Below are 72,089 nucleotides of genomic sequence, written 5' to 3' on the forward strand. Positions count from 1 at the left end.
CATAACAATGAGAAAAACATCTAGTAAGGGACGCGGACGTGGACATGGTCGTGGTGGTGTTAGTGGACCCTCTGGTGCTGGGAGAGGACGTGGCCGTTCTGCCACATCCACACGTCCTAGTGTACCAACTACTTCAGGTCCCAGTAGCCGCCAGAATTTACAGCGATATATGGTGGGGCCCAATGCCGTTCTAAGGATGGTAAGGCCTGAGCAGGTACAGGCATTAGTCAATTGGGTGGCCGACAGTGGATCCAGCACGTTCACATTATCTCCCACCCAGTCTTCTGCAGAAAGCGCACAGATGGCGCCTGAAAACCAACCCCATCAGTCTGTCACATCACCCCCATGCATACCAGGGAAACTGTCTCAGCCTCAAGTTATGCAGCAGTCTCTTATGCTGTTTGAAGACTCCGCTGGCAGGGTTTCCCAAGGGCATCCACCTAGCCCTTCCCCAGCGGTGAAAGACATAGAATGCACTGACGCACAACCACTTATGTTTCCTGATGATGAGGACATGGGAATACCACCTCAGCATGTCTCTGATGATGACGAAACACAGGTGCCAACTGCTGCGTCTTTCTGCAGTGTGCAGACTGAACAGGAGGTCAGGGATCAAGACTGGGTGGAAGACGATGCAGGGGACGATGAGGTCCTAGACCCCACATGGAATGAAGGTCGTGCCACTGACTTTCACAGTTCGGAGGAAGAGGCAGTGGTGAGACCGAGCCAACAGCGTAGCAAAAGAGGGAGCAGTGGGCAAAAGCAGAACACCCGCCGCCAAGAGACTCCGCCTGCTACTGACCGCCGCCATCTGGGACCGAGCACCCCAAAGGCAGCTTCAAGGAGTTCCCTGGCATGGCACTTCTTCAAACAATGTGCTGACGACAAGACCCGAGTGGTTTGCACGCTGTGCCATCAGAGCCTGAAGCGAGGCATTAACGTTCTGAACCTGAGCACAACCTGCATGACCAGGCACCTGCATGCAAAGCATGAACTGCAGTGGAGTAAACACCTTAAAACCAAGGAAGTCACTCAGGCTCCCCCTGCTACCTCTTCTGCTGCTGCCGCCTCGGCCTATTCTGCTGCTGCCGCCTCGGCCTCTTCCTCCGCCTCTGGAGGAACGTTGGCACCTGCCGCCCAGCAAACAGGGGATGTACCACCAACACCACCACCACCACCTCCGTCACCAAGCGTCTCAACCATGTCACACGCCAGCGTTCAGCTCTCCATCTCACAAACATTTGATAGAAAGCGTAAATTCCCACCTAGCCACCCTCGATCCCTGGCCCTGAATGCCAGCATTTCTAAACTACTGGCCTATTAAATGCTGTCATTTAGGCTGGTGGACACAGACAGCTTCAAACAGCTCATGTCGCTTGCTGTCCCACAGTATGTTGTTCCCAGCCGGCACTACTTCTCCAAGAGAGCCGTGCCTTCCCTGCACAACCAAGTATCCGATAAAATCAAGTGTGCACTGCGCAACGCCATCTGTAGCAAGGTCCACCTAACCACAGATACGTGGACCAGTAAGCACGGCCAGGGACGCTATATCTCCCTAACTGCACACTGGGTAAATGTAGTGGCAGCTGGGCCCCAGGCGGAGAGCTGTTTGGCGCACGTCCTTCCGCCGCCAAGGATCGCAGGGCAACATTCTTTGCCTCCTGTTGCCACCTCCTCCTTCTCGGCTTCCTCCTCCTCTTCTTCCACCTGCTCATCCAGTCAGCCACACACCTTCACCACCAACTTCAGCACAGCCCGGGGTAAACGTCAGCAGGCCATTCTGAAACTCATATGTTTGGGGGACAGGCCCCACACCGCACAGGAGTTGTGGCGGGGTATAGAACAACAGACCGACGAGTGGTTGCTGCCGGTGAGCCTCAAGCCCGGCCTGGTGGTGTGTGATAATGGGCGAAATCTCGTTGCAGCTCTGGGACTAGCCAATTTGACGCACATCCCTTGCTTGGCGCATGTGCTGAATTTGGTGGTGCAGAAGTTCATTCACAACTACCCCGACATGTCAGAGCTGCTGCATAAAGTGCGGGCCGTCTGTTCGCGCTTCCGGCGTTCACATCCTGCTGCTGCTCGCCTGTCTGCGCTACAGCGTAACTTCGGCCTTCCCGCTCACCGCCTCATATGCGACGTGCCCACCAGGTGGAACTCCACCTTGCACATGCTGGACAGACTGTGCGAGCAGCAGCAGGCCATAGTGGAGTTTCAGCTGCAGCACGCACGGGTCAGTCGCACTACAGAACAGCACCACTTCACCACCAATGACTGGGCCTCCATGCGAGACCTGTGTGCCCTGTTGCGCTGTTTCGAGTACTCCACCAACATGGCCAGTGGCGATGACACCGTTATCAGCGTTACAATACCACTTCTATGTCTCCTTGAGAAAACACTTAGGGCGATGATGGAACAGGAGGTGGCCCAGGAGGAGGAGGAGGAGGATGAGGAAGAGGGGTCATTTTTAGCACTTTCAGGCCAGTCTCTTCGAAGTGACTCAGAGGGAGGTTTTTTGCAACAGCAGAGGCCAGGTACAAATGTGGCCAGCCAGGGCCCACTACTGGAGGACGAGGAGGACGAGGATGAGGAGGAGGTGGAGGAGGATGAGGATGAAGCATGGTCACAGCGGGGTGGCACCCAACGCAGCTCGGGTCCATCACTGGTGCGTGGCTGGGGGGAAAGGCAGGACGATGACGATACGCCTCCCACAGAGGACAGCTTGTCCTTACCCCTGGGCAGCCTGGCACACATGAGCGACTACATGCTGCAGTGCCTGCGCAACGACAGCAGAGTTGCCCACATTTTAACCTGTGCGGACTACTGGGTTGCCACCCTGCTGGATCCACGCTACAAAGACAATGTGCCCACCTTACTTCCTGCACTGGAGCGTGATAGGAAGATGCGCGAGTACAAGCGCACGTTGGTAGACGCGCTACTGAGAGCATTCCCAAATGTCACAGGGGAACAAGTGGAAGCCCAAGGCCAAGGCAGAGGAGGAGCAAGAGGTCGCCAAGGCAGCTGTGTCACGGCCAGCTCCTCTGAGGGCAGGGTTAGCATGGCAGAGATGTGGAAAACTTTTGTCAACACGCCACAGCTAACTGCACCACCACCTGATACGCAACGTGTTAGCAGGAGGCAACATTTTACTAACATGGTGGAACAGTACGTGTGCACACCCCTCCACGTACTGACTGATGGTTCGGCCCCATTCAACTTCTGGGTCTCTAAATTGTCCACGTGGCCAGAGCTAGCCTTTTATGCCTTGGAGGTGCTGGCCTGCCCGGCAGCCAGCGTTTTGTCTGAACGTGTATTCAGCACGGCAGGGGGCGTCATTACAGACAAACGCAGCCGCCTGTCTACAGCCAATGTGGACAAGCTGACGTTCATAAAAATGAACCAGGCATGGATCCCACAGGACCTGTCCGTCCCTTGTCCAGATTAGACATTAACTACCTCCCCATAACCATATATTATTGGACTCCAGGGCACTTCCTCATTCAATCCTATTTTTATTTTCATTTTACCATTATATTGCGATGCTACCCAAAGTTGAATGAACCTCTCCTCTGCCTGTGTGCTAGGCCTAAATATATGCCAATGGACTGTTGCAGTGGTGGCTGACATGAAGCCTGATTCTCTGCTATGACATGCAGACTAATTCTCTGCTGACATGAAGCCAGATTGTCTGTTACGGGACCTCTCTCCTCTGCCTGGGTGCTGGGCCTAAATTTATGACAATGGACTGTTGCAGTGGTGGCTGACGTGAAGCCTGATTCTCTGCTATGACATGCAGACTGATTCTCTGCTGTCATGAAGCCAGATTGTCTGTTACGGGACCTTTCTCCTCTACCTGGGTTCTGGGCCTAAATTTATGAAAATTGACTCTTACAGTGGTGGGTGACGTGAAGCCTGATTCTCTGCTATGATATGAAGACTGATTCTCTGCTGACATGAAGCCAGATTGTCTGTTACGGGACCTTTCTCCTCTGCCTGGGTTCTGGGCCTAAATTTATGAAAATTGACTCTTACAGTGGTGGGTGACGTGAAGCCTGATTCTCTGCTATGATATGAAGACTGATTCTCTGCTGACATGAAGCCAGATTGTCTGTTACGGGACCTTTCTCCTCTGCCTGGGTTCTGGGCCTAAATTTATGAAAATTGACTCTTACAGTGGTGGGTGACGTGAAGCCTGATTCTCTGCTATGATATGAAGACTGATTCTCTGCTGACATGAAGCCAGATTGTCTGTTACGGGACCTTTCTCCTCTGCCTGGGTTCTGGGCCTAAATTTATGAAAATTGACTCTTACAGTGGTGGGTGACGTGAAGCCTGATTCTCTGCTATGATATGAAGACTGATTCTCTGCTGACATGAAGCCAGATTGTCTGTTACGGGACCTTTCTCCTCTGCCTGGGTTCTGGGCCTAAATTTATGAAAATTGACTCTTACAGTGGTGGGTGACGTGAAGCCTGATTCTCTGCTATGATATGAAGACTGATTCTCTGCTGACATGAAGCCAGATTGTCTGTTACGGGACCTTTCTCCTCTGCCTGGGTTCTGGGCCTAAATTTATGAAAATTGACTCTTACAGTGGTGGGTGACGTGAAGCCTGATTCTCTGCTATGATATGAAGACTGATTCTCTGCTGACATGAAGCCAGATTGTCTGTTACGGGACCTTTCTCCTCTGCCTGGGTTCTGGGCCTAAATTTATGAAAATTGACTCTTACAGTGGTGGGTGACGTGAAGCCTGATTCTCTGCTATGATATGAAGACTGATTCTCTGCTGACATGAAGCCAGATTGTCTGTTACGGGACCTCTCTCCTCTGCCTGGGTGCTGGGCCTAAATATATGCCAATGGACTGTTGCAGTGGTGGCTGACGTGAAGCCTCATTCTCTGCTATGACATGCAGACTAATTCTCTGCTGACATGAAGACAGATTCTCTGTTACGGGACCTCTCTCCTCTGCCTGGGTGCCGGGGCCTAAATATCTGAGAATGGACTGTTCCAGTGGTGGCTGACGTGAAGCCTCATTCTCTGCTATGACATGCAGACTAATTCTCTGCTGACATGAAGACAGATTCTCTGTTACGGGACCTCCCTCCTCTGCCTGGGTGCTGGGCCTAAATATATGCCAATGGACTGTTGCAGTGGTGGCTGACGTGAAGCCTCATTCTCTGCTATGACATGCAGACTAATTCTCTGCTGACATGAAGACAGATTCTCTGTTACGGGACCTCCCTCCTCTGCCTGGGTGCTGGGCCTAAATATATGCCAATGGACTGTTGCAGTGGTGGCTGACGTGAAGCCTCATTCTCTGCTATGACATGCAGACTGATTCTCTGCTGACATGAAGCCAGATTCTCTGTTACGGGACCTCTCTCCTCTGCCTGTGTGTGTGCTGGGCCTAAATATATGCCAATGGACTGTTGCAGTGGTGGCTGACGTGAAGCCTCATTCTCTGCTATGACATGCAGACTGATTCTCTGCTGACATGAAGCCAGATTCTCTGTTACGGGACCTCTCTCCTCTGCCTGTGTGTGTGCTGGGCCTAAATATATGCCAATGGACTGTTGCAGTGGTGGCTGACGTGAAGCCTCATTCTCTGCTATGACATGCAGACTAATTCTCTGCTGACATGAAGACAGATTCTCTGTTACGGGACCTCCCTCCTCTGCCTGGGTGCTGGGCCTAAATATATGCCAATGGACTGTTGCAGTGGTGGCTGACGTGAAGCCTCATTCTCTGCTATGACATGCAGACTGATTCTCTGCTGACATGAAGCCAGATTCTCTGTTACGGGACCTCTCTCCTCTGCCTGTGTGTGTGCTGGGCCTAAATATATGCCAATGGACTGTTGCAGTGGTGGCTGACGTGAAGCCTCATTCTCTGCTATGACATGCAGACTGATTCTCTGCTGACATGAAGCCAGATTCTCTGTTACGGGACCTCTCTCCTCTGCCTGTGTGTGTGCTGGGCCTAAATATATGCCAATGGACTGTTGCAGTGGTGGCTGACGTGAAGCCTCATTCTCTGCTATGACATGCAGACTAATTCTCTGCTGACATGAAGACAGATTCTCTGTTACGGGACCTCCCTCCTCTGCCTGGGTGCTGGGCCTAAATATATGCCAATGGACTGTTGCAGTGGTGGCTGACGTGAAGCCTCATTCTCTGCTATGACATGCAGACTAATTCTCTGCTGACATGAAGACAGATTCTCTGTTACGGGACCTCTCTCCTCTGCCTGGGTGCCGGGGCCTAAATATCTGAGAATGGACTGTTCCAGTGGTGGGTGACGGGAAGCCAGATTCTCTGCTATGGAACCTCTCTCCAATTGATTTTGGTTAATTTTTATTTATTTAATTTTTATTTTAATTCATTTCCCTATCCACATTTGTTTGCAGGGGATTTACCTACATGTTGCTGCCTTTTGCAGCCCTCTAGCTCTTTCCTGGGCTGTTTTACAGCCTTTTTAGTGCCGAAAAGTTCGGGTCCCCATTGACTTCAATGGGGTTCGGGTTCGGGACGAAGTTCGGATCGGGTTCGGATCCCGAACCCGAACATTTCCGGGATGTTCGGCCGAACTTCTCGAACCCGAACATCCAGGTGTTCGCTCAACTCTAATGTTAATTCAAGGTGTGTCCACTAATTAGCATCACAGGTGTCTACAACCTTGTAATCAGCCATTGGGCCTATATATATGGCTCCAGGTAATCACTGTGTTGTTTGGTGATATGGTGTGTACCACACTCGACATGGACCAGAGGAAGCAAAGGAAAGAGCTGTCTCAAGAGATCAGAAAGAAAATTATAGACAAGCATGTTAAAGGTAAAGGCTATAAGACCATCTCCAAGCAACTAGATGTTCCTGTGAGTACAGTTGCACATATTATTCATAAGTTTAAGATCCATGGGACTGTAGCCAACCTCCCTGGACGTGGCCGCAGGAGGAAAATTGATGACAAATCTAAGAGACGGATAATCCGAATGGTAACAAAAGAGCCTAGAAAGACTTCTAAAGAGATTCAAGGTGAACTTCATGCTCAAGGAACATCAGTGTCAGATCGCACCATCCGTCGTTGTTTGAGCCAAAGTGGACTACATGGGAGACGACCAAGGAGGACACCATTGTTGAAAACGAATCATAAAAAAGCAAGACTGGAATATGCCAAACTACATGTTGACAAGCCACAAAGCTTCTGGGAGAATGTCCTGTGGACAGATGAGACAAAAATCGAAGTTTTTGCCAAGGCACATCAGCTGTATGTTCACAGACGAAAAAATGAAGCATATCAAGAAAAGAACACTGTCCCTACTGTGAAACATGGAGGAGGCTCTGTTATGTTCTGGGGCTGCTTTGCTGCGTCTGGCACAGGGTGTCTTGAATCTGTGCAGGGTACAATGAAATCTCAAGACTATCAAGGAATTCTAGAGAGAAATGTACTAGCCAGTGTCAGAAAGCTTGGTCTCAGTCGCAGGTCATGGGTCTTGCAACAGGACAATGACCCAAAACACACCGCTAAAAACACCCAAGAATGGCTAAGAGGAAAAAATTGGACTATTCTAAAGTGGCCTTCTATGAGCCCTGACCTCAATCCTATTGAGCATCTTTGGAAGGAGCTGAAACATGCAGTCTGGAAAAGGCACCCTTCAAACCGGACACAACTGGAGCAGTTTGCTCATGAGGAGTGGGCCAAAATACCTGCTGAGAGGTGCAGATGTCTCATTGACAGTTACAGGAAGCGTTTGATTGCAGTGATTGCCTCAAAAGGTTGCGCAACAAAATATTAAGTTAGGGGTACCATCATTTTTGTCCATGCCTGTTTCATGAGTTTATTTTTTTACATAATTCTGTTGAAGCATGGTTGAAAAACAATGTCTGACTTTCATTGGTTAACATTTATAGAATTTTAATTTATTATTACTTTTGTCAGATTAAAGTTATTTCTGTGACCATTGTGACTTTTTCTTTCATTGACCAAAGGGTACCAACAATTTTGTCCACGTCTGTATGTACACAGTAATATGCTGATGGTGGAAGATACCTAGCCAACATTATTTCTCAAAAATGCCATCACTGTCTTGTACCCTCACATGAGGGAGAATGTATGCAGTGTCTCTGTGTGGCAAGGTGCACTCCACCATCGACAACTGGAGCACCTGTTACAGGCAAGGACAATACATATCTTTCAAACTCACTGAATCAACGTTTTGCATGACAGTGGTGACATAGCACCACAGAAACGAGGCCAAGTCTTATTCACCAACACCAGCTACTTCTCCATTTACTCCACATCCTCCTCATTGAACATCCTCCTATCCCCAACAAAAACAGGGCAAAGTGTTGCCTCCATTTCCCCTCCCTCCTTTCATATATCTAAATTGAAGCATTGCCATGCTGTCTTAGAACTGATGAGCCTGGGCTAGAGAAGCAAAGCCACACAGCGGATGAGTTGCTAATCTGCATCAAGCAGCAAATTTCACGCCAGATGTCTTTCGGCAAACTATAATTGGGCAAAGTGGTCAACTCAGCAGCCATGACTGAAATATTGTGGCTGTGTTGCATTTGAGGAAAAAATGGCAAGCTTCCTCCATGGCATACATGATAAATTTAGTGATGCAACACTTTAACACTTGAAAAAATACTTTTGGCTTGCAGAAGTTACTTGCCATGTCCAGAAGAGTGTTTGTGAATTTCAGCTATACTAATGTGGCAACTAACGTCCTCCTTGACTTACTGTGTCAGAGCTATCTGTTTTTGCACCATTTGACCCACAACATTCCAACTCACTGGGATTCCACCTTGTGTATGCTGGAGTGTCTGTGTGCCAGCAGATTTGTGAGTAGGGACAACAGCCCCACCAACTATGTCAATCCTCCAATATTTATATTAGAGCAAATATGCATGTAGAGAACAGCTTCCACATATTGCTTATTGCCCTGTAGCTTTTGGAGGCCCACACAAAGTCCAATGAAAAAGGAGAGGAGAAGGATAAGAGGCTACAACTTGAGGAAGAACATGAGTAGGAGGAGCTGGTGATGGAGGAAGAAGAGACAAATGATGATAATGACAATGATGATGATACTGGCCGCAATAAATTCTCGCAGTGGAGTGCCAAGTCTCAAAGAACTAGGTCATGGAGAACACTGGCGAGCATGGTAAGCTGCATGATTGGTTGTTGACAAGCGCATAATTAGCATTAAAAAAAGTGAAGATTACTGGATAGCCATTCTTTTAGACACTCACTATCAAAGCAGAATGTGAAAATGATATCCTGATGCTAAAAGAGAGGCAAAATTGGTTTATTAACAGGATATGACCAAGTGTCTCTCCCCCTCTCCACTGACCTCCAGCCATTTCTGCAGCAGCAACAGCAACAGACAATTCAGTTTGATGAACATGATGGGACCGTTTCTTCAAGAGCCACACGAAGCCAACGAACATCAGCAAATGGATATGCACTGCCTGAACAACCAGGATAAGTTATATTTGAACTGTGCCCTTTAATCAGGTCATAACCTGTTCCCTGACCCCATGGACTTTTCGGTTGGCAAACTGGAAAAGTGGCCAGAATGGGCCCAGAGTGCTATCATTGTGCTGTCTTGCCCAGCCTTCAGTGTACTGTCAAAAAAGGTATTCCGTGCTGCAGATGGTGTCATCACACCCAAGCAGACAAAATTGTCCTCTGTAAGTGTAGAAAACATGACATTTGTCAAAATGAAAAAGGCATGGATCTGTGAGAATTTTCAAACACCTCCAGCTGAGGCCAATGAATAGACAGTGGCTATGTATACAATCATGCCACTGCCATTGTCTGTCTGTCCATCATATCCCATACTGAAATGCTGCTGCTGCTGCCCCCTATACAGCTGCTACGCCCCTACTGCCACTACTACTACTACCCCTACACAGCTGTACATCTCCTGCCTTATCTGTCATATTGCATACTGTGCTGCCACTGCTTTTATTACTATATCCCTACATAGCCACATATCTCTTGACTTGGCTGTGAGGTTCCACATTCACACTGTACTGCTACTGCTCTCCAAAAAATAAAGAATTCTTGGACGCTTGTTCAGAACAAGCCACTGTTTCTTCTGATACTACCATGTGTATGTGTATATTCATTGGCAGGAATCTGCCCTTGTTAAGGCATCACTTTCTTATACCTTTTTCAGAACAAGCCTCTGCTTCTTCCAAATCCACTGTGTGTATTAATATTGGTAGGCATCTACCCCAATAAGGGACAATTTGTGAAACATTTTTAATTTCTAAAAAGCATAAATCCATTGGTGCAGTGTGTTTATAAACAGGCTGTTTATTCACCATGTGTTTACACATAGCTCTATATGTCACTGTCACTCTGACATTATTTACTATTTCTGTCTTTGTGCTAAAGAGCTTGAAAGAGTATAGAGAGTAAACAGATTGATACAAGTCCATTGAGACCTCAGAGTGTCATATACCAAATGTAAGGCTTTTAATTCTGGTAAAATTTATATCTGAATAAAAATTTCTGACCGATTGATTAAATTTGGACCTGAAACAAATTTCAAGAAATTCACTCATCTCTAGTTATTACCATCTACACATTTACGACATTTCCACCCCTGGAGAATAGGGGTTCACTTCTATGGGTGTTTTAAAAACTGTTGAGCTATTTTCCAAACTACCATAGAAGCGAATGGAAAGAATGCTGAATGTGCAGCCATCTTCCCACTCACAGCAACCATGAGATAGGGGTCATACTCAAGATACCCTAGATAGACCTAGATAGACCAACTTCTATCCGACATTTATGCATATACCATACATTTCCAGATGGCAATAACTAAAATAATCAAATTAATAGCTGTGAGAGGTAAATTTTTGAATGTCTGCTTACCCGCTAGCATTTTTACAAATCTTGTTTTTATTTAAAAAAAAATCTAAATCTATATAAAAATGTATCACTATATCATGTTGGAATGTGACTGTGACGGAATGAATTGTAATCCAAAGTTTAATTATAAAATCCTATTCTGCTTTTTCCTTACAGCAATCTTTTACCAGAAATAAAAAAAATATACTTCAGAGTCAGATTTGATGCATTTCATCCATTCTCTAGAAATATTTCTAAACACTGTGCTGCTGATTCCCTTATATAAATAATTGAAATTGCCGTTATGCTTTCCTAACAATAGGAGAGAAAAAATAGCACAAGGGAAAAAAGTGTGCAGCCTTGCATCTTAAACTCTATTTACAAATTTACATTGGCAGGCCCCCAGACTGCCAATAGGAAATGATCTTGCATACCTAATTTGCTCTTTTGTTATGACGGGGCTTAGGTTAGTTAATTTCAATTTTCGATTTCAAAAGCTATCAAACATGGCTCAGATGAGAAATCAATTTTTCTCAGCTGCTTGTGTTGCTGTGATGGGAAGGCATGTTATTGGCTGGAGGTCAGTCATGTGACACAAGGAAAGATTAGTTCACCAGACCTCGTGTTGCTACCACCTCAATTACTGGATGCCTCTTGTAATTTAGCTTTATAACACCTAATTTCAAGACAGAACTCATATTTAATTCATGAAAGCTTCCACAAGAGTAATTGTGAAATAAATTGCCATAGAAAATATCCATTTGTGATTCATTGTAATTTTGTATGCTGGTGGCATGCTATTTGTTCTACTTGCTTAACACTTTACAATGAACATTTTCATAAGGAAGATCTCAGATTCTTAATGAATTAACATGCTATCAATAGTCGTGGGAAGAAAGTATTATACCCTTTTATTATCCAAGAATTTTGTCCGATCTTGTCAGGTTCCTTTGCTGTTTCATTTCCTAGATCATGTTAAGTAGATGATAAAGAAAATGTTACATATATATATATATATATATATATATATATATATATATATATCACAGACAATTAGCTATATTTGGCTTTTGAGTGAAATTTATGGAAAACATAAAAAGTTTATGCTACATTGATATTATATCATGAAAGTAGGGCATTTAAGAAGAAGCATGCAGTGGCAATTTACTCATCTGAAACAATTTATTGAAACAAAAGCCAACACCAGTTATACCCCCACAAAAAATGTCAATGTCTCAATAACTTGTCATGTGGCCATGAGCATCAATTACAGCTTGACAAGACATAATATGCTGTTCACAGGTCGACTTATTGTCTGCTGAGGTTCTGGGGTACAGAGTTACGAGCCTCTACATACAGAGTTACGAGCCTCTACACGGCAGCTGAGCTGATCCCATAGGTTTTCAATGGGATTCAGGTCTGCAGAAAGTGCAGGCCACTCCATTTGAGGTACTCCAGTTTCTAGCAGCCCTTCCCTAATGATGCGACCTCGATGAGCTGGTGCATTGTCATCCATGATGATGAAATAATGCCTGTGTTGTTCATATAGAGGCAATTCACTGTAACATTCACAAAGTATAGGGCAGTTCTGTATTGACTAAACACACCTGCCCGCACTGTAACACCACCACCACCACCAAAGGCTCATCTGGTGACAACAGTGGCTGATGCATAGTGGTCTCCTTGATGTCTTGTTTGCAGCCATAATTTCTGCTCAGCATGAATCGACTTTTATCAGTGAACACCACTAAGGCCCACTGGTCTCTCATCCAGCGTAGATGCTCCCTGGTCCATGCAAAACAATAACGCCTGTGCTTGGTGGTGTGGTCAGGTACCGTTGTAGATCATCTGTCATGCAGACCATACTGATGTAAATGGTTTCAAATGGTCTGACTAGACACTTGGGTGCCTCTCACCTCCCTTAAATATTGCCTGGAGTTGTGTGGCATTCATCTTCCGGTTCCGCGGGGCATTTTTCACAATGAAGCGATCATCAGCATTGGATGTGACCAAAGGACGTCCATTTGTATGCCTTTCTGAGACTCTTCAGTCTCACTGTATCTCTGTTGCAACCTGCTGATGACACTCTGTGGCATTCTTAGCTCAGTGGCCACTTCCGTCTGAGAACATCCTGCTTGAAGCCTCACAATGGCGAAGTACAGTTGTATCAATTGTTAGGTGTCGTCTTGTCTCATGATGTCAAAATGCAAACAGCACGATGAGGAGGACTGTTTAAATAGCAATTCTAATTGAACCAGGAAACGTAGTGGACTATTCATGGATCAAACACCTGTTGTGAATTTTGCCGTTAAGCTCCTTGTTACTGATGAGCAGCATAGGCAATATTTGTTTTTGTGATATTTCACAAATTTTTCACACAATATTCGCAATAAATTCACGAATTCTAGAATTCTTGATATCCAGTCATTATTTTTGCGATTGTGCAAATCGGCACTAATGATGCGCATATGTTTTGCGCAATATATGCAACTTCACATTTTATCAGGTCTGAGAAGATATTACGATGGTGCACTAAGTATTGTTGTGACATCACAGCACTATGTCTGTAGCATGTATGTATGGACAGCAGAGAAACAGTAATTTCTATCACACTACCTAACACCCTGCACTGGAACCAGTGCACTATATCACTATATCACTATCTAACCTACACTGATTATCTTCCACTAACTATCTGTATCATATATATGAGCTAACTAACTATCTAATGCAATTGGATAAGGAATAGGATCCAGATGAAAGCACAGAGCATAGCAATGTCACTGTTCTCTCTATCAAAACTGCAAAAAAAAACAGCAGAAAATGGCTGCTGGGGAGTGTCCTTTATAGTAAAGAGGTAGGCAACTTTCCCATTGTTTGCTAGGGATGTTGCTAAGCTCTGACAAAGATATTGCAGCCTTCTCATTGGCCCACAAGCAAGAAGGGAGGTTACTGATTTAAAAAAAATCTAGAATATTTGCGATTACGAAAATATAGCACTGTATTTTATATCTTCGTGAATTCTTAAAGTGCCGATATTCGCAATAAAAAATTGCGATTAGAATATTCGCGCTCAACACTACTCCTTGTTAGAGAACAGCAAGTTGTGCAAAAAGTACTGAAACATTGAACAGTGGGATATGTGCATTCAAAAGTTTTGAGAAGGTCACATTAAGTTCACCTGTAAAGGTTAGAGTGCATTTTAGGTTCATCTTGAAATTCCACCCACAAACCAAATATCCCCCAAAAATTCTAAATAGTGTATATTCGCATATTAAAGAAAGGCCTTTCAATATTACCGATGGCATGTCAAGGTTATAAAGAATTTGTAAAAGAATATGGACATCATAGAGGGATATACCCTTCGGACTCCATTTTCTAATGAATTGGTTAGTCTTGACAATGATCAGCTCCAACTTTGGTGGAACAGGCCCACCCATGTATCATATGATCATTCATTTTGCCCTTTGTTTTTCCTCTTCTAGCCTTCCCTGGTAAAATCAGACGACCATCAGGGGTTTGATTGGCAGACTCTTGATGATCAGTTCATAGCTAGAGGCTTTGCATCAAAAAATAGTTGTCCTTATAGGACAAACCTTTTAAAGATGACTCAGGGGATCAGTGGTTAAACCTATTGCTTATCAGGATTTGGCAATGTGTTTGAATCATAGCAAGCCAATATCAGGAAGGATGACACTCTGTGTGCTGGAGTGGGGTTCCAATCATACAGATGCATGAAAAGACCTCCACACTTCAATACTTTTCTGCTTTAATGTTTTTATTGTACAAGAAAAAAAAACATGACCTTTTTGGTAATGAACTTCTTGACTTTTTCAAACACAATTGACTGATTCACGCGCATAACAAAACACAAGGTGCATATTAAAATATATAACACCATATAACGACTTTATAAACTGACTATGGTCTCTGCTGCACTGGTGTCTGCTGCACTGTACTGTATTTTTTGCCCTATAAGATGCACCTAGGTTTTAGAGGAGAACAATAAGAAAAAAATATTTATTATTACACCTCCAGTCAGACCAGCAATCAGACCCCCAATGGCTCAGATCAACCCCCAAACCTTTAGCCATCTATCAGCACCCCATGTCAGCCATAACCCCCCCATGTCAGCCATAAGCCCCCCATGTCAGCCATAAACCCCCCCATGTCAGCCATAAACCCCCCCATGTCAGCCATAAGCCTCCCCATGTCAGCCATAAGCCTCCCATGTCAGCCATAAGCCCCTAATGTCAGCCATAAGCCCCCAATGTCAGCCATAAGCCCCCCATTCCAGCCCCCAGGTCAGCCATCAGCCCCTCATGTCAGCTATCAGCCCCTCATGTCCGCCCTATGTCAGCCCCTCATGTAAGCCATCAGCCCCCATGGTGATGGAGACGCTTCATGTTAGAATATACTGAGAACCGTGTACATGACTGCTGCCAGGCAGCAGGGGGCAGATTCCCCCTCCTCTTGTAATTAACTTATTGGTGGCCAGTGCGGCCCCCCTCCCTCCCGAGTATTAATTGTAGCCAGTGCGGCCCCCCTCCCTCTATATTCATCGGTGGCCAGTGCGGATTCCCAGTATTAAATATGACCAGTGCGGCCTCCCCCTCCCTCCCTCCCCAGTATTAAATATGACCAATGCGGCCTCCCCCTCCCTCTATATTTATTAGTGGCCAGTGCAGATTACAAGTATTATGACCAGTGCGGCCTCCCCCTCCCTCTATATTTATTAGTGGCCAGTGCGGATTACAAGTATTATGACCAGTGCGGCCTCCCCTCTCCCCCCCCTAATTAAAATCACCCCCCCACCCACCATCATTGGTGTGTAAAAGTAGCCTACGGCCATGGACCACGGACGCGGATGCCAATCTTGTGTGCATCCGTGTTTTTTCACGGACCTATTGACTTGAATGGGTCCGTGAACCGTTGTCCGTCAAAAAAATAGAACAGGTCGTATTTTTTGGACGGACAGGAAACACGCATCACTGATGCGGCTACAAAACGGTGCATTTTCCGATTTTTCCACGGACCCATTGAAAGTCAATGGGTCCGCGAAAAAAAAAGGAAAACGGCACAACGGCCACGGATGCACACAACGGTCGTGTGCATGAGGCCTTAGGGTGATTACATTCAATTGGTGATGCCAGTGAGTTTTTTATGTGCATTTTCTTTACCCTGAAAAAAATGCATCAAACAAAAGCCCAGCACAACTGAGGTATTGTTTTTTGTTAAGAGTTTTTGTTATAATTTTGGCCACATAGGGGCAGATTTGTCATACCTTCACTCCAGAATTCTGGCTTCAAAAAGTAGCAAAATATGTCTTTTTTGACGTTTTTGCACTCACTTGCATAAAAATTCTGTGACTTTTTGCATGTTTACACCACTGACTTCAGTTTTGAAATGTGGGTGGGAAAGTGGGTGTGGTTAGCTATGTTAATGAGTGTCACTCCAGATTTATCAATGAGACTTTTTTTTAAAAGTCACAAAAATATCGCAATCTCACTCCAGTAGCAAGGTGGAGCAGAAAAACTGGAGGAGCTTTCCTAGGCAAAAGTGTTAGGTTTAAGACAAATTTATCAAACAACAAAGGACATTTGATAAACGTGACATAAAGAATGCCAAAAAATACTTCAAATACTCCCCTTATGATCATTTTTCCCCCATAGAGATCTACTGCCCAGAAACTATGATTGGTGGTGCTTGCACGAACAACAGGATCACACGATGTTCGTTCGGGAATGATTATTCACAGTAATAGTCAATCTGGATGATTATTGGTTTGTCTAAATCCACTCTAAAACATCTAAAAGACACTATGGGGAGAGTTATCGAAACTGGGTTAATAGCCCATAGCAAACAATCAGATTCCACTGTGCATTTTCCTAGGGCACTTGATCGTTCGATCGAAAGTTGGAACCTGGTTAGTTATTTAAACCTGTTTTGATAAATCCCCACGTATGTGTCACATCACCCTTAAAGCACATCAGTAGCATGCAGCCACTCAGCAGTTTGCAGTCACTTTATGAGTTTCAGACTGAGAAATCCGCTCAGGCTTAATTCCTCCCATACACTGCAGAGGTATCAGCCCCAAGTTCAGAAAAGCGACTGCAGCTTCCAGAATATGACTATAAAAGCTACAAAAAAAGTACAGAAAATTAAATTTATTGCACTAATTTATACATTATTACTGCTAACAAGCCTAACTGAGCATATTGACAAACTAAAATGGCTTTAATCAGGGTACTGCTGTTCTTATTTAAGTTAATATCTATTAAGTTTCTTTATTGCGTCACACAATATTTTACAGTTAAACTTGTTCTTTGGTTTCAAAATGATAATAATCTTTATTTACACTGAACAAAAGTATAAATGCAACACTTTTGGTTTTGCTCCCATTTTGCATGAGCTGAACTCAAAGATCTGAAACATTTTCTACATTCACAAAAGACCCATTACTCTCAAATATTGTTCATAAATCTGTCTAAATCTGTGTTACTGAACACTTCTCCTTTGCCGCGATAATCCATCCCACCTCACAGGTGTGGCATATCAAGGTGCTGATTAGACAGCATGAATATTGCAGAGGTGTGCCTTAGACTGCCCACAATAAAAGACCACTGCCTTTCTTTGGGGGGGGGGGGGGGGGCAGAAAACTCTGTTGCATAGAGTTGATCAGGTTGTTGATTGTGGCCTGTGGAATTCTGTGACTTTTTGCAGGTTTACACCACTGACTTCAGTTTTGAAATGTGGTGGGAAAGTGGGTGTGGTTAGCTGTGGTTAGCTATGTTCACTCATCTTCAATAGCTGTGCGAAGTTGCAGAATATTGGCAGGAACTGGAAAATGCTGTCATATACGCCGACCGAGAGCCTCCCAAACATGCTCAATGGGTGACATGTCAGGTGAGTATGCTGGCCATGCAAGAACTGGGATGTTTTCAGCTTCCAGGAATTGTGTACAAATCCTTGCAATATGGGGTCGTGCATTATCATGCTGCAACATGAGGTGATGGTCGTGGATGAATGGCACAACAATTGGCATCAGGATCTCATCATGGTATCTCTGTGCATCCAAAATACCAACAATAAAACGCCTGCCCATACCAAAACCCCACCGCCACCATGGGCCACTCGATCCACAACGTTGACGTCAGCAAACCGCTCACTCACACAACGCCACATACGCTGTCTGCCATCTGCCCTGAATAGTGAAAACCGGGACTCATCCGTGAACAGAAGGCCTCTCCAACGTGCCAGACGCCATCGAATGTGGGCATTTGCCCACTCAAGTCGGTTAGGACGACAAACGCAGTCAGGTGCAGACCCAGATGAGGACGACGAGCATGCAGATGAGCTTCCCTGAGACGGTTTCTGACAGTTTGTGCAGAAATTCTTTGGTTATGCAAACCAATTGTTGCTGTAGCTCTCCGGGTGGCTGGTCTCAGACAATCATGGAGGTGAACATGCTGGATGTGGAGGTCCTGGGGTGGTGTGGTTATACGTGGTCTGCGGTTGTGACTCCGGTTGGATGTACTGCCAAATTCTCAGAAACGCCTTTGGAGATAGCTTATGGTAGAGAAATTAACATTCATTGCACAGGCAACAGCTTTGGTAGACATTCCTGCAGTCAGCATGCCAATTTGCATGCTCCTTCAAACAATACGGCATCTGTGGCATTGTGCTGTGTGATCCAACTGCACATTTCAGAGTGGCCTTATTGTGGGCAGTCTAAGGCACACCTGTGCTGTCTAATCAGCACCTTGATATGCCACCCCTGTGATAGATTAGCTCGGCAAAGGAGAAGTGCTCACTAACACAGATTTAGACAGATTTGTGTACAATATTTGAGAGTAATGGGTCTTTTGTGTATGTAGAAAATGTTTCAGTTCATTGAGTTCAGCTCATGCAAAATGGGAGCAAAACCGAAAGTGTTGCATTTATATTTTTATTCAGTATATATAGTAGCAACATATTGCTCAGTGCTTTACAATCAGGGGGTTCAAGTACAGACAAAAGTTAGAAGTGATTGTTTTGCACAATGGTCTAGCCATCTTAACACAATAGTGGAGTAGATACAAGGCTGCCTGAACAAGTCACCAACTGATATCTGTAGTGCCTCTGAGTGCATGTGGTGTGGTGGTGTGGTGGATACTGATGGATCAGGTTCAGAGGAATAATTCTGAAGGGAGAGGGTGAATGGAAAGGGGTTTGATCAGGGGATCTGATAGGCTAACCTAAAAAGATATGTTCCAGAGAAGTCTTGGAGACAGAAGTGAGAGGTTCGGATTATAAGTCATTCGCTGAATGGAGAGCATAGTAGGATGGTAGACAGAGATAAGGGAGAAGATGTAGGGGGTGCAGCACTGTTTAGAGATTTGTGGGTGAGAATGAGCAGTTTAAATTGAATTCTGTAGTGTATGGGCAACCACTACAATTAGATAGATGAGCCTGGTTGAATATAAGGGGTAAAGGAAAGATCAGTTTCAAACATAGCACAAGACAGCACGCTTGCTACCTCAGAATGATGATAGAGCCAAACACAGAGATAGAAATATCAGGTTTAGGCAGGTTAAAAAATTGAGAATAAAACAGCAGTTCTGATTTTGAAAGATTCAGTTTCAGATAGAGAGAGGACATTGCACAGATAGTCACTGGTGTTCTGTAGTACAGCAGGGATGATATCACGGGAAGAAATATGTAGTTGGGTGTCGTCAGCAAGAAATGGTACTGGAGACCTAATCTGCTGACAGTTTGTCTAATAGCAGCTATGTAGACAGAAAAGAGGATAGGACCAAGGACTGAATCCTAAAGAACCCCAACAGCAAGAGGGAAAGGAGGGGAGGTAGAACCAGTGAATAATACACTGAAAGGGCAGTCAGAGATAAGAAGGAAAAACAAGAGAGAACAGTGTCCTTAAGGCAGATAGATTGGAGCATAGTGAGAAGCAGATGGCGGTCTACAGTGTCAAATGCTGCAGAGAGATCGAGGAGAATAATGACTTTTTTATCTGCTCAGAGTACCCCAAACACTTAATAGCTATTTTTCATGTCAGCACTTTCTTTCCCCTTTTCTCAGCATCACTCTTTCCTGGCAGAATGTTTACACGAAGAACTTCCTGTTTTAATAAGCTTTCTGTTGGGTTTTATAACCAAATCCAACATGCTTTGCTATGTAAAGTTTCACAGGGCTTGCTTGGCTGAGGAGCCCTGGAGAGGGGAGGTTTAGGGGGTCTTACTATAGGGGATTTGGGGGGCAGAAAAAAACCTCAGTTTGGCAGGTGGAGCAAGCCATAAGAAACATTATGGGATTAGAAAACCCATGTGAAAGCAATTGAAAATAGGAAGTTCTTGCCCAGATGATGGTAAGAAAATGCAACATGAAAATGGATATATGGGGCAAAAATATGCTGTGTCTGGGGCATTCTGGGCAGATAAAAAATCATTATGAAACTAGAGAAGCCCTGTACCTGTTTGCTACTTAATCACCAAGCAACCTTTTTCATTTTTTTTTTCATACTCGCATTTCAAGAGCCATAGTTTCAGGCTAAAATCATTATCTTTTTATCTCTTTCTGGGGGAAAAAAATCTCAAATTCTGCCATTGTTTTTTGCATTTAAAATTTTTAACCATTCACCATACAGCATAAATAACTTGTTAACTTTGAGCCAATAGGAAGCTCTGACATGCATGAAACAGCTGTTGCCTGTGTGCCCCTCATCCTATCACCCATGTGACTGCTTTTAAAATGATGGAATAAGGGTCCATTCACACGTCCGTTGTTTCTTTCCTGATCTGTTCCGTTTTTTGCGGAACAGATCTGGACCAGATCTGTACCCATTCATTTTCAATGGGTCCTGAAAAAAAATCTGACATTGTGCTGTCCGATTTTTTTCAGGACCCATTGAAAATGAATGAATCTGGTCCAGATCTGTTCCGCAAAAAACGGAACAGATCAGGAAAGAAACAACGGACGTGTGAATGGACCCTAAAGATCTATTTTATATCGGTAAATGTCAGCAAGTCTGGCATTGTTTTTTATTTTTACAGCATTCACTGTGTGTATTAGATAATGTGATGATTTAATCTAGTATGTCATTTTAGATGCAGTGACACCAATGTGTACATTTTGAATTTTTACTGTAAGACATAAGAAGTGTTTTTTCTATTTTAATTCTCATTAGTGGACTTGAACTTCTTATAGACTGACTGATGTTTTGCACTGTATGATACCACTCAATAACATGGCAAGTTCAGTCACTGTGACAAATCCTTTGCATGTTTTGGTCAATACTGACTATGCCATCTAAAGGATTTAACAGCTGGGAAAGAGTTACTGAATGCTCCAGAAAGTTAAGTGGCCATACAAGGAGGATTGCTGTGCATTTGTCAGAGAAAGGTAACACAAATACTGTACATTGAGGCTACAGACTTCTCAGCATATTGGTGGGAGCAATAAGCTTTAGGTTCCCCATCATATCAAAGGAATAGAAGAGCCCTCTGTTCATAGACTATATTCCACTGAGGATACTGGGAAATATATATTGCATAGCCTGATTGAAAAGAGAGAGAGATAACCCTCCCATATACAGTTATACAGCCGTATGAATGGGTCCGCACCCGTTCCGCAATTTTGCTGAATGGGTGCGGACCCATTCAATTCAATGGGGCCGCAAAAGATGCATAAAATCTGGTGTCATCTTTGTGAGCACCAAGACCTGCATTGCTTTTAAATAATTTAGGGACCCTGCCTGGCACTTCAAATCTCATCTGCACCCAGAGCACCCCAACATCAGGCAGGAGCCTCAAAACCAAGTTGTGCCACTAAGGGAAAAAAGATGTGTCCTTCCTATCAGTGCGTGGCCCGGGGAATGACACAGCAAAAACTGCTACTATGAGTACAACTACCATCTTCTCCTCCTCCCCTGCGGCTCACTGCATATGTAGGCAGGCAACTAAAACACATCTATATTCCTTGCCCAATAGTTGGCTGAGAACATTTATGTGCAGAGAATAAGCCAAAAATACCTCCATGATCAGCAGGGATGCCAGATTTAGGACCTTCACTGATCAAAATATTATACCATAGACCAGGGATACTCAACCTGCCGCCCTCCAGCTGTTGTAAAACTACAACTCCCATCATGCCCTTCTGTAGGCTGAAAGCTGTAGGCTGTCCGGGAATGATGGGAGTTGTAGTTTTGCAACAGCTCGAGGGCCTTAGGTTGAGCATGCCTGCCATAGACCATTAAACACATTATTTGGAAATGACACTACAAATTTTTTATATATATATATATATATATATATATATATATATATATTAATATATATATATATATATTCAATTCAAAGAAATAATAAAATTGGTTTCTAAAATGTATTTTAGCTTTATGACTAGCAGACGATCCAATATATTTTGGAAGCCAAAGCTAAAGTCACAAGTATGTGCCTATAAATGCTAGTTTCATAACAAAGGAGGTCATGAATGAAATGTTGTATAATTTCTGTAATATTCTAAATAAAGCTTTCCATGATACACATTGCCATATCATTAGGCTAGTAAAATACGTTGCAGATTGCAATTGCAAAATATATTTTTCCGGCTTCGCCGAGAGATGCTCTGTCCTTTTCCGGGCTGTTGCTATGGTAACAAAATGGGTGAGGCCCTTGCAAACTGCCATGCTCAGCTGTCATCCTTTCACCCTAAAAGCCTTATAATTGCTTTTATTTGCATACGACAATTAGGCAGGATGGCTCACAGGGAGAGAACGAACCTTTCTCTCTTCAAGTGCGCACAACAGCAGCCTGTAATTTTTAAAAGATACTCTCTATGTGGCAGGGCAGAAAAAAATGAAGCATTGAGGCCTTTCATCTGATTGTAAGCCATTGACAAAAGAAAACATCCTTTTTTGAAATACAAGAGAGATACCCATTTCATGTGAACCTGTAAATACACAGGCTATTTGCTCTCATTATGAAGGTGAACTCCCAATAAGCTTCATTTCTCTATTATAAATGATGAAATTCAAATAAAGCACTGGAGTTAATCAGTCAAATCCAGTTCTTTTGAAATGGAGCACCCCTCCCCATAACACAGTTTTAGCTCATTATTGATTAGAACTTGATCATACTCTACCAACAATAGGAATGGATGGCCGCCATCCTCTACTTTATATGCCCTTACTATGACCCAAGTTCCCATAAAGCATCATAAAGATGTACAATTATTTATGAAAACTTCAAAACTAGAAAGAATTAGTAAAAAGGATAATCTAGTGTCATGTTTGGCCATCCTGAAAAGAACCAAAAGGAAAACATCCTAATTACAAAAGACTGATTAATCTACCCACTAGCTTCACCCTGTCAAGTGTCATGCAATTAGTTTGAAACTCATGAGGCCACGTTCTCACTATAGAAAGTGTGAATGCCTTGTTAATTATCTTGGCCTTCTAATCTCACATTTTGGATCACAAATTGTTCCCAAAAATGTACATTTTGGTGGCATACATGGAATATGATATAAAGGATTAACCATTATTTAATAAAACATGAATGCATAAAACATTGATTTTGCTGAGGTAGGGTTTCAGTGGAGATGGAAGAGCAGGTTAAAATAAGCACCTAATACTTATTTCTGCCATCCAAGCCCGTACTAAGACAGTGTCATTACTGGTCATATAAATAAGCCTAGAGGTAAAATATAGAAAAAATATTAGGAATTCCTTAAAGCGTAACTCCAGTTATCTATTTAAATACTGCAGTGTACGCATAGAACTCAGAGATCCAGATTTACTAATGTGCCTGCGTCTAGAATCTGCCACAGTTTTGGCACAATTTCGGCACAACTAGGGTTTCTACACTTTTTTTCCCAACTTGCTCACAAAGGGGTGGGGTTTAGCAGGATGAGGGCAGAGCTTCATGGGAAAGTGGACATGACCAAAGATATGATCTTATACACCTAAATTGTGCCACAAAACTGGGGTGAAATTCAGTCTCAAAGCAAACCAACTAATGGTTTGTATAGAGTCAGAGAAAAGTGTCTACCCATGTACCAAATGTATCATCTAGCCTGAGACATCATAATAAATCTGGAGTAGGTGTAGACAGCCTGCATAAGTTCACACTATCTACAGGCTTAGTAAATCCAGGCCATTATGTACATTTACGTTTCTAACCTAGAATTAAAAATGAGTGCTCTGTGCTGCTTTTTAACTTCTATCACTTGCGCACTCATTTCAGTGAGTGCAAGCAAATACTTAAATAACTGCAACCTTTTACTTCCCCCTGCTTATGTCAGTTGCAGGATCAGATAAATAGAGAAGGAAGAAAAGAGGCAGATAGATAGATAGATAGATAGATAGATAGATAGATAATTATAAAATATGTGTGCCTAGAGCTTAAAGTATTAAAGAATGCTAGTTACTAAAGTTCTGAGATCACAGCAGCCTCTGCATTGTTCAATGCACATAAAGAAATTTGATAGGTTTGAGAGGAAATGCAGGCTTGTTGAAACTGTGATTGATGACTGGTTTACAATTCTAAAGCACCTGCTAGTGAATGAGGAAGAGAGGTTTTCACAAAAGTACTGCAAGTTTAGTTTTAAGTGCACTGTAAAGTTATTATTTTTACTCGACGTATGCTTTTACATGGCAAATTCCTTTCATAATTCTTATCCTTTAAAGGAACAACTTTTAGCAAATGAGGCACTGAAAAAATGGCCCAAGGGTCATTGAAAAGTGTTTAGGCAGAAACCCCTCTGTCCTGTGTGTGTGTGTGGGGGGGGGGGGGGGGGCTGGTTTGATCCTTGCTATGGAGCCCTTACTTTTTTATGTATGCCACTGGATAACAGACTACATTGCTTATATTTCTAAGACTAGCTATTGGCCTCAATTTCTAATTCTATACACTGTGACCAGGGGCACAACTAGGAAAGGCCCCCTTAGCAGACTTTTGAATGCCTTCCCCCTTGAGCTTGAATATTATGCCCCAAAATGCACACTGATGTTTATACAAGGCTTAAATCTCTAAATGGAATTTTGAAAATGAGCATAACAATAGGAAATGGGATTAAAAACAAAAAAAAAGATACTGTAGCTACTACTCACCTATTAAGTCTCTTACTATGTCTGCCATGCAGGCAGTCTTCATATTTGGCAGATTGTGTTAGACATCCCCCTCGAAAATCAGGGCAGTCACATAGGGGGTCAGGAGCCCAACTAAGAATGCAGCTCAGTACCAGCTGCATAAATCAGATAGAGAAGGGGAGACCCAGCACAGCTAAGACACTGTAGACAGTGTCCCTCTTCCTCTTCTCTGACCGGACAGTTCCAGACAGCTTAGGAAGAAGAGGACCGTGGAGGATGCATTGCATACACTGTCTGCCAGTAATGCTATGTATCCCCCACTCTTTTGACTTATTGTTAGAGTTCAGCGGACACCTGGATGTTCGGGTTCGACGGGTTGGGCCGAACTTCAGAAAAAAGTTCAGGACTCGAACTTGACCCAAACTTGACCCCGAACCCGAACCCCATTGAAGTCAATGGGGACCCGAACTTTTGAGCACTAAAACGGCTGTAAAAATGTAATGGAAAGGGATAGGGGGCTGCAAAATGTGGTTAAGAGCATGGTAAGTGCTCTGCAAACAAATGTGGATAGGGAAATTACTTTAAATAACATAAAATACGTAAAAATAAAAAATGATAATCTTGATCTAGGAAGACGAGGTCCATATGGAGTAGGAGGTTGAGGAAGCGGTGGATGTGGCAGTGTAGGTGGAAGTGGCGGTGGAGGAGGACGAGGTAGCCTACACTGCTTTTTAGTTTTAAAATTTATTTTTATTTTTTTAAATTAGGGTACACCCCCAAAACATTGGGAAATATAACCCTCCAGTCATGCTAAACGCACGTTCAGACAATACACTGGCTGCAGGGCAGGCCAGCACCTACAAGGGGTAAAGGGCAAGCTCAAGCCATGTGCCAAATTTGGAGACCCAGAAGTTGCAGGGGCGACCTCTGTCAGTCAGTTCGTGTAGGCGTGTGCATACTTACTGCCCACCATGTTGCACGTCCCCGTGATGTTCACGATCCAATTTGATATCTGCTCTAGCAACTTTCGATTTTCTTTTATGCGCCTACCATGGTGATCACGGGTGAGGGGGAATTAGGGTTCCAGCTGGAGAGGCAGCATGAAAAAGAGAGACCACATCCAAGGGAGGATTAATTTTTTTAAATTTTAAATTATAGAGCGGAAATATGGGACAAAGTATTAAAGCGCAAAAGTGGGACAACTTTTTAAAGTTTAAGCATTGAATGAAAGGATGTGTCATGCATCAATTAATGAAGAATTTCTTGAATTTTATTCCCTGTCAAGTTTGCAAAGCAGGGGTTTCTATCCTGCAAAATTTGAAAAATGTCACCTGACAAGGTAATTGACAATTTTTTTAAGTTTATGTTCCTGTCACCTATGTAGAGGTGCCACAGTGACATTCACCATCCATTTGGATATCTTCTCTATCAACTTTCGATGTTCTTTTATGAGCCTACCATGTTGATCACGGTTATCAGCGAATCAGGGTTCCACGCCGGAGAGGGAGCGTGAGAAAAAGAGACCAAATTTAAGGGAGATAAATTTATTTTAAAAATTTGGGATCGTGCAGAAATGTGGGAAAAGCTATTAAGGCGCAAATGTGGGACAAATTACAGAAGCCCAAATGTGGGCCAAAAGAGTCAAACGGAAATGTGGGAAAAGCTATTAAGGTGCAAATGTACAAATTACAGAAGCCCAAATGTGGGCCAAAAGAGTCAAGCGGAAATGTGGGAAAAGCTATTGAGGCGCAAATGTTGGCCAAAAGAGTATAGCGGAACCGTGGGACAAATTATTGAAGTGCAAATGTGATACAACTTGTTTAAGTTTAAGCATTGAATCAAAGGAGGTGGCGCGCATCAATTAAAGAAGCATTTCAGAAATTTTATTCCCTGTCACCTATGCAGAGCAGGGGTTTATTCATGTCTAAAATTGTATAATGTCAACCCAAGAATGTAACAGAAAAATTACTGAAATTTATTAACCTATCTACTTGGTAGAGCAGGGGTCTGTGACAGAAAAAAAATTGTTTATTGTCACCCGACAATGTAAAATAAAAATGATTGAAATTTATTAAGCTGTCAACTAGGTAGATGAGGGGTATAGTACACCCAAAAATTGGTGAATTTAGCCCTAAAATGTAACTGACAAACTGCTTGTACTCGCGCATCTTACGATTACGCTCCAGTGATGGAATTAAGGACGGTACGTTGTCCTTGCAACGGGGATCCAGCAGCGTGGCCACCCAGTAATCAGCACAAGTTTGAATGTGGGCAACTCGGCGGTCGTTGTAGAGACACTGCAGCATGTAATCGCTCATGTGTGCCAGGCTGCCAAGAGGCAACGAGAAGCTGTCCTCTGTGGGAGGTGTATTGTCTGTGTCCTCTGTAGCCCCCCAGCCACGCACCAGTGATGGCCATGAGCTGGTCTGGGTGCCACCCTGCTGTGAACATGGTTCCTCCTCCTCCTCATCCTCCAGAAATGTGCCCTGGCTAGACAATTGTGTAACTGGCGTTTGTGGGTGCAGGAACCCAACCTCGGAGCCACTTGTGAATGACTGGCCGGAAACCCTACGAAATGATCCCTCTTCCTCCTCCTCCTCCTGTTCCACATCCTCTTCCATCATCGCCAGGAGCGTTTTTTTCAAGGAGGCATAGAAGTGGCATAGTAACGCTGAGAATGGCATTATCGGCACTGGCCATGTTGGTGGAGTACTCGAAACAGCGCAACAAGGAACACAGGTCTCGCATGGAGTCCCAGTTATTGGTGGTGAAGTAGTGCTGTTCCACCGAGCGACTCAACCGTGCGTGCTGCAGCTGAAACTCCATTATCGCCTGCTGCTGCTCAGACAGTCTGGTCAGCATGTGCAAGGTGGAATTCAACCTTGTGGGCACGTCACATATGAGGCGGTGAGCGGGAAGGCCAAAGTTACGCTACAGCGCTGACAGGCGAACAGCAGCATGGTGAGAACGCCAAAAGCGCGCACTTTATGCAGCAGCTCTGACATATTGGGTAATTTTTAAGGAATCTCTGCACCACCAAATTCAGCACATGCGCCAGGCAAGGGATGTGCGTCAAACCGGCTACTCCAAGAGCTGCTACGAGATTTCGCTCATTATCGCACACCACCAGGCCGGGCTTGAGGCTGACTGGCATAAACCACTCATCGGTCTGTTGTTCAAGGCCTGTCCACAGCTCCTGTGAGGTGTGTGGTTTGTCCCCCAAACAGATAAGTTTTAAAGCTTCCTGCTGTCGTTTACCCCTGGCTGTGCTGAAGTTGGTGGTGAAGGTGTTACGCTGACCGGATGAGGAGCTGGTAGAGGATGAGGAAGCAGAGTAGGAGGAGGAAGCAACAGGAGACAAACTGAAGTGCCCTACAATCATCGGTGGTGGAAGGACATGCGCCAAACTGCTATCTGCCTCAGGCCCAGCCGCCACAGCATTTACCAAGTGTGCTGTTATGGAGATATCTTCACCAGACGGAATGACAGCCTTTCAAAGGCCAGTAATTAAGAAATGCTGGCATTCAGGGCTAGGGATCGCGGGTGGGTAGGGGGGTACTTCCTCTTCCTCTCCAGTGTTTTGGAGATGGAGAGCTGAACGCTTCCGTGGGACATTGTGGAGATGCTTGGTGACCCAGGAGTTGGTGTTGCTGGCAGATCCTCTGTTTGTGGGGTGGCAGGTGGCACTGTCACTCCAGAGGTGGATGAAGAGGCCAAGACTGCAGCAGAAGAGGAAGCAGGAGGAGCCAGAGACCTTTCTTGGATTTTGAGGTGTCTACTCCACTGCAGCTCGTGCTTTGCACTTAAATGCCTGGTCATGCAGGTTGTGCTCATGTTGAGAACGTTTATGCCTCGCTTCAGGCTCTGATTGCACAGCATGCAAACCACTCATGTCTTGTCGTCAGCACATTGTCTGAAGAACTGCCACGCCAGGGAACTCCTTGGAGCTGGCTTTGGTGTGCTCGGTCCCTTGCTGCGGTGGGCAGTAGCAGGCGTACTGTCTAGAGGACGGCCGCTCTGCTTTTGCACCCCTCTCCCTCTTCTGCTGTGCTGGTGGCTCTGTGCGACCACCGCCTCTTCCTCCGAACTACATAGGTCACTCGCATGACCGCGATTTCCTGTGGGGTCGAGGACCTCATCGTCCTCCACATCATCTTCCACCCAGTCTTCACCCCTGCCTTCCTTGTCGGTCTGCACACTTTCGAAAGCCGCAGCAGTTGGCATTTGTGTTTCGTCATCATCCGAGACGTGCTGCGATGGTCCTCCCATGTACTCATCTTGAAAGATAAGTGGTTGGGCATCGGTGCACTTAATCTCTTCCACTTCTGGGGCAGGGCTAGGTGGATGGCCCTGGGAAACCCTACTAACAGAGTCATCAAAAAGCAGAAGAGACTGCTGCATGACTTGGGGCTCAGACTGCTTGGCTGATTTGCAAGGGGGTGAGGTGAAAGACTGATGGACATCAAGCTGCAGGTGCCAACTGTGGTCTTTTAGCAGGAGACTGGGTGAGAGACAATGCGAAGGAACTGGATCCACTGTCAGCAACCCAATCTCCTATCGCCTGTACTTGTTCAGGCCTCACTATTCGTAGAGCCGCATTCGGCCCTACCAAATACTACTGCAGGTTCTGTTGCCTACTCTCACCTGAGGAAGGGGTTTCACTTGTGCGTGTAGCTGGTACAGATTGACAACGTCCTCTCCCTGCAACAGGAGCACTACCAGCAGCACCACGACCTGGGCCACGTCCCTTATTTGACGCTTTCCTCATATTTCTCAAATTTAGGATCTTGCCCTAAATGGGTGTTTAATTAATAGTAGAATAGAATAACAGTATGTAAAGTATGTGTATCTCACACGGCCTCAATTAAAGATTTGTTTGCCAAAAATGGCTGTATTTAAAATACCTGAATCAAACCCCTGTATTTAAATGGTGTATCTCACACGGCCTGAACCAGACTAGGGCTCTATTAAAGATTTGTTTGGCCAAAATGGCTGTATTTCAAATACCTAAATCAAACCCCTGTATTTAAAGGGTGTATCTCACACGGCCTGATCACACAGTAGGCCTCAATTAAAAATGTGTGCACCAAAAGGCGGTATTTCAAATATCTGAATATAACCCAAATGTATAAAGGATGTATCTCACAATGACATATGCAGCAAATGATGCCAAATAAACTTTTTTTTGCCCAAATGGGTGTTTGTTTAATAACTGAATATGGCATCAGTATATAACCCTGGAATTTCAAATGTAAAGATGCTGCAAGGCCTGAAATATTGTGTATTTTGCCCCAAAAAGGGTGTTTTATTAATGAAAGAATATAAGCCCTGTATATACAGGGTGTATCTCTCACGGCCTGACCCGCAATAGGCCTGAATTAAAGCTTTGTGTACCAAAAGGCGGTATTTCAAATATCTGAATATAACCCAAATGTATAAAGGATGTATCTCACAATGACATATGCAGCAAATGATGCCAAATAAACTTTTTTTTGCCCAAATGGGTGTTTGTTTAATAACTGAATATGGCATCAGTATATAACCCTGGAATTTCAAATGTAAAGATTCTGCAAGGCCTGAAATATTGTGTATTTTGCCCCAAAAAGAGTGCTTTATTAATGAAAGAATATAAGCTCTGTATATACAGGGTGTATCTCACACGGCCTGACCCACAGTAGGCCTCAATTAAAGATTTGTGCACCAAATGGCGGTATTTCAAACATCTGAATATAACCCTTGTATATACAGGGTGTATCTCACACGCCCTGATCCACACTAGGCCGCAATTAAATTTGTTGGCCCAAAATGGCTGTATTTCAAATACCTGAATAGAACCCCTGTATTTAAAGGGTGTATCTCACACATCCTGATTCACACTAGGACGCTATCAAAGAATTGTTCCCAAAATGATTTTATTTCAAATACCTGAATAGAAAGACAGTATGTAAAGGCAGTATCTCAGAAATGACATCTGCAGCAGAGGCTGCCAACTAAAATTTTTTTGCCCAAACGGGTGTTTGTTTAATAACTGAATTTGACAGCACTATATAACCCTGGAATTTCACACATGCTGATGCTGCAAGGCCTGAAAAATAGTGGAATCTGGCAAAAAAATGTTTTAATGTTTTTAAAAATCAAGAAAATTATGGCTGTATTTCTAGCTTAAATTGAACACTGACTAATCCAGATGTTGTATATTGCCCAAAAAGTTTTATTTTTTTGTAACAGAATATGAAAGTTGAATATATTAAACTTGAATTTAACACTTGCAGATTAGGAAAATAGTGTTTTTTGGCACAAAAAGTGTGTTTAAAAAAAAAACTGAAAATGATGGCTGTATTTCTAGCTTAAATTGCACACTGACTAAGCCTGCAAATGCACCAGATGTTGTAAATTGCCCAAAAAATTGGGATATTAAATATTCCAAAAGCTCAGATGCAGTACTAGTGCACTGAGCTTGCATAAAATGGCCGCCGCCTCCCACCTAATTGACTTATTAAAGTTATATTTTTTTGGTCACTGGGCTCAGGGCAGGATAAAAAAATTGTGCTCTGCACCCACAAAATACAATGTATGTAGATTGCTGAGTTAGATTCAGATTTAGAGCAAAGATTCAGTCCTAGTCTCTCCCTGAAATCACCAGCAGCATCCTCTCCCTACAGTAAGCACAACAGAGTTGCGTGCAGTGCTACATGACTCCAGCTTATATAGAGGCTGGGTCACATGCAACACTGGCCAATCACAGCCATGCCATTAGTAGGCATGGCTGTGATGGCTTCTAAGGTCAGACAGTTAACCGCTTGTTAATTTGCTGCTCTGCAGCCTTTCAAAAGGCGCCAAGAAAGCGCCGAACACCGAACCCGAACTTTTACTGAAATGTTCGTCTTCGGGTCCGGGGTCCAAAAATCCTAAAGTTCTACAAGGCGTTGGTAACGCCGGAATTAGACTTCCTCCCCTCCTACTCTGGCAAGTGTACCCAGGATTTGCAAAGGGATATCTCCTCCGACCAGTTGCTCAAAATATTCCAACTAGCTCACAAATCATCCATTGCCAGTAAATATCAGGAAGCCAGTTATAAATTACTATCAAGATGGTATTATGTCCCAACCCGTCTCCAGAGAATGTTCCCGACAGCGTCCCCTTTGTGCTGGCGTTGCGATTCTCATCAGGGTTCACTTCTCCATATTTTCTGGCAATGTGATAAAATCAAGCTTTTTTGGGATTCAATTCATAAGGCCCTAGCATCTATCTTCTCTTTTCCCATACCAAACACACCAGGATTCTTTCTACTATTCCTTTCTGATTTACCAGTGAGCTTATTCCGTCGATCCTGCCTACACCACCTGGTTATTGCAGCTAGGTCTTGCATCCCAGCAAAGTGGAAATCTCCTTCTCCACCTTCCACCAGGTTGTGGATTCAGAAAGTGGAGGAGATATGGAGAATGGAGGAACTTACAGCATCCCTAAAGAGTAATAACAGAGCCTTTGTTGCTACCTGGACCCCTTGGTTTGTCTTTCAAGATTCATCGGAGTACCAATCCTTGCTGGTCTAACACTGTCATCTTTAGCATCTTCGTCCGTTTAATCTATCTCCTTTGCACACTTATTCCCAGGGGTCAAGTCCTGGGAAAAAAAAGTGTGGGAACACACCCAAGATCCAGTGCCTCCGCGTGAAGTCACGGCACGCAGCGTACGCAAAGGGCAGGGAAGGTCGGGAGGAGGAGCAAGCAAGTGCCTTATTTTTCGTCCTATAAGATGCACCTAGGTTTTAGAGGAGGACAATAAGAAAAACATATTTTTCATTGCACCTCAGGTCAGACCACCAATCAGACCCCCAATGTTAATCAGACCTCAGCTAACAGCCCCAATAAGATCCCCAATGTTAATAAGAACCCAATAAGACCTTAGATCAGACCTCAGCTCAGACCCCAATATGAATGACCCCCAATCAAACCTCAGATAAGAGCCCCATGCCTTATAGCAGCCCCAGTAGCCTCATAGCAGCCCCCAGTGCCTCTCCATCAGCCCTCCCTTGTCACTCTCTTTCTCCTCAATCCCTCCCTCCCTTGTCACTCTCTTTCTCCCCCTCCCTCCCTTGTCACTCTTTCTCCCTCCTCCCTTGTCACTCTCTTTCTCCCCGCTCCCCCTTGTCACTCTCTTTCTCCCCCCTCCCTCCCTTGTCCCTCTCTATTTCTCCCCCCTCCCTCCCTTGTCACTCTCTCTTTCTCCCCCTCCCTCCCTTGTCACTCTCTCTCTTTCTCCCCCTCCCTCCCTTGTCACTCTCTCTTTTTCCCCCCTCCCTCCCTCCCTTGTCACTCTCTCTTTCTCCACCCTCCCTCCCTTGTCACTCTCTTTCTCCCCTCTCCCTCCCTTGTCACTCTCTCTTTCTCCCCCCTCCCTCCCTTGTCACTCTCTCTTTCTCCCCCCTCCCTCCCTCCCTTGTCACTCTCTCTTTCTCCCCCCTCCCTCCCTTGTCACTCTCTCTTTCTCCCCCCCTCCCTCCCTTGTCACTCTCTCTTTCTCCCCCCTCCCTTGTCACTCTCTCTTTCTCCCCACCTACCTCGGGTGTAGCGTGGCTGAGCTCTGTCCGGTCCATTGTACAGGAGCATTTGTTTTCTGTACTCGGCCGGACTGAAATGAAGTGCACACTAAGTGAGCACTTCCTGTCAGTCCAGCCGGTTACAGGAAACAAAAGCTCCTGTACCACGGACCGGACAGAGCTCGGCCACGCTACACTTGAGGCGCTTCCCTCCTGTCAGTCCCTCTTTTCATGCTGCGCCAGAGCTGGGCGCCGACAGTGTTGAGGGGCACAATGCACTGCCCTGCTGAAAGGGAACGGCGTTCCTGCTAAGAAAAAAGTGCAGGAACGCCGTTCCCACGCGTTCCTGCAGGACTCGAGCCCTGCTTATTCCTTTGTATCCATACCTTCCTTTTGTGGGTTTGTCCTGTCTCCCCCTCTAGCTGTCTTTGGTCTTATTATTATTTTTATGCTGAAGCCGCATTATGTTTGGCTTTCTTGGTTTTATTTTCTACATACTATATACGTTGTGTTATTCATGTACTACTATGGATTTCATGTAATACGTATGCATAGACCTTCTTGTATAGATAATAGCATGTTATCCATGTCTATTTGTCAGCTTGGCTCTGACTTTACCTTTCTGCTATATGTGAATCAACATATTTACATTTTTGTCATATTTTTGAAATGTATAAATAAAGAATTTCAAAAATCCTAAAGTTCGGTACGAACCCGAACTTTACAGTTCGGGATCGCTCAACCCTACTTATTTTGTTTCAGGCTGGGCCCCCTTATACTGTGGGACCCATAGCAGCCACAATGGCTGCTATAGTAGTAGTAGTAGTTAAATCCCTGACTGACAGACCAAGTTTAAAAGTTTGGGATGGAATCTACAATGACATTTCTCCTAGATTTGTAACTTCATCTATCTAAGGCAACAGGGACATAGTTTACAACTGTCCAGAATTAGCAAGTACTGTCCATGATTTTCTGAGACAGTACTGGAAAATTTGGGCTGTTCCAGGCTGAAAATTAGTAGTTTGGGTGTTTCTGGGTGGAGTCAAACATTCCCAGGGATGGGGTTTTGGATATCATGATTTTTCCAACCTAAACATAGGTAGGCAGGGAATTAACTTAAAGGAGACAGAGATACTTCTTTTCATTAGGTTTTGGTCAAAACCTAGTAATAGGATCTGAATTGCCAGAGTTGATGGAGAGAAGGGCAGGCTCTATTTACCATTTTTGTGAGAGCTCATTTGGAGCCACTTTGGTGAGCTTTATAAGAAAAGTGGGAGCCTTTTTAGATAGTTGCAGCTTGGGGAATGGAGGAGGTTCTGTATGGACTGTATTGTTGATGTCTTGGATTTTGTGCAAGGTACTAGATCTGCACTATGTCTGCTAGGAGAAATTCATGTTTAGTTAGTGCCAGAGTAGTGCACCGACATTTGGAGTTGATCCATTATTTTATTGATACAGTAAAAGTGCCTCAGTATTAAAGGCACATGTGATATATGGCCAGGGACAACCGCTATGCCCTCATCTGTCCTGAATCTGCCTCATGCTTTTGCTGCTCCTTCTGATACCCAAATAATAATAGCCACCAGCTCTGCTCCACTTTTTAGCGAGCTTTGTGAGGATAGTCAGCAGTTACAGGCCAGCCCAGACATGGGGGAGAGTTATGTTGCAGACTCCTCTAGGCATGTCACTACCAATGAAGACAGTCGGAGGCATGTGTGGGTGACACAAGTTACAAGCAAACATATGTAGATGATTATATAGCCAGCTGCACTTGGGAGCCGGGTGAGGAGGGTCCATTGTCTTCATCAGCAGGGGGTGAGGGTGGCAGGGTGCCAGTCATAAATCAGGGTGGCAGCAGTGGGAGATCTGGATCCAAACATGGGAAGGGTACACCATCTGCTACTTGGGAGTCTAACACTATCAGTGCACGGGTTAATAAAAGCAGCGGCAGACAAGCATCGCGCATTGGTGGATGGAAAATGACATACTCGGCATTGTGGGAATTTTTCACCAAATCACATAGTGTGGTGGTATGCAAGATGTGTGGCCAGTAGATGAGGCACAGCCAGGGTTTTAATGTTGGCCCTGCGTCAACACATGGAGCATCACCATAAATTGGCGTTGAAGAATCGTGCCACTCATTCAGTGTTACAGCCTGATGCAGCAACCGCTGCATCTCCCACTAACCCGCACTCCCTCTCAAGCAGTCAGGGCCTGTCAATGTCAGCTGAAGGAAGCTGTTGTTCCTTCCCATGAACTTTAATGTTCTCCATTGCTCCTGATGCTCCTCCTTCTCTTACTCTTCTTACTCGTCGTCACTTATTTTGACTACAATCGATAATCGAGGTGATTTAAAAAAGACAACAGCATGTGTGCACTCATCCAACGATGCAAAAGCTGAACATGCACCTGTCAAAGTTGGTCGTACTACAATCCCCCCCATTCCATGTAGTTGACTCTGCACATTTTAGAGAACCGATGGCTTGTGCCCACCCAAGGTGAAGAGTTCCAAGCCGACATTACTTTTCCCCAAAATCTATACCAGCCCTGAACACGTACATTGAGCAGAAGGTGGGCCATTCCTTGGACCTCTCCTCTCAGTGTCTGGTAGAGTTCACATCAGCGCTGACGTATGGCGTTGTAACATTGGTAAAGAACAATATATGTACTCCTCTGCCTTCTAATCCCCCACCTTGTTTTCACCCTCCCCTCTAGGTAAAGTTCAATTTGGTCCTCCAGCATATCACCTATGCAAAGCTATACATTGCCACGTGGTTCTGCACCTCGTCAGCCTGGCCAAACAAAGCCATACTGGGGAGGAACTGCTCAGCATAGTCGATAAAGAAATTGAACACTGGCTGTCTCCTCGCCAACTGGAGATAGGAACCATGGTTACTGATAGCGAGAAGAACATTTTGTCTGCTCTGTCGGAAGGCTGACCCATGTGCCCTGCATGGCACTTGCCTTCAATCTCATTGTCACCCAAATCCTCAAGTCTTTCACTGATTTGCAAGAGCTGTTAAAAATGTCCAGGAAACTGTGCATGCACTTTAGCCACTCCTAACATGCAAAACATGCCCTCCTTGAGCTGGAAAGGCAAAATGCTCTTCCCCATCGTCTGATATGCGATGTTTCCATCCGTTGGAACTCCATGCTCCATATGTTAGACCACCTGTATGAGCAGAAGAAGGTGGTCAGCGATTTTATGATGCAACAGACCAACAGGTATACTCCCAAGTGTAACTTCCATATTAGCCAGTTGCAGCTCATGCCTGACATGTGCCGTTTGCTCAGGCTGTTTGAGGAGGTCACTATATTTGTCAGTTGGTAGAACAACGGGATGAATTATGTCATTCCACTCCTTCACATCCTGGTGGGGATGCTGAGAAATATGATTGGCCAGAAGACTGAAGATGTGGAGCCTACATCTCATGACCACCTGAGCCGTGAGGAGGAGGAGGATTAGGACAAAGAGGAGGACATAAACACCCAGGAATTTAATACACAACTATTTGGTTTATCTCCTGACAGGAGCAGGAGGAGCGTCAGGAGCTGGCTCCACTGCCATGACAGGTGGGGGAGCAGGAGCAGTACCAACTCTATAAACTGCGAAGTTAAGTCTAGAGTCTCTGATGAGCAGTTTTCTTCAGCTGCCTTCTGAAGAAACAGCTGGACATCCAGCAGAACCGCCACCAGCAGTTGGTGGTATACTTGTCACTTATGATCCAAGATCCCTTGGACTACTGGGCATGCAAATTTAAGGTTTGGCTGCAACTGGCCGGGTTTGCCATGGCTTTCCTGCCCGGCCAGTAGTGTAGCATCAAAGCAGGTGTTCATTGCATCAGGGGGCATAGTTGCCTCTAAGAGAACTCGCCTTTCCTCCCAAAATGTTTAGAGACTAACCTTCATAAAGATGAATCAGGCGTGGATCAACCAGGATTTCAGGATTTCCTGACACCGGTTCCTGATGTAACAGAACAAAGAGAATTCTGCCACTAATGATCACACTGTGGTGTGCTGCGTCACTGAAATATTCAGCAAAATGGGCTGTTACTTCTGGCCACATGCTGCTGCCACCATTCTGCTACCTCTACTGCTATTTCTACAATGGGTCTTCTTGACCTACTGACATTTACATATTACATTTTTACAAGGATATGCATGTCTCTGGCACACTGATGTTGGGTTCTGCTACTACTGTGGTCTGCCACAAACCTGTGCTGTATGCCACTGCTGCTACTCTTTAATGGGGCCAATACTGTCACTGATAATGCATCACCATTTTCTGACAGCCATACGTTTTTTTACATTTCGGTCCACAGAGCTGTATGAGGTATTTTTTTTTTGCAGTGCAAACTGTAGTTTTTATTATTATAATTTTTGTGAGTCTTTGGACTTGGTCACTGTTATTCAATTTTTTAGGGGGGAAAGGTGACTAAAGAACTGTGAATCGTGTGTTTTTCATTATGGCATTCACTGCACAGATTTTTTTTTTTATATGTTGATAGTTCAGACTTTTTCAGAGATGGTGATACCCAATATGTTTTATTTTTTTAATTGTTCACATATTTTTATATGGGGGTAATTTAAACTTTAAATATTTTTATTTATTTTTTTACTTTCTTAACTTCAACCTTTAGCCCCCTTAGAGGGCTAGAACCTGGGATCTGTTGATCCCTTGTCGCATTCACTCTAAGTGAGATATATTAGAGTGAATGGCATTATACCATCCTCCCAGCTGAGCTGTATCCTTGTGCACAGCACAGCATGGAGCTTACCATGGAAGCCCTAGAAAGCTTACGAAGAAATTTCACTGTGGGGGCTCTGACCGGTAGGCAGAGGGAGCCGCATTCCTCTGCCTTACTTCACAGATGCTGTGATCGGCATTAATCATGGCATCTGAGGGGTTAAATAATGAAGTTTGGAGGGATCGTCATTCCCTATCATTGCGGCCAGGTGTCTGCTGTATGATATAGCCGACACCCTCTGCGTATGGAGAACTGCAGCAGCCCACTCCATACATTCCCTCAGTCACCATGAAATATGAGTATACCTGATTTATAGCGATTTGTGATGAATTGATTCAGAACAAATCAAATTTCTTGGCTAACTTCAGTGAAGTTGCAGAATCAAATTTTTCAAAACCTCTCATTTCTAGATTAAGGCTGAGATCACATGGGCGAGATTTCCGCGCGGGTGCAATGCGGGAGGTGAACGCATTGCACCTGCACTGAATCCTGACCCATTCATTTTAATGGGTCTGTGTACATGAGCGTTGTTTTTCACGCATCAGTTCTGCGTTGCGTGGAAATCGCAGCATGTTCTATATTCTGCATTTTTCACGCAGCCCTGGCCCCATAGAAGTGAATGGGGCTGCGTGAAAAATGCATTGCATCTGGTAGTAAGTGCGGGTGCGATGCATTTTTCACTAATGGTTGCTAAGAGATGTTGTTTGTAAACCTTCAGTTTTTTATCACGCGCGTGAAAAACGCATCAAAACGCATTGCACTCGCGCGGAAAAAACTGAACAACTGAACGCAATCGCAGACAAAACTGACTGAACTTGCTTGCAAAATGGTGCGAGTTTCACTATTAAGCCGACTATTAAGCCGAAGGAACCTAATCCGTCACGCCCGTGTGAACTCAGCCTTAGGATCGATTCACTCATCCTTATTTCAGAGAATGGGAAATGTAACTTTCCTCTTAACTAGTGCAACATCTTTACAAATAGAAGACTTTTTCCTTCGGCTTAATAGTCACACTTCCCTGCCAAGTAATTTTGAAGCCAATAGTGTGCAATTATTACTAAAGCGGCTGAAGATTCATCATATGATACAAGTTCAATTAATATATATATTTTTTTTCTTTTGTAATCCTTAAAGCTATTTCTTAATAAATAAGTGCTGCTGGGTATCTTTAGAACAGTGTTACACTTACTCTATCAAATGTGTGTGTTATGTCTTCCACAGCTTCGTAAGGAAATGGAATGACTGGAGAAGGGTACTTGTTTATGACATAATCACTCCCCAAACTAAAAAGCAATAAGCAATTAGTTAGTGCAACATGTGCAGCTCATCAGAAAGAAGGAAGACAATGCTTTTTTCCAACGTTTTACTTCACTCCAAAAAACGTATAATGACAACTAAAAATCTGTACTGTATGTACTTGGAAAATAGCCCCAAACCAGATTCTACAATGAGCTTATTCTGAAGAAATGCAAATTACACAAAAATCACCAGCTATTATCATTGTGAGAGGATCTCCTTACCAAGCCAGATACAGCATACTGCTCAAGTGTCTTTTTTTTTTTTTTTTTTGGGTTGGCAGAGCAGATTGCTGAAATCTGTGCTCAAGAAAACTCATCAGAGATTCAGTGATGAGCTGAAGAAACTTTTTTAAGAAATAAAAAACAGCAAGCAAGTTTTATTAACTTTTTTGGCTTTTTCTTTCGACAGTAGCAATAATGAAGAAACTATTGTATGAGAAGAAACAGGGGAAGGAAGCTTAGGATTAAAATGTTGGACCAATTTTGGTTTTAGAAGGATGCCTAGATGTTAATCCACTTACTGTGCCACCCCTTTACTGGAGTCTGATTGAGCCAGAAGTAGCATTTGCTAAATCTGGTTTAACCTCTTGAGGACCCTGCGATTTTCTGTTTTTGGGTTTTCATTTTTCACTCCCTGCCTTCCCAGAGTCATAACTTTTTTATTGTTCCATTCACATATGAGGGCTTGTATTTTGTAGATCAAGTTGTATTTTCTAATGGCCCCATTTAGTATTGCATACAGTGTAGTGGTGAGCTTGAAAAAAATTCGAAATGGTGTGGAGTTGGGAACAAAAAATGCACAATTCTGCCACAATTTTATGGATTTAGTTTTTACAGTGTTAACTATATTGTTAAATTGACCTGTTACCCTCATCCTCCAGTTCAGTACAATTACAACAAAACCACACTTGTATAGTTTTTCTTGTGTGTTAAAAGTGAAAAAAAAATTGTTTATCTTTGTATTGCCATATTCTAACCCCTATAACTTTTTTATATTTAGATCTATAGAGCTGTGTGCAATCTGAACTTTTTGGAGTGTCTATGACTTGTTTATCACTTTTTATAAAAATTTTTTAGGGGAGGTGAAGTGACAAAAAAACCAACAAAAACAAATTGGCCATTTTGAATTTACATGTACTGCTAAGGTCGGCAAAAGGTTAAATTAGCTTGACAGGCTAAGGCTACTTTCACACTTGCGGCAGAGTGATCCGACAACCAGTTCCGTATTTGTAAGACTGATCAGGATCATGATCAGTCTTAAAAATGCCTGATCAGTCTGAAAAATGCATTGAAATGCTGTATCCGTCTTTCCGGTGTCATCCGGAAAAACGGATCTGGCATTCATTTTTTTCACCTTTTTTTCGGTCTGCGCATGTGCAGACCGGAAGTATGGGTAGGGCATTCCGGTATTTTGAATGCCGGATCCGGCACTAATACATTCAGGCAAGTCTTCAGTTTCTTTGGCTGGAGATAAAACTGTAGCATGCTGCGGTTTTATCTTTTCCCTGATCAGTCAAAAAGACTTAACTGAAGACATCCTGATGCATCCTGAACGGAATGCTCTCCATTCTGAATGCATGGGGACATAACTGATCATTTCCTTTCCGGCATTGAGCCCTTTGGATGGAACTCTATGCCGGAAAAGAAAAACGCTAGTGTGAAAGTACCCTTACTACACCCACTTTTCCACCCATCCAGCATTCAGGCAAGTCTTCAATTTTTTTGTCTGGAGATAAAACCATATTATGCTGCTGTTTTATCTTTTGCCTGATCAGTCAAAAATACTGAACTGAAGACATCCTGATGCATCCTGAACGGAATCCTCTCTATTCAGAATGCATGGGGATATAACTGATCAGTTCTTTTCCGGAATTAAGCCCTTTTGACGGAACTCTATGCCGGAAAAGAAAAACGCTAGTGTGAAAGTACCCTTACTACACCCACTTTTCCATCCAAAAAATGGAAAATTGTGTAATTTTGTGTGAAATAAGCCAAAATAGTGTTAAAACTCTATTTTGCAACTTTCTGAAGCAGAATTCTAGAGCCCAAGGTGTGATAAATTCCCCAAAATGTCTTGGAACATGGCAGTTTACAGGGGAAGAGAAGAAGAAAATGAAAGGGCTACATTGACATATGTGTCAGACAATGTTGTCAGGAAGCAACAACAAGTCTTCTTACAAAAGAATTGTATTTCACCTTAAAGGCAAAAGACAACCCCTGTTCAAATGAACATTCAATATCTGTGATGAAAACTCAATTTCACTCAAGCAAGAGAGGTTTGGGTCAGACATGTTGGAATTCCTTTGCTTTGTGGAAGTTTATCTACTTCTCCGTACTGAATAAAAACATGCATGCTCAACTAAGAGCAAGATGGTCATTGATTTTTTTAATAGGTTGGGGGTGAATGCTGTCGCCCAACTTTGGCCTAACAGATGTGCATTTACCCTTTTTCAAGTCAATGCATAGCTTCTGCTTACATATTTCATACAAAAGAAGAATTAGGTGATTAGCAGCAGCCAAAGTCTATCCTTAGATGATGGCTTGGTCTAGAGGTGATTCAATAAAAAAAAAAATTATTGAAAATTAACTACTCAAAAATGCTAAACACAGATCTATCTATTCTATAAAAAAATCTAAAAAGATCTGAACCTGAATTGCTAACTACAGTAGTTCAGGATGTCCACAATATCACAATACAATCATCTGTGGATCATTTGTCTGAAGAAATAGAAAATGATATTCTTTTCACCCTCCATAATGCCTTGTTTCTATAACATACAGCAATGCCTGTATGCCCTTCACTGTCCATATGGAGATTGTACTTTACCCCATGGGTAGTAATTTCTAGATGCTATATCATCTATGCTTACAGTTATGGATATGTGTGACAGATGATTGTCTAGAAAAATGAAACCTGCTAATTCAATTTGATGTTTTTCATGTGTATAAAGCTCCATCTATGTCTAAGGGTTGAAACCTGTCATGCATCATGTCAAAGTCCATGTGAGCTGCAGGGGTTAAAGACCGGAGCCTTAGCCGCTGAGTGTGTCAGTGACACTCTTTTAGCCAGAACAAAGTATCTCTATCATTTCTTTCCTTGCACAATTCACATCTCATCTCAGCTCCATGTGCTACTGAAATGAAGCTGTCACTCATGTTTGTGCAGGGACCTGCCAATCAAGCATTGAGTCTTTTCATTGTAATGGGTCAGCTTGGGTGCCCTCTCAAAGAAGACTGCGTAGCAGAGGGGTTTTATTCTTTCCATAGGAATTCTGAATTTTAATGAAACTCCAAATCTCTCAATAAAGGCTGGGGCAGACACCCTAATCCATCCACACCTGACTTGAAATCTGTATTTTATTTTTCATTCTCCCAGCCTTGCCTGCATCATAAAAGACTATATAAAGGGTTGTTATACATCAAAAATCTAGTGTAGAAAATGTATATAATAACTTCATATTTAAGTAAGGGGAAATACCACTGGAGAATGCAGTAAAAAAAAAAAACATTCATAAGTGTAACTTATATACAAAAGGAACAGTAAATATAATAGGTGCATATTTAATTATGCACCTATATTTTACAGACCTTTCGCCACGTGGCCATCATGGTATATATAGCCATTAATTAAATTCTGAATTGGAAGATATAAATTAAACATAAACTAATTTTAAACTAATAAATAAACTAATTTTCTGTCTTCGTATTTGGTTCCTTCTGTCACTGTATTCACTGTACTCCATCTAGGAAAAGAACATGTTTTATGCAGATCCCAGGCTGTGTTTTCGCCTGTATTTATAGACATACCTTATACAGTACATGTTTTTCGAAGATGTTTTTAAAATTTAATTGAAAAAAAAAAATGAAAAAGAATGACAGGTATATAGAGTAAAAATATACACTGTTTTGGGTACTCTGGGTACATAAAAAAAAAAACATTTTAATAAAAATAATCACCTGTTAAATTTGCATTGGAAGTTTAGACCTGGTGGACTATATATTCAAGTTTTCCATAGCATCTGGTCACAATCTCTTCCCTAATTTGCGGCAAATTCTCCCCATTAAATATGCACAGGCTGTGGTATATTATAGCAGTATGGTTCTCAAACATGCTACTATTGCTTTTGCTGACCAAAATCCAAACAAAACCATACAACATAGTTTATAAGGCTGAAAAAAAGACATGTGCCCATCCAGTTCAGCCAATTATCCTTCAAAGTTGATCCAGAGGAATTGTTAGTTATGGGCATAGGAGGTAAACAGCTGATAAGTGAAAAAAGAGGTATTTTCTCTAATAAGATACATTACATTTCTTATATTCACATTTACTGTTGATTTATGCAAAGTTTTATAAAAAGAAACCATTTCATTGCTTATGACAGACATCCTAAATATAGCACATAGAGTCAAACTCATTTCCATAATTGGGAACTAAGCAGGACATGAAAAAAAGGTAATCAGATTATTACAAAATGAGACTGCTGGGATAATGTCCTAGAGAGTGGAAAGTGTTTTTGTTTTGGTGTCAGGTCATCATTGATTCACAGCTGAAAAGTATTCATGTAGATAGATTCAGGTTGTCCTGTGTAAGCAAAAAGTTGATTATTAAATATCACCTTTCATTGAAATAGAACAGTCAATAGTCTGGAAAGAAACAATAAAAATTTCAGATTTTTGATGTAGATTCAGTTTTTAGGATCAAAAGTAGACTTTCTGCTTGCCAAGTTTGTATTATATAGTACAAAAATCATAGAAAAGTTCATTATGAGAAAATATAGCAGCACTGCTGAAGAGAGCGGATGTGTTCATATCAATTTTTTACACTACAGGACACATAATATCTTCCTTATCACATATGTACACATCATATAGGGCCCATTATTATTTGGAAGCCAGTTAACCTAAGTATATATATGGAGTACCAGAATAATCGTGGGAGCATGTAAAAACTTAGTGGAGGGAGACAGATTTGATCCATGGATTCAAGGCTGCAAGGAGGCAATACTAACTAGTGCACCACTGCTGCCTACATGACGACACACAATAAACAGCTTAGATACATTGTCTCAGCAGAAAAGCATGATGCAACAGTCACAATTTCAGTGTTTTAAATACAATACAGACATGAACAAGATATTAAAGTGGTTGTCTCAACAAGATGATGCTCAAAAACTTCTTTAAAAAGCCACCATGGCAATCAGTTGATTGCTCTGTCTCCTGGAATCTCTGTCCTCTTCCGGAAAAATTGAATATCACAGGTTACTGAAATGAACCGCTGCTTTGGCTCATAGAAGAGGTTCCAAGTGGAGAAACCTTATCTTTGAGGACCGTATGCCCTAATAATGCCTATGAACAAGGGTTGTCTTGATGTGACAATACCTCTTAGCAATGACACGTGACAGTCTTTATTTTTTGTATGTATATCTAAAGTCAAAAGAATTTATGAAAACTCTAGTTTGACAAAAGTTCCCCCCCCCCCACTACTGTTCAATATATGATTAATGGTATCCATAAGATTAGCATACTGTAGAATTTAATTTAAATTACATTTTAACAAGTCAAAATGCATTGTTTAAATTTCAATTAACCATATTAGGTATAAAATGTACATAAGCAATGGAAACAAATGCGTTAATACAAGTCTTGTCTTGAATGACATAAGAGGGAAAGAAAGGAAGTGGATCCGAGATCCATAGTCCCATCTTTCAAAAACTATTGGGAAACTGTCTGCCTCTCCATCATATATCTTAACTTGAGCCTACAGATGCCTAATGCAATGTAATTGAATCAATTTTAGTGTCTAAAATCACTCATTATAATGTTCAAGTGACAGAAAAAGCTGGTCAATCTGACAAGTTAAAACGGCACCGGCGGTCATTTGAACTCCTTTCAGCAACCAGGGTGTGAAAATTGTTCATCACCTCATTTCACCTTCAAATAAAACTCCTGGAGTGCCCAAAGGAAGAAAACACTGTGCTTGAATGGAAAATCTCACTGAAGTAATTTTAAGTCCTAATAAATAGAAATCTTCCCATCAATTTCAATGGGCATCTTAACTATACAATCTTTTTGTCCTGCCTGTCTTCAGCCTTACCAAGAGCGAAACGAGAACTCAGTTCAACTCAAAATTGAGCTCAAAAAGCTTGCAAAATTTGCAAAAGCATCAGCGACATGTCTGAATAAGATACATTGTGTGTGGGTTTTAAGGTATATATATAGGTATATTTCACAAACTGTACCAGATAATGGCAGATAAGGCACAGAAAGGCATATATGTGGATGTATCATATTCATAGTATACATTATATATACTATCTAGAAGAGCCTATTTATTCTAAATATGAAATTTTTTAAAAATGTGCTCTTAGAGCATTATAGACGAGGACACAAAGTACAGTACAGACCAAAAGTTTGGACACACCTTCTGATTCAAAGAGTTTTCTTTATTTTCATGACTATGAAAATTGTAGATTCACACTCAAGGCATCAAAACTATGAATTAACACATGTGGAATTATATACATAACAAAAAAGTGTGAAACAACTGAAAATATGTAATATTCTAGGTTCTTCAAAGTAGCCACCTTTTGCTTTGATTACTGCTTTGCACACTCTTGGCATTCTCTTGATGAACTTCAAGAGGAAGTCACCTGAAATGGTTTTCACTTCACAGGTGTGCCCTGTCAGGTTTAATAAGTGGGATTTCTTGCCTTATAAATGGGGATGGCACCATCAGTTGTGTTGTGGAGAAGTCAGGTGGATACACAGCTGATAGTCCTACTGAATAGACTGTTAGAATTTGTATTATGGCAAGAAAAAAGCAGCTAAGTAAAGAAAAACAAGTGGCCATCATTACTTTAAGCAATGAAGGTCAGTCAGTCGGAATAATTGGGAGAAATTTGAAATTGTCCCCAAGTGCAGTCACAAAAACCATCAAGCGCTACAAAGAAACTGGCTCACATGCGGACCGCCCCAGGATCGGAAGACCAAGAGTCACCTCTGCTGCAGAGGATAAGTTCATCCGAGTCACCAGCCTCAGAAATCGCAGGTTAACAGCAGCTCAGATTAGAGACCAGGTCAATGCCACACAGAGTTCTAGCAGCAGACACATCTCTAGAACAACTGTTAAGAGGAGACTGTGTGAATCAGGCCTCCATGGTAGAATATCTGCTAGGAAACCACTGCTAAGGACAGGCAACTAGCAGAAGAGACTTGTTTGGGCTAAAGAACATAAGGAATGGACATTAGACCAGTGGAAATCTGTGCTTTGGTCTGATGAGTCCAAATTTGAGATCTTTGGTTCCAACCACCGTGTCTTTGTGCGACGCAGAAAAGGTGAACGGATGGACTCTACATGCCTGGTTCCCACCGTGAAGGATGGAGGAGGAGGTGTGATGGTGTGGGGGTGCTTTGCTGGTGACACTGTTGGGGATTTATTCAAAATTGAAGGCATACTGAACCAGCATGGCTACCACAGCATCTTGCAGCGGCATGCTATTCTATCCGGTTTGCGTTTAGTTGGACCATCATTTATTTTTCAACAGGACAATGACCCCAAACACGCCTCCAGGCTGTGTAAGGGCTATTTGACCATGAAGGAGAGTGATGGGGTGCTGCGCCAGATGACCTGGCCTCCACAGTCACCAGACCTGAACCCAATCGAGATGGTTTGGGGTGAGCTGGGTCGCAGAGTGAAGGCAAAAGGGCCAACAAGTGCTAAGCATCTCTGGGAACTCCTTCAAGACTGTTGGAAGAGCATTTCAGGTGACTACCTCTTGAAGCTCATCAACAGAATGCCAATAGTGTGCAAAGCAGTAATCAAAGCAAAAGATGGCTACTTTGAAGAACCTAGAATATGACATATTTTCAGTTGTTTCACACTTTTTTGTTATGTATATAATTCCACATATGTTAATTCATAGTTTTGATGCCTTGAGTGTAAATCTACAATTTTCATAGTCATGAAAATAAAGAAAACTCTTTGAATGAGAAGGTGTGTCCAAACTTTTGGTCTGTACTGTATGTCAATGAGTAAACTGAGACTGTGAGGGTTCATATATTCTGGCTGCAATGCGGCTGAGGTGCAGACAAGGTGTTTCAGGCAACAACTACACCCCCTTGGCAACATGGTAATGAAATGATTGTAGCTAAAAGCACATTCATTTTTCTAGCCATGAACTGCCATTTGTTTGGATAGCGACATGGCCATTAAAATGGACATGCTTTTAGCTGCAATCATTAGACAACTATGTCAGTCTCCATGTCGGTCTAGTTTTCAACTGCATCCTAGGCACAAATTGGCAATGGTGCATCCAGGATGTGTGTTAATGCATGTACATTTTGCCCAAAAAAGGGTCCGACGTTAACAAGCAGTGACAAGTTACCACAGTGAAATAAGGGGGGCTCCGATTGGTTACTTCTGAAGCTTTCCAGGCCTGACTTGGTAAGATCCCTGCTAAGCTGTGCATGAAGCACAGCTCAGCAGGAAGCAAGTCAAAATCCTATTTAGGCCTCTTGCACACAAATGTTGTGTGCCTGTGGTCGTATGGAGGCCCTCATACGGTGGGTCCACAATACACGGGCATCGGCCCGTGTGCACTCTGCATCACTACGGAGTGCTCAAGTGGTGTTTCTGTCCGTGCCTCTGCACCGCAAAAAATAGAACTTGGAACGGATGCACAATGTTCGTGTGCAAGAGGCCTAAGCCTAATAGATCTCTGTTAGGGTGAATAGGACAAGATATCAAAAGATCATCTCCCTTTCCCAATTTTACATATAAAAATATAAAACAACAAAAATGTTGAAACTATTAAAATACTAAAAGAAATTTCCTGTGCGATGAACGCCATAACGGAACAAAAAATAAAAACACACAATTCACCCGTTTTAGTCACCTCCCTCTACCCCAAAAAAATAATAATTGAATAACATTGATAAAAACTAAAGTTCCTCAAGCCAAAGAGAAGCTATCATACAGCTATGTGGGCAGAAATTTTAAAATAAAAGTCTGTCAGAAAATGGCAATGAAAAGACAATTATTTTTTTATGTCAAAGTTTTTTTGTTTTAAAAAAAAGTAAAACAAACAAAAAAAACGATGCAAGTTTGGTATCCCTGTATTCGTATTGAGCCACAGAATACAAATGTCATGTCATTTTTAGTGCACAATGAATGCTGTGATGTCAAATAGTGATGGCCTTGCAGTTCGCCCGGCAGTCGGTTTGCGGCGAACTTTGCTAGTTCGCGATTCACCAAACATGCGAACATATGGCGATATTCGCGCCCGCCATATTCTTTTACATTGTGAAAAAAATTGACACATCCATCAGGTGGTACAGGACAGCCAATTGAAAATTTTCAGCACATGGACCAACCCTCTACCTTATAAATAAACCTGATCTGGCTGCCATTTTACATTCAAAAATGCTATCAAATAGGTCCACAATCCTTTTAAGGACTGGTATAGGTGTTCTATTGATAGGTGTGATGTACTGAGGGGTGTAATATACTTATAATATACTTTCTAACACAGAAAGCATAGTATAGTGAATTTGTATTGTGCAGCACTTGTGTGCGGTTCTGCAGCTACACAGAGTGACAAACGCAATTAGAAAAAATATTTATAACTGGTGTGATATACCAGTCCCCCCCCCCAAAAAACCGGATAGAAGTGGGGTGTTATATACCAATAATATACTTTCTATATAGTGTATTTGGGTACTGGAGCATTTCTTTGCGGATTTGCTGCGTTCCCTCTGCTACACACAGTGACAAACGGTATTGGAAAGAATAATTATGACTGGTGTGCGCATGCGCGTACGCGAAAATTATATTGCCAATATTTTGCTTTGAAAAAGGTAATAAATGGAGATTGCAAATTCAAATAATACATCTGGTATGTCACTGTCCATGTTGTGGGACTATTTGTGCACTTCTAGTAATTATTTCTTGGCTGCAAATATGAGCTGAAGGTTTTTCAGGTTCGCCTGCCATTAAAATAAATGGGAACTTGTGATTCGCGAACATTTGATCTTGTTCGCGCGATCGCGTTCGCAAACCATCCCTGCAGATGTTCGCCCATTACTAATGTCAAACCCCAAAAACTTTGTTGATATTGTTTTATTTTTTTATTTAACACTAGTGATGATCGGGAGGTGCCATATTCGATTTCGCGATATTTCGCGAATATTCGAATGAATATTCGTGTTATATTCGTCGAAATCGAATATTCGTAATTATTCCAATTTTCGCGAATAATATCCGATTTTTTTTTTTTTCGCGTATTGCGATTATTTATCTTGATAGTATAAGGCAACATTCCTATGCTAATTGACTATGGCTAGGCTAATATGTGTATTTTACGAAATTTCGTGATTTGCTCTAACTTCGTCTCTTAGAATATTACGAATATTCTAAAAGACGAAGTTAGAGCAATATTACGAAATTTCGTAAAATACACATATAGATTGTAATTTAGCTAATATAGTGCTATAATCCCTTTTTTTTCCTCTAATTTTTTTTTGCCTCTTCTGAACTTAAGTTTTGTAAAATATGTACACTATTAAAAAATATTACTATAGCAGTATATTAGCTTAAATACAATCTATGTGTATTTTACGAAATTTCGTAATATTGCTCTAACTTCGTCTTTTAGAATATTCGTAATATTCTAAAAGACGAAGTTAGAGCAATATTAAGAACATTTTCAAAAGCCGAAATTGCGATGCGAGTAATATAATACGAAATAATCGCATGAAGATTTCAACTTAGCACTGCTATATTCCATATTCTAGCCTAATATGGAATATAGCTGTGCTAAGTTAGCACTGCTGTATTCCACACTAGGCTAGAATATGGAATATAGCAGTGCTAAGTTGAAATCTTCATGCGATTATTTCGTATTATATTACTCGCATCGCAATTTCGACTTTTGCAAATGTTCTTAATATTGCTCTAACTTCGTCTCTTAGAATATTACGAATATTCTAAAAGACGAAGTTAGAGCAATATTACGAAATTTCGTAAAATACACATAGATTGTATTTAAGCTAATATACTGCTATAGTAATATTTTTTAATAGTGTACATATTTTACAAAACTTAAGTTCAGAAGAGGCAAAAAAAAATTAGAGGAAAAAAAAGGGATTATAGCACTATATTAGCTAAATTACAATCTATATGTGTATTTTACGAAATTTCGTAATATTGCTCTAACTTCGACTTTTAGAATATTCGTAATATTCTAAGAGACGAAGTTAGAGCAATATTAAGAACATTTGCAAAAGTCGAAATTGCGATGCGAGTAATATAATACGAAATAATCGCATGAAGATTTCAATTTAGCACTGCTATATTCCATATTCTAGCCTAGTGTGGAATACAGCAGTGCTAACTTAGCACAGCTATATTCCATATTAGGCTAGAATATGGAATATAGCAGTGCTAAGTTGAAATCTTCATGCGATTATTTCGTATTATATTACTCGCATCGCAATTTGCAAAATTTCGTAAAATACACATATAGATTAGATTGTAATTTAGCTAATATGGAATATAGCAGTAAGTTGAAAACGCCACTGACTGGAGCAGCCAGGAAGCCAGGAATCCAAAAGACAGGTAAGAACAACTTTAGAGAAGTGGGAAAGAAAAAAATATAATAATAAAAAAAAAAACGAATATTCGAATTCGCGAATATATAGAACGATATTCTAAATATTCGCGAAATCTCGAAATTGCGATATTCGAGAAAAAAATTCGCAATTCGAATATTCGCGCTCAACACTATTTAACACCACAAATAATTTTTTTCCCCCAATTTCTAGTAACAGACATGGTAAATTAAATGATGCCCTTAAAATATACAAGTTATCACGCAAAAAAATAAGCCATCATATGGCTATATAAAAGGAAAATTTAAAAAGGTGTCCACTGAATGGGGCTCATCTGTGGACAGATCTGCAGCATTTAATCAACAATCCAGAGCAGGAATCTGAGGGTCATCCTTGAATTTCTGCTGTGGGTTCTGAGGCAAATACATTTTTTCAAAAACGAGGTTTACTATTTTTTTACACCAGAACACTGGCATGGAAGGAATAATAAATTCTTCTCATTATTTCTGAACTACAAGGTTGTCTATACCAGTGTTTCCCAACCAGTGTGCCTCCAGGTGTTGCAAAACTACAACTCCCAGCATGCCTGCACAGCCAAAGGCTGTCCGGGCATGCTGGGAGTTGTAGTTTTGCAACAGCTGGAGGCACACTGGTTGGGAAACACTGGTCTATACTATTTTATATGTATATTAGATTTCACGTATGCTCATACAATCCAAACTGCAGCATATTTTGGCAACTTTTCACGAAATACTAGATTCATCACTGACTGCATTATTTATTAAAATAAAAGAAGTCCCCAGACCATTACCCTCCTTAAGCACAGTAGAGACTCATGAACATGGCCAAAAGGAGTCACAATACAGCAATTATAGACTTCTTGAGGTATACAGAATTTACACTGTTGAATCCAAATATATATATATAAATAACAGAAAAAAGACATAGCATTTATCTCTGATGCCAAACTATTAAGAGATTTGCCAAAAACGCAATGTGAAACCGCACTCTCTTCAACTCCAGGAAGAATCTCGGTCACAGTTGGCCCAAAAGCAATAATCTGATGTAATTAATCACTGATGCAATAGGCAGATTTCCCCCTTCTCTCTGTGTTCATGTCCTGTAAACGACTGGAAAGATGGAGCGCAAATAGTGAATCACTGCAGATAAAAAGCAAACCTCCAGCATTTATTATACTTACAAGGTCCTTAACCCCTGCAATTTCTCACCTTAACCACTTCACATCAGGGCCATTTGCCCCCTTCCTGAACAGGCCTAATTTTGCAAATCTGATATATCTCACTTTATGTGGTGATAACTTTGGAACGCTTTTACTTATCCAGGCCATTCAGAGACTATTTTCTCGTGACACATTGTACTTCATGCTAGTCATAAATTTGAGTCAATATATTTCACCTTTATTTATGAAAAAATCCCAAATTTTCCAAAAATTTCAATTTCTCTGCTTTTAAAACAGAAAGTGATACCTCATAAAATATTTATTAATTAACATTTCCCATATGTCTACTTTATGTTGGCATTATTTTGGAAATGTCATTTTATTTTTTTAGGACGTTAGAATGCTTAGAAGTTTATTAGCAATTCTTAAAATTTTTAAGAAAATTGCCAAAACCCACTTTTTAAGGACCAGTTCAGGTCTGAAGTCACTTTGTGGGGCTTACATAGTGGATACCCCCCTAAATGACCCCATTGTAGAAACTACACCCCTCAAGTTACTTAAAATAGATTTTACAAACGTTGTTAACCCTTTAGGCATTCCACAAGAATTAAAGGAAAATGGAGATCAAATTTTTAAATATCACTTTTTATGGCAGATTTTCCATTTTGATCCAATTTTTTCTTTAACACATTGAGAGTTAACAGCCAAACAAAACCTAATATTTATTACACAGATTCTGCGGTTTACTGAAACATGTGGTCATAAACTGCTGTATGGGCACACGGCAGGGCGCAGAAGAAAAGGAGCGCCACATGGTTTTTAGATGCCATGTCCCATTTTAAGCCCCCCTGATGCACCCTTACAGTAGAAACTCCCAAGAATGACCCCATTTTGGAAACAAGGGGATAAGGTGCCAGTTTTATTGGTACTATTTTTGGGTACATATGATTTTTTTGATCATTCATTATAACACTTTATGGGGCAAGGTGAACCAAAAATTGGTTGTTCTCGCACAGTTTTTATTGATTTATTTTTACAGCGTTCACCTGAGGGGTTCGGTCAAGTGACATTTTAGTAGAGCAGATTGTTATGGACGTGGCGATACCTAATATGTACACTTTTTCTTATTTATTTAAGTTTTACACAATAATAGCATTTTTGAAACAAAAAATATGTTTTAATGTGTCCATATTTTTATAATTTTTTGAGTGATTTTCTTATGTAGGGGCTCATTTTTTGCGGGATGAGGTTACAGTTTTATTTGTACCATTTTGTGGGACATATGCCTTTTTGATCACTTGCTGTTGTACTTTTTATGATGTAAGGTGACAAAAATGGCATTTTTTGACACAGTTTTTATTTTTTTACAATGTTCACCCAAGGGGTTAGGTCATGTGATATTTTTATAGAGTTGGTTGTTACGGATGCGGCGATACCTAATATGTATACTTTTTTATTTTTTTATTTCACTTTAACACAATAATAGCATTATTGAAACAAAAAAATATGCTTTAAAGTGATTTTCTTATGTAGGGGCTCATTTTTTGCGAGATGAGCTGACGGTTTTAATAGTACCATTTTGTGGGACATATACCTTTTTTATCATTTGTGTTGCACTTTTTGTGATGTAAGGTGACAAAAATGGCTTTTTTGACACAGTTTTTATTTTTTACTTTTTGCGTTGTTCACCTGAGTGGTTAGGTCATGTGATATTTTTATAGAGATGATTGTTACGGATGCGACGATACCTAATATGTATCCTTTTTTTATTTATTTCACTTTAACACATAATAGCATTTTGTAAACAGTTTTTATTTTTAATTTTTTTATGGTTTTAATCGCACTGGGTCGATCATGTGATATTTTTATAGAGCCAAATGTCACGGACGCGGCAATACCTTCATGTTTAGATCATTTTGTATATGACATTTTCTTTTTTTGGGACGTTAGAAGGTTTAGAAGTTTAGAAGCAAATCTTGAAATCTTTCAGAATTCACCAAAAAAAAACACTTTTTAAGGAACAGTTCATGTCTGAAGTCACTTTATGAGGCTTACCTAATTGAAACAACCCATAAATTGTTCCATTTTAGAAACTACACCCCTCAAGGTTTTCAAAACTGATTTTACAAACGTAGTTAACCCTTTAGGCCCCTTGCAGACGAACGTACCGGATTCAGTCCGGATGCGTTGCGGGCTGGTTCAGGGAAACCCGCGCGAGTTTGCTCGCAATTTGTCTGTGATTGCGTTTTTCAGAGCGTGTGCAAAGCGTTTTAATGCGTTTTGCACGCTCGTGATAAAAATCTGGATATTAGTACCCAGACCTAAACCCGGACTTCTTCACTGAAGTTCGGGTTTGGGTTCTGTGTTCTGTAGATTTCATTATTTTCCATTATAAAATGATTATAATGGAAAATAATAGCATTCTTTAATACAGAATGCTAAGTAAATTTTCCATTGAGGGTTAAAAAATAATACAAATATTACTCACCTCATCCACTTGATCGCGCAGCCGTTATGTCTTCTTTCTTCTTCTTGCAGGACCTGCAAAATGACCTGCGCTGACGTCATTGCGCTCAGCACGCGGTGAGCGCGGTGACGTCCGCGCAGGTTCTGCTGAATGAAGATAGAAGAACCTACTATCTTCATGTTATAATGGAAAATAATAAAGTAAATAGACTTTAATGGGGTCCCAGGGCTCATCCCTATTTATTAACATCATCTCCTCAGCAACCATCCCTAAAAATCGAAATTGCATTCGTACTTGCTTGCGGATGCAATGTGATTTTCACGCAGCCCCATTCACTTCTATGGGGCCTGCGTTGTGTGAAAAAGCAGGATATAGAACATGCTGCGATTTTCACGCAACACACAAGATCGCTTATTTACACAGCCCCATTGAAATGAATGGGTCAAGATTCAGTGCGGGTGCAATGCGTTCACGTTACGCATTGCACCCGCACGGAAAACTCGCCCGTGTGAAAGGAACATTAGGTATTCCACAAGAATTAAATGAAAAAGTAGATGAAATTTCAGAATTTCACTTTTTTGGCAGATTTTCCATTTTAATCCATTTTTCCAGTAACAAAGGAAGGGTTAACAACCAAACAAAACTCTATATTTATTGCCCTGATTCTGTAGTTTACAGGAACACCCCATATGTGGTGGTCATAAACTGCTGTAAGTTGCCATGTCACATTTGAAGACCCCCTGATGAACCCCGAGAGTAGCAAAATCCAAAAAAGTGACCCCATTTTAGAAAATACACCCCTCAAGGTATTTAAAATTGATTTTACGAACTTTGATAACCATTTAGGTGTTCCACAAGAATTAAAGGCAAATGTAGATGAAATTTCAGAATTTCACTTTTTTGGCAGATTTTCTATTTTAATCCATTTTCTCCAGTAACAAAGCAAGGGTTAACAGCCAAAAAAACTCAATATTTATTACACAGACTCTGTAGTTAAAGAAACACCCCATTTGTGATCGCAAACTGCTGTATGGGCACACGGCAGGGTGCAGAAGGAAAAGAACACTATATGGTTTTTGGAAGGCAGATTTCACTGGGATAATTTTAAGTTGCCATGTCACATTTGAAGACCCCCTGATGCACTCCTAGAGTAGAAACTACAAAAACGACCCCATTTTAGAACCTACGGGATAAGGTGGCAGTTTTGTTGGCACTATTTTAGGGTACATATGATTTTGGGTTGCTCTATATTACACTTTTTGTGAGGCAAGGTAACAAAAAATAGCTGTTTTGGCATTGTTTTTATTTTTTGTTATTTACAATGTTCATCTGACGGGTTAGGTCATGTAGTATTTTTATAGAGCACGTTGTTCCGGACGCGACAATTCCCAATATGACTTTTTTTTGGTTGTTTGTTTCAGTTTTACATAATAAAGCATCTTCGAAAAAAAAAATTATTCTGAAAGCCATAGTTTTTATGTCTTATGTAGGGGGTTGTTTCATTGGTACTATTATAGGGTGCATATGACTTTTTGATTGGTTGGTATTACACTTTTTGTGATGTAAGGTGACAAAAAATTGCTTTTTTGACACACTTTCATGTGATCTTTTTATACAGCAGGTTCTAACAGACGCGGAAATACCTAATATGTATACTTTTTTTTGTTAATTTAAGTTTTACACAATAACAGCATATTTCAAACAAAAGAAATCATGTTTTAGTGTCTCCATAGTCTGAGAGCCATAGTTTTTTTTATTTTTGGGGCAATGTCTTAGGTAGAGGCTCATTTTTTGGTTGGATGAGGTGATGGTTAAATTGGCAATTTTGGGGGGCATAAGCCTTTTTGATCGCTTGGTGTTGCACTTTTAGTGCTGTAAGGTGACAATTTTTTTTTTTTTTTTTAGCACAGTTTTTATTTATTATTTTTGACAGTGTTCACCTGAGGGGTTAGGTAACATGACATATTTATAGAGCTGGTCGTTACGGATGCGGCAATACCAAACATTTCTGTTTTTCTATTTCTATTCTATGTGGGTTTTTTTTTTTACTTGAAACTTTATTTATTTATTTTATTATGGAAAACACAGGTTTTTTTTTTGTTTTTTTAACTTTATATTGCTGTCCCACTCTGGGGCTTCAACTTCTGGGGTCTGATCCCCTTTACGATGCATTACAATACTTCTATATTGTAATGCATTGGCTCTAAGTGTATTACACAGTGTAATACAATTAGAGCTTCCTGCCTGTGAGATCCAGCGGGCTTACGGCATACATATTAGGACATCGTCAGACATCATCCACAACTCCATCCTCCGTCAGGCAAAACTCCATCAGCCCTCAGACATCAGACAAAACTCCGTCCTCCGTCAGGCAAAACTCCATCAGACATCAGACAAAACTCCGTCCTCCGTCAGACAAAACTCCATCAGACCTCAGACATCAGACAAAACTCCATCCTCCGTCACCCAAAACTCCATCAGACCTCAGACATCAGACAAAACTCCGTCCTCCGTCAGACAAAACTCCATCAGACCTCAGACATCAGACAAAACTCCGTCCTCCGTCAGACAAAACTCCATCAGACCTCAGACATCAGACAAAACTCCGTCCTCCGTCAGACAAAACTCCATCAGACCTCAGACATCAGACAAAACTCCGTCCTCCATCAGGCAAAACTCCATCAGACATCAGACATCAGACAAAACTCCGTCCTCCGTCAGACAAAACTCCATCAGACCTCAGACATCAGACAAAACTCCGTCCTCCGTCAGGCAAAACTCCATCAGACCTCAGACATCAGACAAAACTCCGTCCTCCCTAACTCAAAATACGCCCTACTACACACACTCTTCACCTGACGGAGCTGCTAGCTGCTGGAGAGGCAAAGGACCTGTGATGACATCATGACCATGTGACGAGTCACATGTGTGGGAGGGGTCAGATGTGCACAGCAGCTGGTAGAGTGTACAGAACAGTAGCCATCAAATAGAGCTCTGTACTAGAGATGTGTGTGTAACCTGCATGTAGCAGAGCTGTGTACTGTGTTACAGAGATGTGTGTGTAACCTGCATGTAGCAGAGCTGTGTACTGTGTTACAGAGATGTGTGTGTAACCTGCATGTAGCAGAGCTGTGTACTGTGTTATAGAGATGTATGTGTAACCTGCATGTAGCAGAGCTGTGTACTGTGTTACAGAGATGTATGTGTAACCTGAATGTAGCAGAGCTGTGTACTGTGTTATAGAGATGTATGTGTAACCTGCATGTAGCAGAGCTGTGTACTGTGTTACAGAGATGTATGTGTAACCTGAATGTAGCAGAGCTGTGTACTGTGTTACAGAGATGTATGTGTAACCTGCAGGTAGCAGATCTGTGTACTGTGTTACAGAGATGTATGTGTAACCTGCATGTAGCAGAGCTGTGTACTGTGTTACAGAGATGTATGTGTAACCTGCATGTAGCAGAGCTGTGTACTGTGTTACAGAGATGTACGTGTAACCTGCAGGTAGCAGAGCTGTGTACTGTGTAGCAGATCTGTATGTGTAACCTGCATGTAGCAGAGCTGTGTACTGTGTAGCAGAGCTGTATGTGTAACCTGCATGTAGCAGAGCTGTGAACTGTGTAGCAGAGCTGTATGTGTAACCTGCATGTAGCAGTGCTGTGTACTGTGTATCAGAGCTGTATGTGTAACCTGCATGTAGCAGAGCTGTGTACTGTGTTACAGAGATGTATCTGCAACCTGCAGGTAGCAGAGCTGTGTACTGTGTAGCAGATCTGTATGTGTAACCTGCATGTAGCAGAGCTGTGTACTGTGTTACAGGGATGTATGTGCAACCTGCAGGTAGCAGTGTTGTGTACTGTGTAGCAGAGATGTGTACTGTGTTACAGAGATGTGTGTGTAGCCTGCATGTAGCAGAGCTGTGTACTGTGTATATAGAGCAGTGTATGTAACAGCATGTAGCAGAGCTGTGTACTGTGTTACAGAGATGTGTGTGTAACCTGCATGTAGAAGTGCTGTGTACTGTGTAGCAGAGCTGTATGTGTAACCTGCATGTAGCAGAGCTGTGTACTGTGTTACAGAGATGTATGTGTAACCTGCACGTAGCAGAGCTGTGTACTGTGTTAAAGAGCTGTATGTGTAACCTGCATGTAGCAGGCTGCGTACTGTGTTACAGAGCTGTATGTGTAACCTGCATGTAGCAGAGCTGTGTACTGTGTATATAGAGCAGTGTGTGTAACAGCATGTAGCAGAGCTGTGTACTGTGTTACAGAGATGTGTGTGTAACCTGCATGTAGAAGTGCTGTGTACTGTGTAGCAGAGCTGTATGTGTAACCTGCATGTAGCAGAGCTGTGTACTGTGTTACAGGGATGTATGTGCAACCTGCAGGTAGCAGAGCTGTGTACTGTGTATATAGAGCAGTTTGTCTAACCGCATGTAGCAGAGCTGTGTACTGTGTTACAGAGATGTGTGTGTAACCTGGGAACTATAAAAAAGTGTAAAAAAAAAACATAAATATTCAGATCACCCCCCTTTTCCCAAAATTAAAATAAAAGACACATCATGGGTTTCGCAATGTGTAAAAACGCCCATTGTATAAAAATATATTCCCCATACGGCAACCAGCAAAACAGAAAAAAAAAGAGTCCAAATGTCCGATTCGCCGTTTTTCGTCACTTCATTTGCTACAAAAATGTAAATAAAAAGTGATCAAAAAGTCTTAAACACCCCAGAATGGTATCAGTAAAAAGTTTAGATTGCCCCTCAAAAAATGAGCCCCCATCCAGCTCTGTACACATAATTACAAAAAAGTTATGGGGCTCAAAATATGGCGACAAAAAAAATCGGATATTTTTATTTTTTTAACACTATTAAAACGCAAGAAAAACTATACATATAAGGTATTGCCGGATTCGATCTGACCTGTAGAATAAAAGTAACCAGTCAGTTTTATCGCACATCGAATGTCGTAAATAGAAATCACGTAAAACTGTGGTGGAATTGCTTTTTTTTTTCAACAGGAAGAATGGGCAGTTTTACCATCTGAGAAAATAAAGACCCTCATCCATAACTACCACAAAAGACTTCAAGCTGTCATTGATGCTAAAGGGGGCAATACATGGTATTAATAACTGGGGTGTGTAAACTTCTGACCAGGGTCATTTGGGGAGTTTGTGTTGTGATTATGATTTATAAAGAGTAAACACCGTTGACATAAATGGCTTCAGCCGACCACTAACCACGAGCGAGAGAGAAGTGTCTGTGGTATCAATCATATTCTCTGAACAATGGTTAAAGGGGTATTCTCATCTTAATGATCACTGTTAAATCTGTTAATGATTTGACAGTGATAATTTTTCTAAATACATTTTATTACCCAATTCCCATCCTTTTTTAGAAAATAAGTCCCCTCTTACCTGATCGTTGTCTTTGGTCTCCCCTGGTTACGGCCACCTCTCCTGTCGAATCCAGCCGGGCCACGCTTGCGCAGAAGACGGAAAATTCTCTCCCGGCTGGGCCGCGCAATGTCCTGAACGCGCATGCCGCTGCGCATGCGCCATGATGACTTCTTCCTGGCCAGTATAGTACAGAGCCGCGAATGCGCACGCCGACTCTGTACTATACAGGCCAGGAATAAGTCACCATGGCACATGCGCAGCGCTGTGCGCGTTCAGGACATTGCGCGGCCCGGCCGGGAGAGAATCTTCAGTCTTCTGCGCAAGCGCGGCCCGGCCGGGAGAAGAATACAGGAAGTGAACGTCACGCTCAAGGAAGGTAAGTATGAAAAAGGGAAGATGAGAATACCCCTTTAAGAAATCATAAATTCTGCAAGTGTATGTAAACTTATCAGCACAACTGTAAGTAGCTGTGTGATATAAATCTGTGGAATATGGGAAGCACAAGAGGATGTGCACCTTAAATCCCATCTTTGTAAGGCCTCTTGCACATGGTCGCTGTGTGCCTGTAGTTGTATTGTGGACCACATACGGCGGTTCCGCAATACACAGGGCACCAGCCGTGTGCATCCCGCATCCGTGATGTCGACCCATTCACTTGAACGGAACAGAAACACGGATCGGATCCCCACAGAAGCACTACAGAGTGCTTCCGTGGTGTTTCTGGCCGTGCCTCCGCACAGCAAAAAAGTAGAACATATTCACGGACCTATTCAAGTTGAATGGGTCTGGATCTGTCCCGGCTGCTGCACGCACGTTGCCCGTGCATTGGGGACTGCAAATTGCTGTCCCCAATGCACGGAATGGACCAACAACGTTCATGTGCAAGAGGCCTAACACTTGTGATCTGTGTGAAGCGGCATATATGCATTCATGTTGCATGTATTTATTAATTAGGGTTACCAATTCTGAGTAACTTGGAGTGACAGGAGATTTACAGAATCAGATTTTTTTTTTTTTGTCGTCATATTTTGAGCTCTATAACTTTTTTGTAATTATGTGTACGGCGCTGGGTGGGGGCTCATTTTTTGCGGGGCAATCTGAACTTTTCACTGATACCATTCTGGGGTGTTTAAGACTTTTTGATCGCTTTTTATTTACATTTTTGTAGCAAATGAAGCGACCAAAAACGGCGAATCGGACATTTGGACTCTTTTTTTTCTTCTGTTTTGCCGTTTGCCGTATGGGGAATATATTTTTATACAATAGGTGTTTTTACACATTGCGACACCCATGATGTGTATTTTTTTATTTTTTTTTATTTTCATTTTGGGAAAAGGGGGGTGATCTGAATTTTTTTGTTTTATTTTACACTTTTTTATAGTTCCCAGGTTACACACACATCTCTGTTACACAGTAAAAAGCTCTGCTACATGCGGTTACACACACATCTCTGTAACACAGTACACAGCACTGCTACATGCAGGTTGCACATACATCCCTGTAACACAGTACACAGCCTGCTACATGCAGGTTACACATACAGCTCCGCTACACAGGACACAGCTCTGATACATGCAGATTACACATACAGCTCTGCTACACAGTACACAGCTCTGCTACATTCAGGTTACAAATACAGCTCTGCTACACAGTACACAGCACTGCTACATGCAGGTTACACATACAGCTCTGCTACACAGTACACAGCTCTGCTACATGCAGGTTACACATACAGCTCTGCTACACAGTACACAGCTCTGCTACATGCAGATTACACATACAGCACTGCTACACAGTACACAGCTCTGCTACATGCAGGTTACACATACAGCTCTGCTTCACAGTACACAGCTCTGCTACATGCAGGTTACACATACAGATCTGCTACACAGTACACAGCTCTGCTACCTGCAGGTTACACATACATCTCTGTAACACAGTACACAGCTCTGCTACATGCAGGTTACACATACAGCTCTGCTACACAGTACACAGCACTGCTACATGCAGGTTACACATACAGCTCTGCTACACAGTACACAGCACTGCTACATGCAGGTTACACATACAGCACTGCTACACAGTACACAGCTCTGCTACATGCAGGTTACACATACAGCTCTGCTACACAGTACACAGCTCTGCTACATGCAGGTTACACATACAGATCTGCTACACAGTACACAGCTCTGCTACCTGCAGGTTACACATACAGATCTGCTACACAGTACACAGCTCTGCTACCTGCAGGTTACACATACATCTCTGTAACACAGTACACAGCTCTGCTACATGCAGGTTACACATACAGATCTACTACACAGTACACAGCTCTGCTACCTGCAGGTTACACATACAGATCTGCTACACAGTACACAGCTCTGCTACCTGCAGGTTATACATACAGATCTGCTACCTGCAGGTTACACATACATCTCTATAACACAGTACACCACTCTGCTACATGCAGGTTACACATACATCTCTGTAACACAGTACACAGCTCTGCTACCTGCAGGTTACACATACATCTCTGTAACACAGTACACAGCTCTGCTACATGCAGGTTACACATACAGATCTACTACACAGTACACAGCTCTGCTACCTGCAGGTTACACATACAGATCTGCTACACAGTACACAGCTCTGCTACCTGCAGGTTACACATACAGATCTGCTACCTGCAGGTTACACATACATCTCTGTAACACAGTACACAGCTCTGCTACATGCAGGTTACACACACATCTCTAGTACAGAGCTCTATTTGATGGCTACTGTTCTGTACACTCTACCAGCTGCTGTGTACGTCTGACCCCTCCCACACACGTGACTCGTCACATGGTCATGACGTCATCACAGGTCCTTTGCCTCTCCAGCAGCTAGCAGCTCCGTCAGGTGAATAGTGTGTGTAGTAGGGCGTATTTTGAGTTAGGGAGGACGGAGTTTTGGCTGATGCCTGATGGAGGACGGAGTTTTGTCTGATGTCTGAGGTCTGATGGAGTTTTGCCTGACGGAGGACGAAGTTTTATCTGATGTCTGAGGTCTGATGGAGTTTTGCCTGACGGAGGACGGAGTTTTGTCTGATGTCTGATGTCTGAGGTCTGATGGAGTTTTGCCTGACGGAGGACGGAGTTTTGTCTGATGTCTGAGGTCTGATGGAGTTTTGGGTGACGGAGGACGGAGTTTTGTCTGATGTCTGAGGTCTGATGGAGTTTTGCCTGATGGAGGACGGAGTTTTGTCTGATGTCTGAGGTCTGATGGAGTTTTGGGTGACGGAGGACGGAGTTTTGTCTGATGTCTGAGGTCTGATGGAGTTTTTGGTGACGGAGGACGGAGTTGTGTCTGATGTCTGAGGTCTGATGGAGTTTTGCCTGATGGAGGACGGAGTTTTGTCTGATGTCTGAGGTCTGATGGAGTTTTGTCTGACGGAAGACGGAGTTTTGTCTGATGTCTGATGGAGTTTTGCCTGACGGAGGACGGAGTTTTGTCTGATGTCTGAGGGCTGATGGAGTTTTGCCTGACGGAGGATGGAGTTGTGGATGATGTCTGACGATGTCCTAATATGTATGCCGTACGGGCTGGATCTCACAGGCTCTCACACAAAGCAACCACTATGCCTAAGGAATGCATCGGGCTACCTTCCCTGCCATTCGATCCCCGTCACAGAAGCACGGGGACCCAATGGCCACCCTGGACCCAGCAGGATACCGCATGTGCCGCGGTTAGCGCTGACCAGGGCAGTGCAAGGGTTAATGTGACTGCATCGTTGTTTTCTGGTCTATAGTTGCTCGATTTCTCCCTACTACCTTTCTTGTGAATGGGCACGACATTTGCCAATTTCCAATCTTCCGGGACGACTCCTGTTACTAATGATTGGTTAAATAAATCTGTTAACGGTTTTGCCAGCTCACCACTAAGCTCTTTTAATAATTTTGGGTGTATCTCATCAGGCCCTGTGACTTATTTGTCTTCGCTTTAGACAGCAAACTTAGAACATCTTCCTCTGTAAAGACACATGCATCAAACGATTTATTAGTCATCCTTTCTAGTGGAGGTCCTTCTCCTTCTTTTTCTTTTGTAAAAACTGAACAGAAGTATTAAGGCAGTCGGCTAGCCCTTTATTCTCTTCTACATACCTTCCGTCCTTTGTTTTTAATTTAGTTATTCCTTGTTTTAATTTTCTTTTTTCATTTATATATCTGAAGAATGTCTTATACCCTTTTTTCATAGACTGAGCTAGTTTTTCTTCTGCCTGCGCTTTAGAAGTTCTTATAACTTGCTTGGCCTCTTTCTGCCTAATCTTGTAGATTTCCTTATCTTCATTGCTCTGGTTTTTTTTATAATTACAAAATGCTAGCTTTTTATTTTTAATGATTTGGGCCACTTCTGCTGAGTACCACAGTGGTCTCTTCCTTTTTTTGCTTTTACTGACAATTGCCTTCAATAATGCACCTTTTAAGTAGTCCCATTTCTCCTGGACTCCATGTAATCCGTTCCAGTCTGATAAGGACTCATTTATGACTAATTTCATTTTTGAAAAGTCTGTTTTTCTAAAATCTAAAACTTTTGTTTTTGTGTGGTGGGACTCTTTCACAGTTCTTATATTAAACCACACTGACTGGTGATCACTAGATCCCAAGGTTTCGCCTACAATGACATCATATACCGAATCCCCATTTGTGAATACCAAATCCAAAATGGCCTCCCTCCGAGTTGGCTCCTCAACCATTTGTTGTAGGGATAACCCCAGTAGGGAATTTAGAATATCTGGACTCCTGGTAGAACTTGCTATTTTAGTTTTCCAGTTTATATCTGGAAGATTGAAATCTCCCATAATAATAACTTCTCCTTTCATTGTCCAGCGGGGTCCAGCTATCAGTGACTTCCAGACCCCTGCCACTGATCGAGCGGGCACAGAACCTGCACCGACCCGATCAGCCCGCTGTACATGTACAACGCTGGACCTTAAGTCACGTCCACTAGCGCCGTACATATATGGTGCATGTCCTTAAGGGGTTAAAATTCAACAGCATATCATGATTATGAAAACAGTCTCCTGTCATGCACCCAACCTAGGTTTTACCTAGGTGCAGGAGCAGTGTAGGGAGATTGTAGGGAGACTGCAGGGACAGTGTAGGCTCTGTGTAATCGTCCTGTGCATCTTGTTCCACTGCTATGCCATTTATTCTTAATCTGTTCTGTCATACATAGACTGAATGTGCATCAGACTTAGAATCAACAGCTGCTCTACTATATAGGTGCTTGCACTTAGATCATCTGCTGGCCCATTAATAATTAATCTGTTCAGTTATACATAGATGCACTATGCATGAGACTCATTGTAAACAGGCAATGTAATATATGAGGACGTTTATATTGTTTATCTGCTGCGCCATTTATACTTAATCTGTTCAGTTATACATAGCCTTACTATGCATCCTTTGTCGTCGGTTGGTCGCTACCTACATGTGCCAGCGCCCATCCTTACAATTCACAATTCCTCACGGGAGACCCTCTGAGCAGGAAGGGGGCGGGCAGGAGCATCAGCTCAAACAGCAGAAACTTAAGTCTGGAGTCTCTGATGAGCATGTTTCTTCATCTGCCACTGAAGAAACCACCCAGGAGCAGCAGGACATGGAGCAGAACCGGAACGAGCAGGTGGTGGCATACTTGGACTGCACCCTGTCACCCCAAAACCAAGATTCCCTGTACTATTGGGCAGTCAATTTTGAACTGTGACTGCAACTGGCCACGTTTGCCTTGGGCAAGCTTTCCTGCCCGGCCAGTAGTGTGGCATCAGAGCGAGTGTTTAGTGTGCCGATTGGCATAGTTACTCAAAAAAGAACTCGCCTTTAAACACAAAATATTGAGAGACTAACCTTTAGTGCTCATTCACACGACCGTATGAATGAGTCTGCATCCGTTCCGCAATTTTGCGGAACGGGGCAGACCCATTCATTTCAATAGGGCCGCAATAGATGTGTACAGCACACAGTGTGCTGGTCGTATCCGTAGTCCTGTTACGTGTCCCTGCAAAAAATATAGAGTATGTCCTATTCTTGCCCAAAATTGCGGACAAGAATGGGAATTTTCTATGATAGCAGGGGCCATGTGCGGTCCGCAATTTGCTAAGCACTACGGTTGCGTGAATGTAGCCTTATAAAGATGAATTAAGCCTGGATCAACCCAGATTTCCATACACTGGTCCCCAATTCAACAAGCTAGATTATTCTGGCAGTAATGATCTGCCAGTCTGCCAGTAGTGCGCTGCCACAACACAACATTGTGACAAGTGCCCACGTGCTGCTGCCCATGTGCTTCTGCCACTATTCTGATGCTGTCACTCGCCTGATACCACACACCTGCTGCTTCTACTGCTATCTCCTGCTACCAGTCTGTTCGGTCGTTTGGACATCGCAGTTTATTTTTCAATTCTTATGATCTGTCAGAAGAACTGAAAAATAACAAGAAAAAAAAATAAAAACGGGTCAGTATTTTGCATCAGGATTTGATCAGGATTTGGAAGCAAAAAGCAGGAGTTGGTACCAAACACAGAAGACATGCAAATATTCCCATCACTTATTATCTCTGATTTGCACCCACTCCTGTTTTTGCCTTACCAATACTGTCCAAATGCTGACCAAATAGTGACAGTGTGAAGTCAGAAGCTCAAACGACAGGATCCGCTTTTTTTTGGCTGTTCTTTTGACGGATCACAAGAACGAAAAATGTAACAGTCATGTTAACATATCCTTACTGCTGACACCATCCACTATGTAAGGCAGAGTTCACACTTCTGTTATTTGGCCAGTTATTTCCATCACTTAGGGCCGTTTCACACGAGCGGATGCCGTGCGTGGCATCTGCTCCGTGAAAGAGTGCCAAGACCCAGTCATGTTACTGCTCCGTGCCTCTGCAGTCTGCAGCGGGTCTTGGCACTCTTTCACGGAGCAGATGCCACGCACGGCATCCGCTCGTGTGAAACGGCCCTTATTGTGAGGCAAATTCAGGAGCCCAGCCTACTCTCGGATTAGGTATCCGATCTACACCTGTTCTGTGGGTTTGGCTCATACCTGCTTTGGGCTGACAACAACTGATCAAGTAAGTGAGTGTGAACTAAGCCTAACATTGACCCATAGTCATTTTTCTCCACTACCTTATTGATGCTGCCTCCATGTCCTTATTTTCCTCTACTAAAGAGTCATTGGGACACCTGCAGGGGCGCGCAGCATATTTATTTTATTTTTTTGCTTTAGTGGATTTTTTTTTTGCTTTACTGAAGGCTACTGTATGCTTTTTCTTTTGGTTTAGCTAGGGGTTAGCTAGGAATTTTGGTAACCTGAACGGTGATGCGCGCATCCATATATGTGACCTGCCTGTCATTGAGATGCACATTAACTGTTTTACTACCAGAAAGAACTAGCTATGCATGTTCTTGCACTGCATAGTGATGTACACCAGGATACATTCTCCCTAAAGTTTAATTGCAGGCTGGGATAGACCTGATTTAATGCACCTCGTGACAAATTGATCCGAATCAAATCACATTTTGAGGAAAAATTTGGCTAATTGACCAAATCAAATTTTTGAAAACTTAACTTCGCCCAACTCTACTGGCAATTATAGTAATATTTATTTAGAATGAAAATGCAAATATTCAGTGCAAAATTCTGGAAGATTAAAAACCCCCCAAAAAAAAATCACTGAAAAAAATAAGATAAAAACATCCTGCATGATATGATATACAAATGTGCGGATGTCACTGGCCATATTATTGAAGAAAATCACAGAAATAAGATTATAATGCACTTAGTAAAGTAGAGGCAAGCATTATATATGGACAAAGTCCTCACTCTGATATGATAATATCTGAGACACTTAGCCAATATATTTTGATCAAAACACATCTGAGCCCGCCTACCGAGCACCAAGGTGGTCTCAGGTCAGACGGGTCCTACGCTAAACCTACCTAAGCCATTGGGCTTCTATGTTGAGGAGCGCAGACACCGCACATATGGTGTGCTGCTCCTTGTCACCTCCATGTGCATCAAGCAACCAATGGGAGGAGGAGCCAGCACACCTATATGTCCTTTGCACTTTTACCCTTCCTATCCAATAGAGCACCTTGATTAGGTGGTACATATGGGTGTGCTTGCTCCTCCTCCTGTTGGTTGCTTGATGCACATGGAGGTGACTAGGAGCAGCACACCATATGTGCGGCGTCTGCGCTCCTGAACATAGAAGCCCAATGGCTTAGGTAGGTTTAGCGTAGGACCCGCCTGACCTGAGACCATCTTGGCACTTGGTAGACGGGCTCAGATGTGTTTTGATCAAAATATATTGGCTAAGTGTCTCAGATTTTATCATATCAGAGTGAGGACTTTGTCCATATATAATGCTTGCATCTACTTTACTAAGTGCAGTATTATCTTATTTTTGTGATTTTCTAAGATTAAAAACCAGTAACACCCATGACACATCCATATACATCATACAGCATGCATGCAGAATTTAATTCTCCATTTTGTTATTAATGACACTCTCTAAAACCAAAGTAAAATCTTTGCTCCTCAGAGTTTACAATCTCCAGGACTTAAGATGGCGAAAGATGTTAAAGAATATGTAAGCATGTGCGTTTTAGTTAGGTTAGTCCTTGATATGATCCTTCCACCATACTCTAGAGGAAGCATACAGACAAGGTCAGTGGAAAGCATTTAGAAGCAGAAACTCAGCAGGAATTGTCAACTAGCACATGAAAGCTGGAATATTAATTAATCTGTATATTAAAAATAATTTTTGTGTACTGTAATCACAAAAAGCAGATCAAGCCAGTTACAATCAATACTACTGTATCCAATTAAGAAGGCATTTCATATTGATTAGACTTGACCTTTGCTTTTAATATGAAGTGCCTAAATTCTAGCTGGTGAAGCTATCGTCAGATCATTAATTGAAGATGCAATCCTTTTTCCAGTATAGTTTGGAAGGGCAAATTGTTTACACACAGGAAGAAACATTAAATACATGATCTTTGCTACTTGTAATGGTACATGAATGTTCATTTCATCATCAGACGAGCCCGCCAGAAGATCCCTCCTTTGACATTATCCCTCCTAGATATTATACATGATCCCTCCTAAAAATTATAATGGGCTCCTAATACAACAGAGCCAGCAGATGATAAGTTTATTTGGAACTGCCCTTGGAGAACAACATTAGCCACTAGGGCTTATTTCTTATGAGTTTATTCACTATAAGGCTACTTTCACACTTGCGTTAGGTGCGGATCCGTCTGGTATCTGAACAGACGGATCCGCACCTATAATGCAAACGCTTGCATCCGTTCAGAACGGATCCGTCTGCATAACAGCTTTTTCAGATATCCGACAGTATATTCTAACACAGAGGCGTTCCCATAGTGATGGGGACGCTTCTAGTTCGAATATACTAAGAACTGTGTACATAACTGCCCCCTGCTTCCTGGCAGCGACCTATCTCTTACAGGGGGCTGTGATCGACACAATTAACCCCTCAGGTGCCGCACCTGAGGGGTTAACTGTGCGGATCATAGCCCCCTGTAAGAGATCAGGTGCTGCCAGACAGCATGGGGCCAGACCCCCCTCCCTCCCCAGTTTTAAATTCATTGGTGGCCAGTGCGGCCCCCCTCCCTCCCTCCCCAGTAATAAATTCATTGGTGGCCAGTGCAGCCACCCCTCCCTCCCTAGTATTAAATTCAATGGTGGCCAGTGCGGCCCCCCTCCCTCCCTTCCCAGTATTAAATTCATTGGTGGCCAGTGCGGCGATCCCCCTCTCTCCCTCCCCAGTATTAAATTCATTGGTGGCCAGTGCGGCCCCCCTCCTTCCCTCCCCAGCATTAAATTCATTGGTGGCCAGTGCGGCCCCCCCTCCCTCCACACTGGGACAGTCAAATACACACAGGAACAGATACACATACACACACACAGGGACGGACACACATACTGTATATATATATATATATAGAGAGAGAGAGAGCGAGAGAGAGAGAGGTTTCCATTATACATGCATAAAAAATTAAAACAATTAGTTAGAAATGTGGGGGACATACAACATCTGACAATATATAAACTAATACAAATGCACAATATAGTACAATCACAATTTATTTGCAATGTGTGCACATGATAGTTAAAATGCTAATAAATAGATATATAAAACGAATAATAAAAACCCTCTATCCATACATAATACCAAGGAATAAACAGTAGAAATAAAATTGATTAGGATAAAAATATGCGATGAGTATAGATCAGGATTCCTAGTTAGGACAGCCCAGTTGAATATGTCCCTGTATTAGGAAAAATTCATCTTAAATATAATATATCCAACTGTAGGTAGCTAGAGCAACATTTGCTATTGTATATAATTTTCATCCACCAGAAGGATAATGACCGGTTGCACAAGTCCTTATTAGCCAGATACGACTGAATCACCGGCCATTGCTTAATATATTTATATGCTGCAAAGGAATATAGAGCACACGGTACTTGACCAATCCTTGGTGGAAGTTATTACATCCTGCAAAGGCTCCTCTTCACTGGAGCCGTCCGGGAGACTGGAAAGTCTTGTTGCTCTGTTCTACAAGGACCTACGCGGCATCCCACGTGGTCCGCAGTTCTCCCCGTGGCGTCCCACGTGACTCAGAAGCTGGAAGGGATCTGGGTCCTAAACTCTGGATGTTAGGGTTCGCCAATTGTGACCACCGGTATCAGCCTGGAATAGCAAAGTGTCCGCAAAGTGGATTGGAGCCGTGATTGGCTCTATTAAGATCTCTCACTGTTCGTTACCAGACGTGTTCTGGGGCTAACACTTCCCTTTCCTCAGCGGTTGAACAGTGAGTATTGACCAGAGTATAGAGGCTGTGGAACAATGGTTGCTGGGACAGTGAGAGATCGTCAATATGTGGACCTTGGACCCTAACTGGAATTGGATTCCAGGATAGCAATAGGCCTTGCTAGTACTACAATTGCATCAAAGGGGCTGATGTACTATAAAAGCCCATTACTAATATTGGCTTCCAATTTCTGGTTGTCTTAAGTCCATATTTATAGGGGACGAAGCATCTCAATTACATACAAAATAAACATATTCAAAAGATGCGTGCTTAATGAAAATGCACCTATAAGTGTGGAAAGAACTCCCCATAGATTATAAACACATAGCAAACATAAAAAGGGGGTCCCCCCATTCAGACCTTTGTGAGGATGGGCGATAGCGCACCTAATCAGCGACCAACCGCCTACATAGGATGTCTAGATAGTAGTTGAGTTTATCATCCCTCTCAGCAGCTGTACAAAAAGGCCCCCATTTTGGCCCAGTAGCAAGGGTCTAACATAATCGAGAGCCAGTCATCTGCCTGGTCTTCCTCATCGCCCTCCAGCTCCTCATGCTCCTCCAGCCCCTCCAGTTCCTCTTCTGTAGCTTGGGCACATAAACCACCTATTTCTGTATACAATTCCTAGGCGATAATGCCCTCCCCGTCATGCTCCTCCTCAACAACTTCAGCCCCCACAGGGCTCAGGTGGCCGTGAGATGTAGATGCCACGTCTCATGTTCCGTGACCAGTCAGATTTATCAGCATCTGTTCGAAGACGTGAAGGAGTGGAATCATATCCTTCATACCTTAATTCTGGTGACTGACAAATAAAGTGGCCTCCTCAAAGGGCCTTGAGCAAATGGCAGGTGTCACACATGAGCTGCCACTGCATCATCTACCACATGGAAAGGAAGGACTGTAGTACCGGCAACTTGGCCAGGAGCATGTTCAGCTTCTGTTCCATTGGATGAGTACACGTTCTTACTGTTGTTTCCTTACCGCTCACAACACCTGCTCCCAAGCGCCTCTCATCGTCGCT

The sequence above is a fragment of the Bufo gargarizans genome, chromosome 2 (genome assembly GCF_014858855.1).
Source record: "Bufo gargarizans isolate SCDJY-AF-19 chromosome 2, ASM1485885v1, whole genome shotgun sequence".
Taxonomy (NCBI): domain Eukaryota; kingdom Metazoa; phylum Chordata; class Amphibia; order Anura; family Bufonidae; genus Bufo; species Bufo gargarizans.